The sequence below is a fragment of the Onychostruthus taczanowskii genome, unplaced genomic scaffold, assembly GCF_017590055.1.
Source record: "Onychostruthus taczanowskii isolate IOZ18803 unplaced genomic scaffold, ASM1759005v1 scaffold51, whole genome shotgun sequence".
In the NCBI taxonomy this organism is placed as follows: Eukaryota; Metazoa; Chordata; class Aves; order Passeriformes; family Passeridae; genus Onychostruthus; species Onychostruthus taczanowskii.
Window position 1 is genome coordinate 584,454 of NW_024502680.1, and position 71,658 is coordinate 656,111.

Sequence of the window (71,658 nt, forward strand, 5' to 3'; positions counted from 1 at the left end):
AAAAGGTTCAAGTTATTTCAATTCCTGTCATTGTCAGTTTGAAGCACTAAGCACAGAGAGGTGAGTGAAGAAGGAGAAAGATTTTTGAAAGATAGGAAGACTTGAGATATTTCTTGACTTCAGCCCATTCATTATTAATTGGTCTTTGATACACTTGAAGGGTAAAATTGAACCAATGACCAGTTCAAAGCTGATATGTTGATGGCTTACAACCATTTGAGAAAAGATTAGAGACACAAAGTGAGCCCAAGTGGATGAAGTAATCCTGCTGATGACATGCTTAATTCATCTGAATTCCCACATGTGGAAAGGGTAATCAGAGATACCTTAGTAAGGCCAGGCTCCCTTTCTATCTATATTTTCTTTTCATTTTTCATCACTTACATTTTTCAAAGCAGGTTACTTTGGATGCCTCTGGAAGTTTACTGGCTATTTGACAATGTGCTATGAACATAATACCTTTCATGCTTTTGATGTTTCACATAAAAAACCCAACTTCTACCAATTCAACAAGCAGAAACATTAGAAAGCTATTAAATGTTTTCCCAGTGAACCTTTCATTTTCCATATTGGTTTGGATAAGTTGTTTTATACTGACTTGGAAAATATACCCAGCCACTTCCAAATTAGAAGTTAATTGATTGCACTTCAGACTGGGGAGGGTAGTAGGGGATGGAGAGAAGACAGTACTGCTACCAAGAAACATCCTTATAGTCATTAGCTGCAGAAAGAACTGTTCCAGTGGCACTGGGAACAAGCAAATCTTTCCAGTAAAATAGCAAGGAGTTTTGCACAGTTACCTGCTCTCTAATGAGAATATATTTCAACCTGTATGAACAAACCAGCCACAGATCCTTCCATCTTACCTGTCATACTGCCAGGTAGAAAACCACACTCTGGAAGGGGTGAATTGATCCAAACAAAGGCAGCTGTGCCATGGGAAGCTAGGGACAAACCCCCAGCCAGAGCAGCCTTTTCTTGTGGGGCCTCGGCTCCAAACCAGCTCCCTCTCTGACAACCACTGTCTCAGCTCTCCAGGACCTCTGAACCCTTTCTGATCAGCTCATTGACAGAAACAACGAACATCTGGCTGCCCATGTCACGCCACAAATGTACCAGAGCTGGCAAAACACAGAATTTGGGCACTGAAAGAGGCTGAGAGCCAGGTTCACTCCTGCTCTCTTGTTCTGCTCCTTCTCCTGGTGTCCACCGGGGAGTTCAACCCTTCAGCAACACCGAGGGGTTTACTGGGCTCAACCTCAAGCTTTATTTCTCTTTTCTCTCATTCACTCCCCCCACAAAATACCTTTTCCCTCATTCTGAAACTCTCTTCTGTCAAAAAACAGGTTGATTTTGGCAACAAGTGAGAATAAAAAGCACAAAAGGCAGTGTGGGCAGAAGACTTCCTTCTAGACATCATTACTGTTCTGGATGAATCCTGTGTCCAGCTGTGCAGCCCTGAGCACAGGATCCACAGGGACCTCCCAGAGCAGGGACAGAACCACTGGAGCCCCTCGCTGTGGGGAAAGGCTGAGGCTGGGGTGCTCAGCCTGAGAGCAGAAGGCTCTGGGACACCTTACAGCAGGGACCTGGAACAAGAAACTTCTTAGCAGGGCCTGCTGCAACAGGAGAAAGGAAAGTTTTTAACTTAAGGGAGGGTAGATTTATACTCTATACAAGGAAGACATTTTTACAATAAGGCTGGTGAGACAGGGGAACAAGTTACCCAGAAAAGTGATGGATAGCCCATCCCTGAAAGAATTCAAGCCAGGGCTCTGAACAACCTGGTCTAATTTAAGATGTCCCTGTTCACTGCAGGGGGATGAACTTGATACCTTTAAAGATCCCCTTCAACCCAAACTATTCTGATTCTTTGTCTAGCTGACCTTTATTTGTGCTTTTTTTTCAGATTTCTTCAAGCATAAAAATGTGGGGATTTTCTTGAAAAGAAAATTTTCTTGAAAAGATTAAATCCTGTATATTTGGGGGAGAATGCTAAGCCAGACTGGCATGAGAAGGTGAAATATACAGTTGGACAGTATTAGAAGCACCCTGAGGATCCTTAGAGCTACCAAGATTTGGGGTTGGACTAATCCTGTTGCATCCCACACTGAGGGAATATAGAAGACAATGGTAATCTGAACAGGGATTCAAAGTGTCTCTTACTCACAGTTATTAAGGGCAGCTACAGGAAATTCTGTCATCTGTCCTGTTAGCGTTTCATATCACCTTCCTCCACTTTCAGATTTAAAATAAAAATCCAGAGTGCAAATGGATTAATTCCAGTGTTATCCAGCAAAGACAGATATGACAAAATAATTGATTTTCATTTGACATAAACCACCTATGGATTATCAACATTTAGCTCCAATTGCTGAATTACACTCTGATTTGGAGGATGGCTTTCATCCATCCCATCTGGTCTTCAACTTTTTTCTGTCAGAGGAATCAGGAGTTACAGACATCCTCAACAATTATCAAAGGAACATGAGGCGTGAGTTACTTAGTGATGTAAAAATAAAGGCATCTATTTCTGGGTTTGTGATAACTCCAGAGACTATTTTCCATGGCTGAGGATCTTAATTTCCAACTAGAGTGTGTTTTCTGTGTCAAACTTCACTTGCATCACCTCAAAGTATCAGAATTTTCTGTCCCAGTTCTCAAAGACAGGAAATTTCCCTATTGTGTTCCCTAGGTGTGTGGGCACTGGTAGAACCAGCCACAGGGATCCATTTCCCTGCCTTAACTGATGGCTTCTTGGGCTACCTAAAAACAGAGGCCAGACAAAATTAAGGGAATAAAAAGCAGTTATATTTATTGAAGGGCCTTCAAGTACCTTTAGGGCAGATGAAGCCCCGCACGGGCCACCCCCAAAAATGGACCACAGGTCACAGATTTTCACACTTTTGTAAATTTGGTCCATTTGCATTTTGGGGGTTAATCTTCCAGTTCCAGCTTCAAGTAATGAAGTCATTTAACCCAAGTTTTCTCCCCACAACTCACTTTTGTTTCCATCTCTTGGGGCCTGAGGCAGTGAGGTGTCCTTGATTCCCAGGCCTGGAGAGGAATTGTTGTGTCTGCCCAAAATGGGAAAGCAGCTGCTGACACTGTACATGGAGCTTAGAGTTACATACTAAAGAATTGCAGGATTACAAATATATGAAAAATATAATAGCTAAAATCCTAAGGCATCATAAGGAATGAGAATTTCACTGTCAGTCGCAATGCAGCCCCACAGTTCTGGTGAGGACTCAGACCCTTGTAGAGAGCTTCAGCCTCCTGAGGCTGATACAGTCTGCAGTCTGGGGTCCCCACTCCACCCTCCCACCCAGCCCTGGGTTGACTACATGTGGAGCTGCTAGAGCTCAACATTCCATGAGGAGCTGCTAGAGCTCAGCATTCCCATCTCTCTGTCATTCAGAGTATTTTGACACAGCCTCGTGAAAAGCAGCAGCAAACAAATGCCTGATGTTGCAGTAAGTGGAACGCTGTTCCCTGCCACCAGATGTTCAGAGGGAAAACCCTTCCTGGCACGGCAGAGGTGGCACACACAGAGTGCAAATTAAAGCCCCAGCTTCTCCCCAGAAAGGCTGGCCCAGTGACCTGTGCCCCTGACCTGAGCACAGGAATGAGAGAAGAGATGGGAGGGAAGGACAGGGACAGGGCACAGAGCAGGGATGAGCAGCTGGGTAGGCTGAGGTGGCTCTGGAGCATCCAGGCTCTAACCTGAAGGCAAGTTGCACTTCTGAGCACAGAGCCTGCCTGAGCGAAATTTAGTTAACCTTTTAATATCTAAGTGCTGTAGTTTCTGATTTAGCAGTATTTCAGAATCTGTAAGTTTCTGAGCACAGAGCCTGCCTGAGTGAAATTTAGTTAATATCTAAGTGCTGTAGTTTCTGATTTAGCAGTATTTCAGAATCTGTAAGAGACGAGCTATGTACATTAAAGAATACAGCTTCGTGTTAATGTTCGTGGTTCCCCTAAAGCAGCACAAGCCATACACAGAGCTCTGTACACTCAATACCAATGACAACCAATCAATATGCAAACAAGAAGCAACTTCTGATTTCAGCTGCAGCTGATTTCAACCTCACATAAGCGAGATGATGCCAGATTCATTCTGACATCAGAGATATGACAGATCAGATTTGCTGCCACAACCCAATGTCCTGAGCCACTGTGGCAATGCAAATCATCCCAAATCCAGAGAGCCCAGGGAAGAGCCAGGACTGGCTCCTCTGAACCAGAGGAGCAAAGCTGCAGCAATTTACTGGTGCCACTGAGATAACAGGAATTTCCTCAAGGAACTGAAAACTACACACACTGAATGCAATATCTGCTGCAGCTTTTGTGTTTCATTTTTTTGGTGTAAAGCTGGAACATTTCTTGTGTTTTCCAGCATAAGCTGTTCCCTTCTGCAGGCCAGCTCATTATGTATTTATGAGACTGCCTTGTCTGCTTCTCCTTCATCTCTTTTGTATCAGAAGCGACTTAGTCTCAACACAGCTCTCAGGGAGAGGGGGAAAGGCACAGTGATGCATGAAGGAAGTTGAGAACAATATGTATTGTCAAAGAAAGAGAATGGAAAATATCTTAACAAAGTTCCCAAGAGGCAAGCTGAAATAAACTCTTATTTGCAGAAGACAAAATACTTTACAGAGGTGAAGTTCTTCCTCCTTTTATGCCATGATCAATATTATTAGTTCCCGTGGATCAGAGTATTATTTCTTCTTTAGAGAAAATAACATGGTTCTTACAATATCTCCAAAATTTAGAATGGACAAATATAACTAAATGCAGGAACATCCTTAGAATTACAATAGATAATTTTTGCCTCTGTCTTTAGAAATCTAATATATTTAAATATTCCTAGTATTTTAATTTCACACATATTACTCAGAAGTACAGGTTAGCATATGACACCCTTCCTTTTACTTTTGAGTAATTTCACAGGATATTCTGTATGTTTTCAGACAGAAATAACCCAAACAGCACATTATGTAGTGAAGAAATTCTGACTTTAAAACCCTGCAATAGACTTTAAGCACAATTAGACTTTTCCAGTCCTTGTTCTACCAAGGTCCTTCCCCACATTTATCACAGCTGCTCCAGCAAATTGCTGAGGGATTGCCTTTGAAATAAAGCTTGCAAAAAGCTCCAAGAAAGCAGAAGATCTGCAGTTGAATCTGAGATCAGACAAACGCCAGAGCAGCACTGGGAGCTCGGCTCTGTGCACGCCCCCCAGTCCAGCCACTGATCCTGGTGGGCTCAGCCAGCTGTTCTCATGCCTGTGTGGAGCAGCATTCAGGGAGGTGCAGCAGGAAAACACTCACGGTAAAAGGGCATATTTCCAGCCAGAAATGCTTGGGTGCACACAAAAGAGGGGTGAACAATTTCCCCAGGTGATGCCGCTTGTTGGGCCAGTTTGCACACCTGTGTTTGTAAATGTCAGTGAAAATCTGGATGGATAAGGCAGGAAAATTCACATAGTCCAGCTTTTCGGATTCAGAGAGGGAAATTACATTAAATAGCTCAGAAAGGAAGAGATGAATATAGCTACAGCTCTTATGGCAGGACTGTGCCACTTGTGCCAACTTCTTTGTTACAGGAACAGGAACTTTCCAGTGTCAACTGAATATGAAGTCATTAACAGCCTGATCACAAAACATATTATCTGCCTGGTGGAACTTACGATAGAAGGAGAAGTACATCTGTGATTCTTGTGCAAGAAAATGGCTGCTGACATCAGACCTGGAGAGAAAAAGAGGAAGACCGCACACTGAACACAAAGAATCTCTACATTTGCTGGGGTCTTAGGAGCTCTCTCTATTTTCAGAGCAGATTAACCTTGTCCTCTCACTTTGCCTTCCTTTTCATACATTACCACAGCATATCAGCAAGGCCAGCTCTGGCACTCACACTGAGCATCTGTGTGAAATGCAAATCTACAACAACAAAAAAAGATCATTATTTTTTGTCTTGCTCACTTGAGCAACAGCAGGTTTTTGCTCACTTTTAATATCATGTATTTCCAATGCAAACACCACAGCTGGGTTAGGGAACAGCACATAAGTGGCCCACAGGGGACTTCATTTTGGAGCACCAAAGCAGAGCCATAAAGGGCCAAGCCCCAGACCCTTATACAGGAACCCACAGCAGGAATGTCAGCTGAGCTCTTTCCTGTTTGGCAGGGAAATGCAGGCTAAACACCACATAAACATTCCCCTCCTTACAAACTAAATGCATTCTTGCAGACCTATATTTCTCATTTATTCAGTCTTTTCTCAGAAGCAGCTTATTAGTGCTCTGCTCTCCAGTGTGTGAAATCTGGCTTTTCTCCGCTTTGGATTTCCTTTCGTTCCAGGCTTTTTGGAACAATTGTATGGATTTCTTATTAGCAGTGCCAATGTTTCATTTAAAATATCACTAAAGCCAATTCTATTCTAAAAGTGTGAAAAATCAAGCTGTCATTTCCCTGCTAATCCAGTAAGTGTATCTGAGGAGTAAATGATCACTCACTGGACTTTCTGTGTAGGGTACACTTCTGGCACCATTTCAATGCTAACAAGGAGTTTACTGATTTGTACTTACATATATTCCATTACAGACTCTACAGAGGCATTCATGATATTTGAATTTTTTTTTTATCATCACTTACAGAAGGACATTTTTTAGACAGTTTGGTTTGGTAGGCCATAGATAAAGCTGCAGAATGATATATTTGTAGGAAGTACCTACCAATAAATTTCATCCTACACATCTGGTACAATTTCTACTAATTTTTATATCAGTTGCTTTAACTTTTCATAGTTTCTCTCCCTTTTCAGTATTGATTTAAGTGTGTGCACGGCACAGCTTAGGGAGAGTATTGAATTGCATGGATCAAGAATTCATTGACTTATTACTGCTAAAAGGAATGACATGACTTGGTTATTCTTTATTGTGTTCTGTACTTCTGGATATGCTTGTCAAACCTGTTTTAACCCTTTCTTTGAGAAGCTAAGGGCAGTCACATTTTACAATTGGTGCATTATATTTTCTGAGATTCCTTCCTGCTTCTAAGCCCATCCTGACACAGCTTCTTTTACAGAGGGATTTTAAAAAATTCCACTTCAGAATTACTATAAGAAATTATAGTTATTCTGTTCAAAAATATTTATATCATTTGCTAAATATATGCTTCAGAGGAAAATGTTAAAAAAGCACATTTTTTCCTGATCCTAGTGATACCAGAATGTCACCTCCCTACAGAGAAGCCTGATACAGAGAGCTACAGAACTGCAGGGCATGAACAGTCCTACAGGCTTGGCCTGAGACATAAATTTGGGGTTCTATTCTTTCAAAAAATTCCTATTTCACCTTGGCCAAATGACCCAAACTCAGGCATTCTAAATTTATCTAGATGCTTTAGACTAATCCATCTTAATAGAATCTGTATCTTTTTCCTCCTCCTTCACTTCTTTTTTAAGAAGTAAATCCTTATCCCATACGAATGGAAAGCTGATACACATTTTAAAGGCCATCAGTTTCTCTGTAACAAGTGCCAGTGATTGATAGCAGAAAAAGTTACCCAGGTTTTTTGAAGCATGTCTTTTGAAGAATTCTTAGTCTAACTTAAGGGCAAATTCATTTCTTGAATAAAGCAGTGCCAATGTCATTAACCTTACTGAATTGCAAGTCTTGGCAAAAAAGAAAACCACCTTTCCTACTACTTCTTTGAATGTAATTATTCATGATTAAAGAAAGCCAAATTAGGAGGAAATGTGAATTCATTCCATGAAGCAATTTCAGAGATACAAGCAGCTGCCCCTTTGCTGCAGAGAACTGTAAAATAGAACCCTTTACTGCCTGCTCAGTATAATTCAGAGCTGCTGTGCATGGGCTGAGGAAGAAGAAAGGAAATGTTAATTATGTTTCTTTTAACCTAACCCTCCTTGAATATACCTGTTTCTAGGAATACCATATCCACAGATGGTTGAAGTGTTCTTGGGTTAAGAAACTTTATTTCAGATGTGAAAAGATTGAAGTCAAGTATTTCATTCTCTGGCTATTAATTCTTTCTTTTTAATTTTTTTTCTGAGTATTTTTTGGAGTTTAATACTTCTCTTAAGAAAAGTCCATTAGCTATGTAAGAACATCAGGCATACTTTTCCTTCTTAAATCCTGTTCACCTTATTGTGCCATTTCCTGCAAATTGCAAAGAAATTGAGTCGTTCTAAAAATGGCAGTACCAAACTCACTGTTATGGATTGACTCTGGCACAGTGCTAGTGCTTTCATGAAAGGTGTATTTCTTAAAATGGTTATTGTGAGATGTGACTCGGGAACAGAACAAAGTAGGCTCCAACTTGGGAATGGAGGGAAAAAAACAACACTTTATTAATCTACATAGATACAAAAGGAAGGGAAAAAAACCCACACACACAACAATCTACAATAGAACACTTACAAAACACTCTTCTTCCCCCCAGTCCTCTAACATTCAAATCCCCTCTAACACATCAATTCTCAACCCAATACCCTCCTTCACACAAGCACCCCCCAGTCCATCAGGAGAGAGGAGCCTCCCTCTTGCACCATGGGCCTCTCCAGGAAACACAGTAGAACTTCTGTGCTTCCATGTCACACACGGCAGCTGCTCAAAGAGAAATCTGCCATGGTGACCATCTTCCTTCCATGTCCAGTGCTCTCACCACTGTCCATGGATCCAAACTACTCCTTAGGTTGTTTTTAAGAATGCTTTTCACTCAGTTCTAAGAAGATGGCTTTCGCTGACTATTTGGGATGCTTGTCTCTTCCATATTTAGTCTTCTGTGGCCTGGGGCTCAGGAACAGAGTTCTTTCGCTGAAGGCAGAGGGTTCTACTATACTCTTCTTCTCAGTCTCTGTTCTCTCTGCTTCTCCTCACGGCCTTATCATTCTTTGGCTTCTCTCTCTTTCTCTCTCAGGCCGCAAGGCCTCCCCCTCCCCTACTCAGACGCAGCTAGGCAGGCGAGGCGATCAGATCCGCTCACCTGCCGGACTCCAAAGAGGAAGTCTCTCTGGGAATGCTCTGCGTTTAACCCCTGTGTGTTCTCAGAGGCGTATCCAAGTCCCCAGTGGCCACACCAGGTGCCAATTTAAAATCTGGCCACTGATTAGTTTGACCATAACTTTCCCAAAACCTCACTTCTTGGTCAAACCACGACACTCACTCAATGCATTTCAATGTCAACATACATTCAAGTTTTCAGGGTTATGTTTCCTCCTCTTTTCTAATGGTTTACTGTCTGACTTCCCTTCCTTTCTGAAAGAAGCCAGTCCTTTCTGAAGCTGTATGTCTTGTATAGCTGTATGTCTTGTATTCATAAACAACAATTAGAAGTTAAAGACACTGATGTTTTAACCTTTCTGCACATGCAAGTAATCCTTCCTCCAAAGACAGGAAGGATTCCACCCTGCTCTCCTCATACATTTTTAACCAGTTCCTTATTCAGTGCCATGCTTTACCTTGACAGTTCATAACTTTTATCTTGCAAAGAAATCTCTCATTGTTTCCACTGGTGTTTACAGTATTAAATTCCAAAACACTATCGGTCCTGCAGCTGGCACTGAATTGGTCATTTTTGCAACTCCAAGGGCTCTGTGCTGGAGTCACACTGCTACCAACAAACACCACTATGGGGGGAATGCAGAGAAACTGAAAACAGCCAGGAATCAAATACCAGCTTCCAGCAGTACAGAGGGGTGGGAGCTTTAAAAACAAAAATCTGTTTGTGATGAGTCTCAATACATCTGCAGAAAAGTCTGGGTAGGACAGGAGAAAGATGCAGGGCTGGCTTTGTACATTCTGTTCCTCACTTTTTCTGTAAAATGAGCAGCACAAAAAAATTACACCTTAGTAAAGTTTTCATTGCTCTACATAAGGCAATCCTGACTCTGCAGGCTCCAGGGAGAGGCAGACATGGACCTTGTGGCCCTCATGGCTCAGGGTTAGCCATGGACAGCAGCAACTGCACTGAAACTCTGCTGAGGTAGAGACACTGAAGCCTGGAAAAGCTCAGGGGATGAGGGGACAAACAGAATCACCGCTTCGGATTTTTATTTGAATTACAGATGCCTAAGGGGGAGAAAGAAACAAGCAAACAAGTCTGCTCTGCACTTCATTAATGTTTTCAGCAGAATTACTGTTTCCTTTTCCCTTCTTTTCTAACCCACGAGGTATTTAGGAAAAATCTTTTAAAATGGGCTGAACTTCCTTCTCCTGCTGGTGGAACAGCTACTAGGTGAACACAAGGCTTAGCTTTTCATTTTAACAAGGTACGCAAATCATGATTTTTGTGTCTGTCTTGCTGCATTAAAATCTCACATATTATGATTGCATATTTTGAGAAGTCATCTTATTATAAACACCTCCTAGATTAGCAGAAGCAGTCATTAGAGAAAGTAAAAGTGCTCAGTAGAGCAGGAGGAAAGCGAACGTGAAAAGAACAGCAGAGGTAATGTCGACTGGCAAAACCATAAAGCTCAGTGAAAAGAAGGGGACAAACTGCAAGCACACTGAGAGCCGAGCTAAAGAGGGATACTGAGATGTCTTTTCAGACTCTCTTGGGTCCTCTGGAGACAAAGTTTTGTGCAGGGCAGAACTCAAGTAACCACTTTGCCCAAGAACCAAAGGGGCAATAGAAAAGCACACAGATTCCACACAAAGGTGCAGAAGTAACAGGTCGCATCTTCCCTTCCACTCTCAGCTCAGGTACTGAGGCCAACATCAGCACACACTGTTCCCAAACATCTGAAGTACCTCAGGACTTCCCCAAGGACTCCATAAACTTGGGAGTGGAATTGTCTTTTCTTTCAGAGAACATGACAGAATATCCACGGGAAAGCTTTAGGAATAGTGTCTCCCTCCAGAATGGCTTTTATGTAAGAGACAGGCATAGCCTGGTGTACAACTAACCAGATGTGTCCTTATTCTGAGGTTTGTACCTGCAGCTACAAAAATACAAGCAAAAAAAATCTCAGGGACTGAGCCCTTCCTTCCTGTCCAGATGGTTCCATATTCCAGACAGCTCCCCCTGTACTCTGATCACATTGTTGATCATAAAGGGCCCCATAGCTAACAAAATATCCTCTTCTTCCAAAGGAACAAAACAATCCTGAAAGGTCCATAGAAGGAGCAGCGTGAATCATAACAGCAGGCGATTACACCTGCTGCAGCATCAACAAGGTGCTCGGAAGACCAGAAGTTGGTTGATGCATGACTGGAGCAGGGGGATGAAGGAGGTGACCGACAGCTCTGGCAAAGCCGTGGCTGCAGGTGCCTGGAGTTGGTCACTGTTAATGGCAGGTTCCCCCCACAGAATCCCAGCAGGGCCAGTGGGCAGTGACAGAGATTTCTGTTCAGAGCTCTGCTGGGATACTGATGCACTGATGGGGTTAGGATGGTGTGCTGCGTGTTGTGGATGTGGACTGGGAATTTTAACTGCACTCATTTGCTGAATTCTTGTTAATTTTTTTTTTTTTCTGAAAGTCTGCTCTCTTTGAGTTAACCTCAAGAAGCTCCCACAAGGTTTTAGACTACTGCAGGTAACCATTTCCAGTGGCAGAGTGTGACTGGAGCCACCCAGAGAAACACGAGCCACAGCTTTTGCAGTCCCAGCCTGTGCTCCCTGTGCTGTACTGCAGCACAACTCCACCTGCATCATCCACTTTCAGATGCATTTACACACCCTATGCAGAAATGGAGAAATGCTATCCCACCTCCCCTGCAAACTTTTCTTCTGCATCAAGTAATTCAGCTAAGAAATTTTTTTGCACATAAAATCATTCTGGTCTTAAGCATTTCTTACAAAAGAACAATCCTGCAGTAAGAATTGACAAGAATCCCCTAAAGAATTATGGATTGCAGAATGAAGAACTAACTTTTGCATTTCAATTCCAACAGAAATTCCAATTTCTATATGAAAAGGTACCTCTGAAAGCAACATACAGTTTTCCATTCTGAATTTCTGCCTCTCTGTGCCTCTCCTTTCATGAAGAAAAATTAACTTGTCTTTGTCATCTTATTAGCCAAGAAATCACTGCAGTATCTTACATTTACATAATTTCTGCTTTTTCCTTTATGTTGGATATATCAGTTTATATAAAGTCTCCATCACTGATATTTCCTGTTTAACATACATGAAGTATCAATAATAAGTGGTATCATCTCACATACTGTCCAGGTGTTTTCTGAAAATAATTTAATGGCAAACTGTTGAATCTCACTAAAGAGAGATTTTGCAATTTTTATTACAGCATTCAAATAACTGTAATTACTTATGCCACAAAAATATTAGTAAAAAGTATTTTTGGAAGTCACAGAGCAGAAAATACTTCTTTTAAAAAAATTAGCCATGAAAATATATAGAGGAATATTGCAATCAACTATATTCATAATTACATTTAATCCAACTGGGAATGAAGTTTTCCTAAACCCCATCTGTCTGTTGATTTAAATGGTGCCTTTCACACACTGCAATGAAACTGCAGCTTTCCTAATGCAAATCAAAAATATGCAATAGATGAATGGTCCAATGCAGCAATCATGGCACATGATTGCAGTAAAATAATAAACAGCCACAGCTTGAATAATGTTTCTAGTTTGATGACAATGTCAACAATCAAACAGTCAAATACTTTTTCTCCTGAACAAAATTTAAGGAAATGAAAAATACTTAAAACCTCATGCAAGTGACATTCATTAAATATTTTCCTCATTGTTCAGCAATAACTTCCTTTTTTATTTTATTCAAGCAAGTCACAGTGTTGCCAGGACATTTTTGTGAAAACATTTACCTTCACGTATGCTTGTCAAAAAGATTATTTCTCCACAAAACAGAACACTGTAAATTGGATAGACTATTTCTTGAGGGCAAGGAAAATAATGTTGTTTACTGCTATTTTTTCTAGGTTTGTACATATAATAAGACTCTGAAATTAGCTCCTTGGGATGGTTAATGAAGTCAAGTAAGCCCATTCATTGTACAGCAGAAGCAATAACTTGTTTTAATTCCATATTAATATAATTTTGCCTGGATTTTTTTCAAAATAGACCAGTTCTGCTTCATTCTGGGGCAAATTATGTACTCTGTGCACATACTGAGCATGCCTTGATAACCAAAGATCCCATTACATGTTTAATAATTGACTATTCAATAGAGCATTGATGCATTTTTGTCTGGAACTAATTCACCTTTGTCTGTGTATCAAGAAGAAAGTACAGTGAATTACAGATACGGTCTTGAAATGTAAAGGCCATATGCTTTATTCATCTCAGGTCTTTTAAACTCCATATTCATGACAGGCACTGCTTGGGAATTAATATCCTGACTTGGATATGCCAGTGTATATACAATATGATTTATTAGAGCAATGATTCATTGAAAAGCACCTTGAACCTATCAGGGAGACAGCACCTTCTGCAGCAGGTTTGACCTCACAAATAAATCACTCACTGCTGTATTTGCAGAGATGTGTGACATGTCACACTAACAAATAAACCCAGTGGGTTACAGTATCTAAAATATCAAGTTTAACATCCCACCAAAAGTCTTAAAAGTCCACACACAAATGTCTCTGTGGCAGAACAGTAAGCACAGGAAAGTCCCCATTGTTTGTGCAGGGTTGTCATCCCATCACTGCCAGCTTAGGAAGAGAAGATCTTAACTGAGGGCTTATTCTCAAATGGAGGGTGTTTCATCTCACCGAAAAATAAGCACCTCCAGCACCTCCATTCTCACCAAACAATTCTAACCAAGGTCAATCAGCCTGGGTGGTTTCAAGCACAAACTCACGGATCTAGGTCTCACAACACCATTGAATTCAGCCCAGAATGAAAAATAAGAGTGAAGAAAACAATCTGTAACATTTTCAACAAATGACATTCAATCTCAAGGAGAAAGCAGTAATTTTTCTCAATTGGTAAATGTTCTCTCTTAGCTGTACGGTAACCAAAATACTTTTCCGTGTTTGGAGGCTGCATGTCTAAAGTGAATTTGTTGTATATTATGCCATTTAAGCCAGCATCTTCAAGAGCAATAAATTCCCATACAAATTATTTTTGTCACTTTGCCACACCTGCACTGTCAGCCCAACAGTGCCTCTGAATTTCCTCTGACTATAACCAATGCTGAACCCCTCAAAAATGAAACAGCCATGCCCTGAAGTAAAGCATCTGTTACTTTTATAGTGATTTGTAAAGTCACTAATGTAGACTTGTCACCAACCAAATCTGGTGAAGGGTTGCTTCTATCTGATAATTATTGCAGTCCAACTTGCTGCGATCCCGAATCTTGCTTGGCCAGGGGAAGTATGGCATAAAATAGAGGAATGGGTACAATGAACTTGCCCCAAAATAAAGATCTTTAATAGCAAAATAACAAATGAAGAAACCTCATCATCTGAGGGGCAAGATCCAAAGACCTGTGGGCATGGCAAATGCAGCCAGGTACAAGGGTACCTGAAGGCAAGGGTCCAGTCACGAACACGAACACCACCTTATTTGTAACAGGCTCCAAACTAACTGAGAATAAAAACCAGAAACATGACCCAACCTAGAACAGTTCCATTAACAACCCATTAACATACTGACTCCCATGACCCCACTCTTCTCACTATGACCTGACTAGGTGCTCCCCCTTCCGTATCCTGTTTCCCATGGCCTGAAGATGATGCCCTCTGTAAATGCTACTGAGTCAACAGTCCCTTAGGACGTGATTCCACAGATAATCTCACCTGTTACACTACCTTGTAACATACAGGCTGACATAAATCTTGTCATGGAAAAAAACAGGTAATGTTCAATTTAACATTTTAAGATATTTCAGATACAGACTCTGGTATTACTTCACCATTCTTATTCTTAGGAAATGTTTATCTTCAGATCCCTATGAAGTAGAAAACCATTCCAGAAATCTCTTTGCATCTTACTTTAATTTTTGCCATCTTTGCAGCCATTCCTCCAAATATTTGGGTTTCATCTCTAAATGTGCTCAAACCATAACAGACTTTTCCCAGTACTTGGCAGTTGTTTTCCCTCTGAGGGTTTAAGAACACAAAGCACCCCAAACATTTTTATCCACCAACACACAGCTATGACTTGAGAGGCATTTATCAAACAAGGTCAGAGTTTTGCCACAGCCATGACAGACCCCACTACACTGATCACTCTGCAGAGATCCCAGATGAGTGCACTGTTCCCAAAGCCCCATTCTGAGCGTGCACTATCACAGCAGTCACTCACTCACACAAACCCAGGTGATCCCCACCCAGCATTTGTAAAATTCTGCTTGAGGAATAGCTGCAGACATGCCCTGTATTGGAGAAACGACTCTTCATTGCTCCATCAAACCCAAAAGCGAGAGTGTTCTGCTAAATAAGTGCTTTTTCCACCCAACCACCCTGTGGATGCTGATGAGCAACAGAATTTCTTCCCATCTCGAGAAAGAATTGCAAGTTATGTCAGCTACAAGCCATTGGCTCAGTTCTAGAGGTGGGGCCACTGCAAGTACCCCATTCTCCTTTAGGTCTGGAGCAAAACCAAAGTAAAACACTGAAAAGACATGAACTAGGATTTTTAGGAATCTACATTCTTTGCTTTCTAACACATTTGAGATGTCTAAATTTCATTTCCCTGCAGACTGTGGGTTTGACTACAGAGCTATCCAAGTGTTAAACAACTTCATTTGTGATTGGATGCTGGTCTGTGATTTTACTTTATCTTTCACTGATGGGGCCCTCAACAGGCAAAGTCAATTTAGTGATTTTCTGAAGCAAACAATAACTTACAAGATATGAATTCAATTCACAGTCCAGTTAAAGTGTTGGGTGATCCCCAGTGATCTCTCCCCCCGTTTAATGTGGTTCTGCTGTACTTGGGAATATTTCCACTCTTTCACACCCTTCTTTGTTGAGAATACCTTTGGTAAGTACCATTAATTCCTAGTGATTTATTTACTTCATGCTTATTTACCAAGACATGCTCTTTACCCACGTGTGGCATTACAGCCCTAACATGCTGCACACCCACAGCTTCACTTCTGGTTTTGTTGGGATTGTGATCACAGACACATGGGCAACAAAGACAAGGGACGCTGAAGATCTTAATTACAGAGCCTGTTCTTCCTTGTTTTTTTCTTCGGGAGAACTAATAATAATTTATAACACAGAGAGCTGGGTTTTTTCCTGTTCCCACATAACTGTTATGTTGTCACTGCATTCAGTAAAACACGTCTAGTGAAAATGTTTTCCACTGACGAGTTCAGGAGATAATGCTGGTTCTGCATTAGCTGGAAAATTACTGCCATTTCACTGCATGAGGGATGCTGTTTCCAAAGTGGATACTTCACCTTTTAAAGGGCTTATTACAAGCTTGGCTGTAGGCTGTACCATTGCACACAGCTTTTGTCTTTCATCAACAACGGCAATCACCAACACTGCTCTGCAGCTCCAGAGACACTTCAGCTGCTCATGGCCTCCAAGTGGTGAAAATAACCAGCAGCTTCTTGTTCCTGAGTTAACCTGTGTTTTTCATAGCTGGCTCTCTTCGTTCTCTGGATGCTGTCAAAATAAGTCAAATGCCCCATCCAGGACTAAAATCAAAATGCACTCAGAAATATGTGAGAAAGGAAGACTTTTATGAAAACATTCATCTCTTTAATGAAAAATAGACAAAGCTCTACTTATCATTTCTGTCCCTGTTTTAAATATGCATATATTGTCAACTGTTAGCACGTCACAACCAGCTACACTATTTTGCAGTAACAGCTAACAATGACAGTTACACAAGATTTTGTGGCTCTCCTGAAGGAAAAAATCTTGATACAGCAGTTATGAAAAGTAAAACAAAAACAAAACAAAACAAAATTTATAAAAAAACCCTTATGTCTGCTTTTCTCAGAGCTTCATATAAAATACTTTTCTCTGCAAGGGTTTATTTCAGCAGTGATCTCTGCAGGAAGAACAGAACTCCAGACAAAGTCAGGCACTGCTGCTGGATTCTGAATTGCCTGTGTACGGGCAAGCCAATTAATGACTGGCAATAAGTCATCAGGTGCAATTGAAAGGAATCTGCAATCTGTTTTTTCCTTCTCAAGAGACACTTATCTTCCCATCCATTGCTGCTAGAACTTGAAACTCCTCTGCAGCTGCCATCTGGCATGCAAGTGTGGATCTGGGCCTAAATGAGGAACAATAAAGATGGATGGAAGCCTTGATGCTTTGTACTGCACAATATGGCTTCGTAAAAGATCCTTTATATTAATTGATACTGAAATCAAGATTTTAAGCGTTATGACTATGCCTCATTGTGTAATTTCAAAGCTATATAAAACAAATTAAATAATCTTCTAGCCAAGTCACTATAAACTAAACTGGTGAGGGATGAGAGAAAGAAATCTAGCTGACAAAGATAACAGAAACACTGGTAAAAAATGGGCAAAATGTGATGTTTGTGGCACATTTAATTCTTGCTCTCTAAAGTATGATATCGCATGTCTTAAAAAAGTGTACAAATATGAACAAAAAATTAATTTCTTTGTTTTTTAAATTCAAGCCATGTTGTGCCTCAGTAGTCCTTGAGGAGAATGGCAGTACCAGGTGCCCAGGGAAGGCAGGCATCTGACTGGCAGTGAGGGACTGCAGCTGACCCCCTGCCATGGCCCAGTGACATTGCTGAGAGCCAGAGCACCAGCACTGTGGGACACAGAGGGAATTCCTTGTGGGATCAGTGACCCTACAGTGCCTCCCCAAAACACAAACCCCACCTCTCCTGACCACTTTGTTTGTCCACATAAATCCCACTGTACTAACCAGAGTGCAGTTCTAGGACGGGAGAAATTCTCTCCATTTCCTCCTGACAGCTCCAGGAGAGGAAAAGGAGGTTACATGGGGGGAAAAAACCTGTAAGTATGGTTTGTTATCACAAAATAGCAACAAACTTGAGTATTTCAGCAAGGCTGTGTGGCTGTGGCAGCAGAATCAAAGGCTGGAGTACCTCAGTTTCTGAGAGTGGGGAAATGATGTGCCTTTACAGCAATTCCTCTCAGAAAAGCAATAATGAAAGCCATATATTATACTCAGTTTTTCTAAGTGACACTATTCAATGTTACAGAAAAGCTATTCTAAAATTTACAGAGCTCCCAAAAAATGTCAGCTCTGGTTCACAAAAACCTTCAAGATTTGAAATTAGTCTTTGGTCTGCATTGAAAGAACACAAAATCCTCTCCATATCTTTTCCAAAGAGAAATGTGTCAGATACCAAATTTTACGAAAACCCAAATGCTTTCCAGTCCTGGACTCATCTCCTTTCTCTGTGCCCTACCTGTGCAAGGGATCAGTGAGCACTCTGCAGTCAGAACGTCATCAGAACAAACATGCCACCATGATACATTTCCATACTGACTCCTGCCACATTTGATCTAAATCCAATTTAATTAAAATCATCAGCACAGGGCACACGGAGATTCAGCAAGTGCCAACAGCACAGAGAGAAGTTCTAACTCTGCTGGCTACCCACGTTCCACGCTGGGGATGTTACAGCACCTTCACTGCACAAAAATATATTACAGATTACAGTAGCAGTATTTTTTTGTCTTGGTCCTTTCTGAATTGGAACAGAGTCATACCAAGAAAACAGTAATGGTTTCCTTTTGATAATGGGATTACTCCCACTCTCAGCTCAGCAGAACTATTACATCTCAAACTTCCAATGATACAGAGGCTTTAGGTATAGAAAAGCTGACATTTGACAAAAATGGTGCTGCGGTTTTCAGTACAATTATTAGAAATACCTGCAGTTAAATTCTGTAGGTACAGAAGAACACAGCACCACGCTAATATTCACTAGCAGAGATCCCAAAGAATGCACAAATGAAAAGCAAGGTGCCAAATACTTTCATAAAATCCACTTGAAAAAACAATATCAAATTTCTTCTATTAAGAATCGATTTTTAAATGATCTTACAAAATTTCTCTTGGACTAGTTATATGTTGTTGCTGCTACCTCCAGACACAACCCTGCAAATTGTTTTAAATTGTGATTAAAATACCAAACAACTGTAAGACTTTATCAGCCAGTAATACCACTTAGTGTGTTGGAAAGATAACATGAAATGTCATCAGAAGCATTATGCAAACAAAACAAACTATTTTAGCTCCACTAAAATTCAAAATACAAGCAAGTAAAGGAAATGACAAAAACAATTGATACATATTAACATAACTTTACAAACAGTGGAGGATTAAGGAGAGGGAGAAAAAAAAGAACCCAAAGCAATTTAAAATGCATGTCTGAGAGACTCTCTAAAAACAGAAAGAAACGAACCAAACATTTCATTTTGTTCACCTGTGACCAAAAAAAAAAAAAAAAAAAAAAAAAAAAAGACTGTTTTGATGGTCATGGAACCTAAAACAAGTGAAAAATTTTGCTTATCTCCCTTTCTATGTTTATATTTTATCTTCTAGATAAGCCTTCCTTGCAGCCAAGTTAAAAGTTTTATGATTGTTCTTTGAGCCTTTTTAAGTTGGTTCGGGTTTTTTTCTTGGCTTTCAGACAAAGCTTTGTATTCTGCCCTGTCTCTACCTCAGCTCATTTATCTTCTGTGACTTCAGAGGAATCTGCACACCGGAGCCTGCTTTGCTTTGTTTCTGCACTGCAGTTTAGCCTTTTGATTCCTCCTGCTTGCCTCAGTAACACTGGATTTGCTAATGTCTGCCTTTAATTCCAACAGCAATCAAGCAACTGAATGATTTTCATTTGCAGGAAGTCAACATTTTCTTGCCCACCCGTATTTGTGATATTTGATGTAATGTTCAAAGTAGCTGTAACTGCAGCACTTAAGTAAGTTCAAGATAAAAGCTGTGCATTTCCTTTACTTGTGTATAGATGAAGCCATGGGAATATCAGCAAAGCTTCAAGCTAATGCTCTCCAACTCTGCTATGGAGGGGAAAGGTTAATGAACACTTCTCTAATGTCTCTCTTCTCCATCTTGTCCCAATAGAATTTTCTTCAGATTTGAACTACACATCAGAACAGAGCAGATGCCAAGAACTAAAAGATTACTTATTAATTTACAATAACAAGCCCTAGTTCCACAGCCTCAGCGTGCACAAACTGTGTAAGACCCTGGGAGTTTCGCATCTCAAGAACTGCATTAAATGTCAAATTTTCTTATAAAAATCAATTCAACAACAACTTTGACTTGGAATTCCATACTCATAGTTTCACACCTTGACATGGGTATTCTGATTTATGTTTTACTTAATACTAATATAAGAGTAACAGAATAACATGTTGCTCCAAATTCCCCCTGAAACTAGGCCAGAAACCAGTGAATATAATTCTGTGATAAAGAGCAGAAGCCAGTCCAGTGATTACCATTCTCTTTAGGTAATTGTCAGAACATGACATGATTCTGTAGCAGTAACCTTGTCTTCATTCGGTTGCTGGAAGACAGGTTTTAATTAGCCCATCTTTCATTATTGCTGGGGAACTTTCTGTGGTCATTTGCTCTTCCCTTGCTGAGAAGCATTTCAGTGCTTTGGCGCTTGTACACCTTCATGTCTGGTACTCACCTCTGCCCACTTCATCCCTTTACACTGCTCTACCTCGGCCATGGTTTGCAATTTCACCCACTTCCAGAGGGCTCATGGAGAACTCAGTTTAGGATCACACCCAGCTCTCTGGTTGTTGCCTTCAGCAAATTATTCTCAGTTCTAAAGCATTTTATTTATGAAACAATTTCTTAAAAACTAATGTGAAGTGGAAATGTTTTGTTTAAAGGCAGCAAGCCAGAAGTGCACCCCTGTGATGCAATTTACAACAAAACTGGTGAAGGACAGAACCTCAGCCAGCACAGAGCAGCTCCCACTGGGACCAGTGGAGCCACATTAATTTGTGCCCACTCAAACTGAGGCACACCATGACAACACACTGCAACACTTTTCTGTAAATGAAATGTTTCCTTTTATGGGGAATCTTATATATTGACAAAACACATAACAATAATTCAAACTCTAGAAAGAGAAGCTACTACTTTCCAGAAAAAAACTTTATAAGTTTAGCAAACGTGGTCAGCCAACGTAAGTGGTCCATTAAGCACAGGATGTCAGTGTCATAAAGTTTTTTAAAATGCACCTTCGTCTGTCAAAGGGAGTTGGGGAATTTATTTTTCTACTGAGTTCTAGATCCTTTTGTAAGAGAGATTATTTATACACAAATTAGTTCATTTCAAAACTGTTAATCTGGCTTTTCATCATTATATAATCCCCCAGCTTTTAAAAGTTAAGCACCTACAGTCTGGACTCCTTATGTATAAGAAATTGCCTGCGTAGTCTTTGTCCAACACTCTCCCTGTTTTAAAAAAATGACAGAAGTCACCCTGCCACTAACAATAATAGTTCCCTAATATCTCAAATTGCAAGCTGTAGTCTATGAAAAATGAAACTTTATATGAACAGAGTAGGACCAATGACAAGCATGGAAATGTCATGGAGAAATGCACAGGCACACACAATTTCAGTTCAGTTTCAGCATTTCCCACACTGAAGTTAAACCTCAGAAGTGCAAACTCTGCTCCCAGTGTGAAACTAAATCCCCAAAGCCAAAACCATCTCATGGCCAGCTTTCAGCAAGGGCAACAAAAGATCTGAAGTACATCTCATGGCCTCTGTGCAGGAGTGAAGCTTCATCGTTTGCATGTGCATTTCACACAGTAGAGCTTAAAAATGCATTCCACAGTCCTATTTATTTTTGACCATAATGTCAGACCAGTGGAAAATTTGTGTTTCCTTTCATCAGTATGAAAACCAGGATGTTTGTGGTGAACTCTAAACCTAACTGGTGACATTTTGATGTCTCAAGAAACTGGATTTTATAAGACTAAGAATTAAAGAAGAAAATTATGTAAAACTCTCTGGACATCACTTTTTGCAAAATCTATTTAAAACACTTTTTATGACACTGGTGTATTTTGCAAAATGTTCCATAGCTGATGTAGAAGGAGATGACTTTGTGAAGCCATCGGATACAGAGAAAGCTGAGCTTTATGAAAGGATTAAGATGACTGTCTTTGCAAACACACTGTGTGAAACTCCACGTAGAAAGGGCTCACACATCAGGAAGTGATGGAAGAGACTATCAGTTCTAGAAAATGGTACTAATTGGCGCAGACTGCTGCTCAGCCAAGGCCGTGTTAAATTCCTGAACTTAAAGTGAAAGAACAAAGACTTAACAGAATTATGAACAGTGTTTTCTTACATAAAAGAACAAAAAAATGGGGGGGTTACACAGTAGAGAGGGACGTAGAGTAGGGGCTGCAGGAAGCGCCTTGTGAGAACCCCCGCCGATGGGGAAAGCAAGGGGATGATGTGGATGGGAAATTAGGGCAAAAATGGGGCTGTGTCCCCCAGCCATGTGAAAGATCCCATGGGAAATGCCCCATGGCCTCTCCGTTTATTTCAATGAAGTTACAGGACTCCTCTGTCTCCTTTTCGGACACAAACCTCCGGCGCTGTGAACTTTCCCACATGTTCATTACTCCGCGCCTCCCAAGTCGACCTTCCCCACGCTGTCAGTACAACCCTGGAGCCGCAGGGCCCACCCTCAGCAACAGCGGGAAGCCGAAAGTTTGGGAGCTCACCCTCAGGTGACAATAAACACACTGCGGTAAGGAGGCGAGGCTGCCGCTGGGCAGCGGTGCTGGGGTAGGTCCGGCCGCGCGGGGCTGGCCCCGAGCCGGCCCCGAGGCTGCCCCGCAGAGCTGCCAACCGCGGGGGCCCCGCTTGTCCTGCGGTAAGCACGGAAGGACGGACGGACGGACGGACGGGCCGGAGGAAGGGAGGAGGGGAGGAGCGGCCGGACCCCGCCGGGAGTCGGGAGCGGCTGCGGGCTCGGGCGGGGGCGCGGAGCGGAGCGGGCACTGAGGGCACTGCGGGTAGGCCTCAAACCGCGGCCGGGCTGCTGGGCCGGCCACGCCACGCACCCGACAAACGCTTATCCGCCACCTTATATAATATATGTGTGTGTGTGTGTATGTGTATGAGTTTAAAACAGAATGCTTTTTTTTTCCATTCTCCCCCCTCCCATCCCCAACACCTAGCCAAGTGCAGAGAAAGTTAGAGGACAACACAAATGCGGTTACTTTTTATTTATTTGAATCCATCTGGCTTTCACCGCGTAACTTACTCGTCTTTTCCCCGGCTTTAAGGGGGTGCAGCAGCTGCTGTTTGATTTTATAAACAAAGCACGTTGTTTGTTTCCTTTAAGCTTTGGAGCAATACAGTCCACGGGAGCTCATTTTCCAGGTGTGATTTGCTACTGAAATCTGGTTCCACTGTGTGATTGTACCAGTAAACTGCCTTCGTGCCTTTAACTTCAGAAATGCAAATTTTAGAATTTAGCCTATCTATGACAACTAATTAGCATTCAGATGATCTCAAAGACCTTTGAGAAGTCCAGAGCTGTGCGTGAGTAGCACAGAGGACACAACAGGTGACGGTCCTGTCAGAGGGCAATTTGAGCTTGTGCCTTTTAAAATAATGTAATGAGACAAACTGGATTTCATAGCAGGGATGATTTCTGAGGATTTAATTCATACAGTGTTTCAGTCGCTGCTGCTGCACCTGGAGCAGGTGTAGCTGTCAAAGCCCAGCTCCTGCCCTGGCCACTGGAGACCTGCCTCAGTGTCAGCAGCCAGCCTCACCGGTGCACTGCAATTACCGCTCAAACGCCTGTGTGCGTGTCACTCTGCTCACTAAGCACTGTGCTGCATTTTTTTTTAAATTTTCTGAACAATAATTAGCAGAAATGAAGAAATTTGCCATGCAGGGTCACAAAGTATAATGGGGAACTTCAAAAACATAAGAAATGCCATCCAGCCCAGTGATCTGGCACAGGCAGGTCTTGCTCTGTGTTCTGGAAATCCTGCCTTATGCCGTGGGTGCTATATATAATTATTTTGCATCTGAGTGTTCTGCAGTAGTACTGCTAGGGGTTTCATTAACTTGCTGCCTTGTAAAACCAGCTTTATAAGAGCTGATTATCATGATTGGAGAGGTTTTCTTTACCACTTAAATTTATCTTCCATTTGTGTGTGAGCTCAGTTTCTGAAATTTGCCTTAGGATATGCTAAGTGTGTTTTGCTATTTGAAAGAAAATTACGGAAGTGTTGATAGACAAAAAATCACTCTGAATGGCATCTCAACAGGAACTCTTGAAGTTTTAGCAAGAGTTTGTTTTGACAGATAAGTTGGTGCTTTCACTAAATCAACAGTTTGTTTGCTTAAAAATAGGCTCCCAGAGTTGCAGTTCTGCGTGAATCCTCTTTTTCTGTAAATCAATATATTGTGCATTGTGGATGACTGACTCGTACATTCAAACAGAAGGAGGACTTAGAATAGTTTAGAGAATTCTTCTGTAGAAGAAGAAGAAGCTTATTTATTAGTGTGATATGGGCACAAAGAATAGGGAGGAAGTTGAGTGTCAGATGTTGAGTGATCACTAGGATTATTGGAGCAGTAGTTATAAAGATAATACTGCAGGAAATACAAGATACAGGAGATGATCGTATTCTCTTGAGTTGTGGAAATGCTGCAAAGCTGTGCAGGGAGTGGTGTTGTGTGAGGCCAGTGAGATCCAGCACTACCCAGCAAACACTGGGTACGAGGTGCTGGCCAGTCTAGTCCTTTTTTACTTATTTTCTTCATGGTTCTGGGTTAGTGGAGTATCACTGGCCTTGTCACCAGATGAAACTGCTGCAGAGCTCTATGTCTAAGTATTATCAAGTGTTTTATGAGCAGTTAGAATATAATTAATGCCTTTTGTACAAAATGGGATTATTTCATTATTTTCCCTAATACAGAAAAATAACATTAAGGACATTATGCTGTTGTTGTCTTTTCATGTTTGCTGTTTAAGGACAGCAAAAAATCTGAAATAACCTCAGAATATTTAGTAAATGCACAATAGGGTTATTAAAAATATGGGCTTTTACTGGTGATGTGCAGGAGTAGTGGTTTCTGCATTCCATGTTGCTGAGTTGCTGTATTCCTTGTTGCTGTTCAGGCAATGAGCGGCCTGTAAGGGTGATTATTTTGCAGGATGATTAAGAATGTTAATAACATATAATATTCTTAAGAATACTAAGAAAAATATTTAGGATATTGTGGGAGTATCTCTGTGGATAATTTATTGGTTGGACTCTGCAGCAACTCACAGACTTAAAAAAATGTATTCTTGACTTGAATTCACAGGCACTGTTTTGTGTGTATCGAGAATATAATCTTTGTAACCTTGTGCTAAGCAATAATTCTGCTCAAATTTTCAGAGTACAAAATTGTTGAAGGCAATGCCGTGTTCATTATTAACTGGAGGTTCAATATTTGCATGTATTTCAGACTGCGTGAGTCCTGTGCTCAATTTATTATTTATATTTGTTGTGCTTTGTCAGCGTGTGCTTTTTGTGGTGAATTTTCTTCTTTAGACCCTTTAAACTGCCAATTCCCTGTAGCAGTGGAGCAGAAAGAGTTAGGATTGGAAACTGAAAACAGAGAAGTAGTTTCATTCAGAAGAAAAAACTCATTCCAAGTAAATGGAGCCATAAGGCACATTTAGGTTGATTTTAGAGATGTAGCTGATAGAGAGGTTTTGTTGGTTCTTCTGTGAAAGGGAATACAGCCTGAAATAAAGTAATGGCAAGGGTGAAGTGTGCTGTGATTTGAAGGATTATAATCTCAGGAGAGGAGGAGACTCTTCTGCTGAGGCTGCTTTCTCTGGTTGCCACCAGGGCGCTTGGAATTTGGGCCACAGGCAGTTTTCTGCGAGGTGACTTGTTCACAGAGGACTTTTTGTTTTGCTGGGAAAATTGGACAGAGAGGAAGAAGAAATAATGAGTATCCCCAAAGTGAGCAGGCCTATCTCAGGCAAAACCCCCTGTGCATTGTTAAAGGCAGCATTTGCTGCGTTTTGAGCCATCTTCTGTGTTACATGTGAAAAAGCCCAGATGATTTTTATAGGCTTGGATGAGTTGCTGCTCTGGTGCATCCTGCAGTGAGGAGGGGAGCAGATCTTGGGACTTCTCTAAAGGTGCAATGGGACTTGTCTTCTCTGACTAAAAGTCTGGTGTGGGGATTGGAAGGAGCAGCTTCATAGTTCTGATACGGTGAATTTGATAGGAAATTATGTATCCTGTCATGGCTTTCAGTGAAAGTTAAATAAATGGAGTCCACCCGAATCACTGGAATTTAATAATAATAATAATAATAATAATTGAAAAATGAAACAAATTGAACAATTGAAAAATTCTCACCATGTGGCCCTGAAAAAGCTGTTTTGGAGGGTTACAGCATCATATTGGGCTGTGTGTAATATAGATGTACTCCTTGTAAAATCCTGTGTGGCTGGAGTGAGTAACTTCTTGATGAGTAAACAAAATACTGCCCCAGATTATACATTTTCAATTTTTCTTCACCGAGGTACATATGTTCATTATTAAAGGGAAGGTGGTGATATACAGGTAAATACTTGTCACTGTTGTGGAGGATTGCTTCTGGTGACAGCAGATGCTGGGAACTTACTGACTGGAGTAACTTCTCTATGGCAGCAGAGAATTATTATTATTAACAGCATGAGAAACTCTCATCTGCAATCATATCTTTAAGGGATATTTGTGTACTGTGGCTTGCTGTGATTTGGGTCAGCTACTAAATGTAGTTTTATTTCCTGACTTTCCTGATCTGTGTCACAGCTCTAATACTCTTAGTGTCACTTGGTGTAACTCAGCTGGTCCCATTGCATCTGCATGAATTTATATGAGGTGGTGACATGGCCCAGTAAAAGAATGGAATCGGACAGCTTTGAATTTGTTCAAATCTAAATTTCATCTAAATTAATCTAGATTCACCCTCACAGGAGGAGGTAATGCTTTAATCCTGTGCTAGGATTTGGTTTATTTCTGCTTTTTGCAGAAATGTTCCCTCAAGGGTGAGTGACTCATAGCGTGCACGTATCAGTGTCTTGTTCTCCAGTTTACTAATTTAACAGCTCATGAATCAGACTGTGCTGCTCAGCACTTCATTCTGCTGCTGATAATTAATCAGATATGGCTCTAATTACTGACTTTCAGCAGAACTTAACTGTGGTCATCTGTAACGTCATCTGTTATTGACATATTGCAGGAATATAGGCACCAGGGAAAGAACTTGCAGGAACTATCTAATGAAAACCGTGATGCTTTGTCCATCATTAAACCTTTTTATATAGCTTGAGTGTGGCCTCCCCATCTGAAGGTGACTGCCCTTTTCTGCGTGGCCACACGATGCCCCTGTTGTTGGAAGCTTCCCAAGCTGCAGACTGGCATTTCTGGGAATGCACTGCTTGCCCAGGGCTGCTGGAACACGGGCCCATAGCAGGGCACACAGACTCTCTTTAAACTTTCCCCAGCGTTTGATTTCTCAAGGGAGTTTAGCTGAAACATCAGTTCTCTCTCTTTTTTTCTGTTACTTTGAGTGATGTTCTAATGATTTGAAACCCCTCAGGTAATTAATACCAGCTGAGATAGCAACTGAATCAGAAAGCTTTGTTTCAAATACTAAAAGTTGTCCTAGACCTGTTGAATAGGTGGAGGGTGCACCATATTTGGGGATAGTAAAAATAGAAACACTGATTAAAAAAATATATGGGGTGTTTGTGTGTTTATAGATGTATATAATACCTTGTGAGATGCTTTTTCATGACATGTTTATGTACTATTGGTACAATCTTGGTTTGTTGTGGGTGGTTTTTTCTGTTTTCTTTTTTTGGTTTTGTTTTGTTTGGTTTTTTGTGGTGGTGGTGGTTTGATTTTTGAGTTTCCATTGTCAGTACTGTAAAATTATCACTAAAAGTCACAGGTTGAAGTGTTTCCCTGGAGTTTCCAGGGTATAAATGAGTAAGAGCTGCAATGAAACTGTCCAACACCTTTGTTTCAGGTGAGAAATAGAATAGTCTGTAGAATTAAAAGCAAAGCAAAGGAAATCATTCAGTTGAGATGGCAAATAAAGGAACAGCTATGGCAATATAAACTGCACTTGATGAGAACAGGAGGGAGCACAGCAGAGTGTGGGCCAGCAATGAGAGCGCCATCCAGATGCTGATGTTTGGCTCAGTTTCAGGGCAGAAACACCTTCTCCCATCCAATGGAGATACTTTTACAGAATTGCTGATACTGAACAAAAGAACATTTTTGGTTTTTCCTGACTAAAGAAGCTGTGCATTTTGCATACAGTTTTCATGTGTGAGTTTTTGTGTCTGCATAGGAACAGTAAACCAGAGGAGGGAGCAGAGTGCAGTGAAAGGAGCTTCCTCCAGCTGCTCCCATCACAATCCATAAAACTGTTGCTGTCTTTCAGTAGCTCTAGAGCCAGCAAGTCGTTTCTCCCCAGTATGTCTCCCCAAGTATGATGGAAGGTATGAGAAATGAGGAAAGTAGAATAAAAACATGATAAAACAATTGTATGCAGTACTAGATGCTGGAGGTACAGATAGCACTTAATGCTTCAAAGGATTTTCTCAATAAAAATGTTCAAATGTCAAAGGTTCAGAAAGTCACAAATGACAATATTAACACTTGTTGCTTGGTGCAGTGAGTGCTGTTCCATGGTACAGTCCCAGTCTTCAGGTTGTAAATCCTCCATAAATGAACTGATCATATTGGCAGCTATAAGCCATCGACCTGACATGGATTTAACCATTATTATTGCATTTTTCTAAGTCAGACAAAGAGGGGCAAAAAAGGGACTGTAAGAACTGGGAACAGTAAGAGGTGGGCTCTGAGCTACAGCTACATTGCAGAAGGAGAATGAGATTTGGCTGATCAGAACACACAAGCTGTGCTGGGTTTGGTCTGTCAACCCAAGACTGGGTTCTGAAGTTTGGGATGCAGGTGTCTCCTGCAGGAAGCTGTTCTGTTTGATGGGGAGGGCTGGAGGCCAAGGAAGGGAGGAGAGTGGGGTTTGTATGATACACAGGTATGAGCAATGTAGAGATTTCAAATTCTAGGAAAAGACTTTGAATTTGCAGACATGGATGTGGGACACAACTGTTTCTATCATGCCAGTGGTATTCTGGATTAGTTTTAAATAGAAAAGAGCATGTAAATAGCTCCAAGCCCAGTGGATTTAAACTGATTTTTGCTACATTTTAGTAGATGACTGACAGTTTAACCAAATTATATCAGGGTTGTGTGTAAACACCCCTGCAAGGCTCCTCACAGCAAATCTTCCTACGCATTCCTCCTGTTCACAGCTTTTTAATGCCCTGGGGATTTCCTGACACAGCTGTGCTTCCTCTTCCCTGCTGCTCCCTGTTGCTGGTGCATTGTCCATTGCTCTGCAGCCAGCAGAGGAACCACACAGGCCAGTGCTGATAATCTGGAAGTGTTTGCCAGCTGGCTGACCCCAGTGCTGCCTGCCCAGTTTATAGGAAGTCACACCTTAGGACGGGGTGTTGCATGTGAGGTTTTGTCACGTGTTGCAAAGGTTCATTGAAAAAAGTTATTTCTTAAAAAAAATTTGCATTTGTAGCAGGTCTGTGGGTTCCAACATTATCAATGGCCATGAAGACAAAAAAACCCCTTTCTCATGAAGTAAAAAAAATTGTCAGGTTTTAGTAATAGGAATGTAAATTTCTAGAAGTGTGTTGTAGCCTTGTCTGTGTGTGGGGAAGCAGAATGTGTTGGTGTTCTCCTAGTTTAAATTCAGGAACAGCTGTGTTCCTAAGCAGGCAGGGGCTGAATGCTGGAACAGGACTGATCTCTGGGCACTGCACCGGTGCTCCAGGAACACCCAGTCCTGGAAACAGCTCCTTTTAGTTCACGAACCAAGGGCAGACTCCTCTTTCTCAAGTTTGTCTTTTGTTTTAATTTTTTTCTTCAGGGAGGAGCTGCAATGTTTTGCTGTCAGGATGAGGAGCAGGATCCCTGTCATCCTCCTGGCCTGTGGCTCCTTTAACCCCACCACCAACATGCACATGCGTTTGTTTGAGCTGGCCAGAGACCACCTGCATCAGACAGGTCAGTGAGGCCTGGGAAAAGCAAGAAAGAGTTTTAATACTCACGTAGATCAGCTCTTACTTTACAGCTGGGTTCTTTTTAGTATTTTTTACTGATATTAATGTAAAGCTTTCATGGGATATTTAATATAGAAAGTCTGGTGTTACCTCGGTGTATAAGCAAGTATAATGAGTGCTCATGCAAAGAGAGTAAAAGTTTTATCAGCAGTTTGAGAATCCTGCTCATGGTGCTGGCTGAACCTTGTGAAATAATACGGTTCATAATTTTGAAACTTAGGAAAACCTTTTATGTTCCAATTCCATGGTTTTCTGATACAATGTATTTCAATATGAAGAAGAGTTCCAGGTAGCAGTTTTGACAGCTGGGGGAAATTGGAGAAAAGATGAAACGTTAATTATTCATTATCTGTCTTCACTACAAGGCACTTTATCTATCCTAAAAAAAAGATCAGAAAAGCGAGATGCCAGAGGCTAGAATGTTTTGGCAACAAAAGAGCAAGGTGGCAACATCAGGAATTTAAGAAAGAATCAGAAATGCTCACTGGAAAGCCTTGAACTCTAAGCTTGAACAGCTCCTAAGTTGCTCAGGGATGTATTTTTTATTTTTTTCATCTGCAGCTAAAATATGCAGTTATGTCTCTGGAAGTAGTTGGGAGGGAATCATTATTTGTTGGAATCTGACAAAGAAGATCCTAGGGAGGTGGTTCAGTAGGAACCTAAACAGCAAATAATAGTAAAAGGAATTTGGCTGTCAAATTGAGGAGGGGGAGAGAACCTGGGAACCCACTGATACCAGTAAAAGCAGCAGCTGCACACTCAGAATATCCTGTGAGGAAACTTTGACTGTCATGGGGAAGAATTACAGAGCTGGCTGTGAGAGCAGCCTCTGCAAGTCTCTGTTTCCCTAGAACTAAAATTATTTTGTCGCCCCTGCAGGACTAGGAATAAAAAAATTAAAAAGCAATTTTAATTTACTTTTTTCACTGTAGTTTTATAACTGATTCTGCTGCCCAGGTATGTAAAGAGTAGAAAGGTAATATGAGACCAAATGGTAATTCTGTTTAAGTCATAAATTGTAGTCCAGTAACATTTCTCTTTGTCTTTAAAGAAGGACTGAACTGGGAAATTAATTATTATTCTGTCTGAATCAATTTAATGTCTGGTCTGCTCCAGGGTCAGTTTAGAAAGGCTCCACCCCATACTCAGGGTAGTTTGCTTAAAATCTAGTAATAATCATATTCAAAATGAAATTTTGAAAGGTTGAAATGAAAATTGTGCATTAAATTACACCTGATGCCAATGCTTAGTTCTGGGTAGGATGTGACTTGCCTTTTGGCTTCTCATTTTAATTTGTGAAGCCTTACACGTACAAGGACTTTCTGCATTGGATAATCCTTCTTTGGTGTCGGGGTTGCCTACAGCGTTGTCTTTGCACTTTCTAAAAGCTTAAACCAGCGTGGCAGCAAAGTCAGAGCCCTCCGTTTGCCTGCAGAAGCTTTACCCATCCCGAGCAGAGGTGGCTGCATCTGCAGAACTCCAAGAGCAGCTGTACGTGTTCCTACTGTGTGTATGGGTGTATGTGCCGGTACTCCAACCCCATCTGTGGCCCCTCCTCGACAGGGAACGCACTTTCTCAAGCTGAAGGGGTTGGCAGCATTCTATAAAAATGACTGATTCTGGATGCCTCATTTATAGCAGAACCATTCCTACCCAGGAAATTTATTGGTCATTTTCTCATGGCTTCAGCCCTGTTTCCACTTCTGGGGGTAGCAGGGAAGGAGAGGAGGAATTGGAGCTTATTTGCTGAGAAGCAACTGGAGAGCAGGGCTTGTCTGACTTGAGGCAGCAGTGATTCCCTTTCTGAGGAAACAGTGCATCTTGGAGCTCATGTCCATACTGGATGCCAGAAACGAGTGAGGAATTATTTAATTAGTGTGAGGGACGTGTTTCCTAGGCTTGGGAATGGCTTCATCCCACTGCTGCTTTAGTAGTGCTGCTCCATCACAAATCAGGCTGAAATGATGAGTTGGGCTATGGCTTGGCTGGAGTTCAGTCACCAACCCTGGAAGTGTTCAAAGGACATGCAGATGTGGCACTTGGGGACATCTTCTAGTGCTGGGTTACTGCTTGGACTCAGTGATCTTAGAGGGCTTTTCCAACCTCAATGGTTCCAGGATTCACTGCCATGAATGTGACAATCCCTGATGTGCATCCTGACTGACGTCTCCAGTAATTCTGTCTGCCAGCTTTTTGTACATCACGTCAGTTTCTAGTGCTGCCTAATCTTATTTTTCATGCATCCCTATTTTAAGTAAGACATTTTATTGGGTTTCTTTAAGTGCAGTTTCATTGCCACACATCAAGTAATTCATCCTTTTTCAGTTAATATCAGCCAGTAAATCTTGTCATGCTGCCTTTTAAATACAACACACATAGCTGTGTGTGCCTGAATGACTCAAATCATTCTCTTTGTCTAGATTTTCTGTCTACTCATTTGAATCTGGCACTTTACATGTCCTCAGACAAAGCTAAAATTTTCCAATATTCAGTCCCTTGTTTTAAAATTGTTTTTTGAAACTTGCAGTGACTGTGGCAGATGGCTTTAGAGTCTATGAATACCTAATACCAAGCACTTTGACTTCTCTTTGACTGTATTCCTCATTTGACCATAAAGACCAAAGAAATAGTACTAGAATCAATCTACCTGAGATATTTTTAATCTTATTTCCCAACTGTTGCCAGTGGAGAATACTTACATCCCCAAGTTTCCAAGTGAGACCAAAAGCGATGCAGGTCAAAGGAGGAGGGTGTGAAAGACAAGATGTTTTGTCTGTGGCAAGACAAATGCCAGGGGAAGGTGAAGGATAATTAGTTATTATCTTACGAAAACTGGGGAAAATGGGACACCATTACTGGGTTGCTATCACAGTCTGGCTTGCTGTGACCTCAAGTCCGGTCTAGCCGGGGAGAACGTGGCAAAAACAGAGGGATGGGAACAATGGACTTGCCCAAAGATAAAGAACTTCAATAGCAATATAACGAACATAGAAACCTCGTCATCTGAGGGGCAAGATCCAAAGACAGGGGGGCCTGGGGAACATAACAAGATACAGGGGTATTCTGAGGGTGAGGGTCCAATCACCAACGCAAGCTCAGAACACGACCTTGAACGTGACAGGTTCTGAACTGAGAACAAGAGCCAGAAACATGACCTAATTTAGAATAGTTCCATCAACATCCATTAACACACTGACTCCCATGAGCACACTCTTCTCGCCATGACCCGACCAGGTATCTCCCTTTCAGCATCCCACTTCCCGTGGTCTCAGGTTGATGCCTCCTGTATGTGCTACTGAGGCTAAACCACTGCTCATCCTAGCTGGCTGCATTCCTAGTTTCTGTCAAATGCATTCCTGTTCACTGGGTAGGGTAACACCAGGAAGCTGCAGAGCTTCTCTTGGGGGATTTTCCCTTGACACTGAGAGGAAAATGACTAGTGAGCAAGACTTAAATGTATAGAAGTGTTTCATTTATTTGCTTTTCTGTAGTGGTTATTTACTTTTGTTATTTACTTCTGGCATAATTTCTCTCAGTGAATTCCAGACTTACTACCAGAAGAAATTAATCTTCAGAAGCCCCACCAAAATACACAAACAATTCTGTATGAAATTGGCATTTGATACATTTGCTTTAGTATTAATAAGCTAATTAAGCATTATGATTTGTGTTAGTGTTGGTGACAATTTACAGTGACACCTTGATAACAGAAAACTAAGTAACAATTTTCCTTAATAATCTCCTTTAACATGTTTGAGGGACAGTCTTTGTTTCATTCCTTTTGTTATATTTAGTTTTCTGAGCACTAGCTAGTCCTCCTAAACAGTTCTTAGATAATATAAATTCATAGCAAGAGGAACTTTTTTGCTGCTTTTGTTAGGTGCATTTTGAAAAACAAAGCCACTTGAGGGCCTGGAGAACTTTTACACATATTTAGGACAAGGAATAATAACAAACTACATGATGAAAACAAATAGAATTCCAGAGAAATAGAATTTGAAGATAATTCTGGACCAAGGAAGGTATGAAACAACCTGTAATAATTTATGGGAAAGAAAAGATAATTGCAATAGACATTTATAAAAGCCCAGGGTGACAGAATTTAATGATTTCCTCTTCACATGCCTGCAAAAACTGAGGGGTATATTTGAACAGGTGAACTTCTAAATTACTGAATGGGAAACAAGTTATTTAGAGCCAGTAATAAAATTATTTCCTATATTTTGATAGCTAAAGCTTGTGTTTCTGTATGGAAGGCTCTCGTGCATCCTGTTTGCACAGTGCTGGATTACTCCATTGTGAATCTTCTCAGGCTATTTCTGTGTTTGACTCTCTGAAGTTACCAACTTTGCTTTTTCTCTTCCAGTTGGTTTCATTTCTGCTTGGGAACAAGCTGATATGGCACCAGAAGCTCTTATCTCATCCCGTTTATGCAGCTCTAGGGCAGATTAGAGACTGAAATCTTTCCATCTCTCAAGGATGTGGCAGACCCGTATGCTTGGTTAGCATGAGCTCACAGAAATATTATTTTTCATTTAATATATTAATATAAGTTATAAGGGAAGAACTTACATCCATAGAAATGTAAAGAAACTGAAACATGGCAAATAAAATCACCATGTAGGAAAAACCTTTTAATAAGGTTAACGTAATAGTGAATTCAAACTGCAGTTTCCTTCCCTTTAAACAAGAAATGAATTTAAACTGTAATTTCTTTCCCTTTAAATGACGACTTGTTATAGACCTGTATAATACCAGAGTACAAGAGAATAACTGTTGTTCATAAATCAAGTGGAATTATTTCCAATTTCAAATCAAGAGATGGACTTAATTATATACATGTCTTTGCATGATTCTGGAAAATTTTATCTTGCTCATTTTGCCTGTAATGAGAATATTTTAAAACAGAGGATGGTTTGAACTGACATCTTAAGAGGATGTAAATCTCATTGAATCTTACTGCTGGTTTTTTAAGTCCAATTCGGTGGAGTTCTTTTGAAAATTTTATTACATCAAAATAAATGTGACATTGCAAGAGTGACATTTTCATGTGGGAATATTAAATTGTCATGTACCAGTATCAGAAATGTCAAGGGTGTTGTTTTCCTTACAAAGCAATAAAGGTAGCATGCTGCATTGAAGTTTCTTTGTTAAAATAATTGAATTAAAAAAAAAGGAAGAGGATTTTTTTCTTTCTTCAGTATCATATTTATCATAGTTATTTAAAATGCATGTGCTACATTAGAAATAATTTTGTTCATTTCTGTTCATTTGAAACACTCTTCCTCTCCTCTCAATTTCTCGAGGCTTGCAGCTTGTGTTGGTGCTTTATTTTTGTTTCCTGGTTTGGGGCCAGAACTGCAAAATCTAACCAGTCTGTTGTGTTAATGATTATGTTGTGTTACAGGGGTAGAAAACCAGGGGCATATTGTCAAATGTATTTAACATGGTCAGCCAGATAGAAAGGCATTTAGTGGCTGCTGAGCTGATGTGTGGAGTACAGTACTTCAAGTTTCGTTTTAGACTCCATTAGCCCCATCTTTGTGCTTGAATCTTCTGATTTTTCTGAATCACATCTATCAGAACTGCAGTAATATGCTGTAATTCATGCTTTAGGACAAAAAAGGCACAATGATTCTGATAAATAACAATTATCAGATATCTAAGAACAAAGAAGTGGTCAGTGAAGTCATTCTTTGCTCTGGCTATATCAAAGCTGTACTAACTGGACTATGAAACTTAATTCTATCTAACAGTTTGATAGTTTGCAACATCAATTATGACTATGTCTACATGGTTGCAAACTGTCTGTTTACTCAGCTTTACTTTTTGGGTCATTTATTAGGATAAACATGATAGTAATTGTGAGCAGTTCACAGAGGAACAAAACATTTGCATTTTAATTTTGTAATTGCTGGGAATGGATTAATAACAAAACCCAAATCAAGTTGTTCATAGCATCTCAAAACTTTGACTTTAACCATGGAAGTTACCCTTTTAAGAGGTTGGACTAGGTCAGCTCCCAAGGCCCTATCCACCCTAATTTTTCAAGATTCTGTGAAGAGGACTTAATTTTCATTTTTTTCTTTTGTTTTTTCCCAAAGGAAGATATCAGGTGATTGAAGGCATAATGTCTCCTGTCAGTGATTGCTATGGGAAGAAAGGCTTGGTGTCAGCAAGGCACCGGGTGGCAATGGCCAAACTGGCCCTGGAGACATCTGACTGGATCCGGGTGGATCCCTGGGAGAGCAAGCAGGACACATGGACAGAGACAGTGAAAGTATTAAGGTGATTACATTTTCTTCTTTCTGTCTTTATGAAATTCCTGACTGCCAAAAATCTGCCAGGCTGCCATGTCAATGCACAGAACTTGGCTCCTCTTAAAACACCCAGGCAAATCAGGACTCCCCACCAGGAATCTTTCATTTGCTTTGCCCAGACCTGCACAATAACCATGGTACTGCCCTCATGTCCTTCAAATAGCTGGATGCATGTGGACAGCTGTAGCAGTGGGGGTTTGAAGTTTAGTCTCTCCCTGATTGTGGCAGTGAGGTTTGGAAGATTGTATATTCAGTCTCTGTCTCCACCTGTCTTCCCACCTTTTCTCCTTGGCAGTTATGGTAATTCCAGATTCTTCCCTGTCTATCCTCCAAAATCCTGCCCCTGCAGCTTGTCTATCATAATTTGCTACACCCGTTTATCTAGAAGATTCGCTGTCAGTTGTGATATTTCCCTTCTGTCACTGGTATGTACCTTTCCCGCTCTATTTTATGTTTACATTTGTCCCCCCAGAGCCCTCCTATCTAGCCCTTGATTCACTAGTCGGTCTCCTCCCGGGAATCCGCCCCCCTTCATAAAAGCCGCTGTTTTCCTTTGTTTCCCGCTCCTCTCTCTTTGAGCCGCGCGGCGCTGCATCCAGCCTCGGTGCTGTGCTCCCGCCGCGGGAAGGAATAACACCCGCACAGAGCTGCCGCTCCCACGCGGCGCTGCCCCGGCAGCGCTCCTGCACGGGAAAGAGTAAAGGCAGCTTGGAGAAGCAAGAAAAGAGTCCTTCCTTTTTCCTTTGCTCCAGTCCTTAGACGTGGGTCCATGTTTTATCAGCCGCTCCCGGCGGTCCGGGACCGTAGCCAGTGGCCGAACCGCGATCCTGCCTGCCGGCGGCACCGGCGGGGCGCGGCCACTCCTGGCGTGCGTGCTGAAAGCAAAAGGAGGTCGGGGTGTGCAGGTGACCTACGCCACCGTCCCTCCCACAACCGGGATGCAACGTCAGAAAGCCTCTGCAAAATGATGGCCACTGCTGGGTTCTGCAGGAAAAGTTCTTGCCTCTCACATTACCTTTCTTGGGTGTAAGATTCTAAGCGGGTGATAGAGAGCTTGTGATCAGAAAGGAAGAGAGTTCACAAATGATGCTGTTCTTCAGGAGCATCTCTGTTCCAGGTTAGCTATGGTAGCAGTGTTATGCCTCCAGGTTTATTTGTTCACACATCCTTGTACAGTTTTCTTATTAACTTTAATGGTAATTAAGCCCAAGCCCATAACTGCTGATGTTTTCTTCAAAATCTTGGAGTTTGCTTTGGTTTTGTGCTGGGAGGAGAAATTAAACAAGTTGTCCAAAACTTGATGCAAGGACATGCATTGAAACATGTCCTTTCCATGTGGTAATATATGCATATGGGGCAGGGAATGAAAACACAAACTTCTTGTGCTAACTGCACGTTGGAAAAGGTGCTACACAAGTTTAATGGTAACAGATACCATTAAACTGGAAGCCTTCGTGAAAGTCTACAGCAAATGTGCTGTAAGAGCTATCACTGATTCTTCATTTTTATCCCCATTTTCTAGGTGACTTTCTAAGTGGAAACAGGTGTTCAGGGCTCTAAATTGTGCCCTCCAACAGCTGTCCCAAAAGCTCTTGTGGCTCTTTGTGAAAGCAGTTACTTTACAAAAGCATCCATAAGAATTCACTACAAACTTACAAGAGAAATCTGCTTTTATTTGCTTCCTTGAAGGAATACAGACATCCAGTTGCTCCTTTTGCCCTTTCCCTCCAGGCAGCAAAGGAGGATCAGGGTGGGAGGTTTTCTGTCTTTGCAGAAAACTCTATTCTTTCTCTAATCATAACTGTATGTCCCCATTAGAGAAGTCACCAAGTCCTGTCTTACAGTATAGCCTGGGTATGGGGCTTATTGTCCTAAACTTCAGTTCAGTCAAACCATTTTCCTCCAGAGAAGCAGTCTCAGATCTTACAGATAGGTGATCCTGCTTTGGTCTTGCACAGCTCCAACTGAAGTGAGTTCTGCTTGCAAGACTGGGTTTGTAAATTATAAATCCACTTCAGAATTCTTCAGGATAAGAAATCCAGTAAGTAAAACCTATATGTATAATTTTCTGCTTAGGCAATGTGTTATGAACTGCCAAACTTCCCATCTGCCTAGAAAGTGAACTTCTAGTTAGATCAAGAAATCCACAAAATGTTAAAATGGCTGCTCGTTAAGGAGAGAAATGAGCTTAAATCTTGTTTTGTCCACAAATGTTGATGTGTATTAATGAGCTGAACCAGTGCCGTAATCCAGTGCTGAACCTTGTCCCTTGAATGGGTAAGCACCTTTCTGATGAAACGCAGGTGTTTGTGCTTTACACTGTATTTTAAGTGTCACAGGTGAAAAAAAGATTTTAAAAGAGCAGATACTTATTAAGTATAAACAGGCAATGGTTTATGATAGAGATGTTGTTCTTCACATTCAGAGTTAATCTATAGGTTCTTCACTCCTCAAAAAACCAAGGACTATCTGCTGCCTTCACAATAAGCTCCCTCAGGTAGGAAACTTCAGTACCAAGAGAAAGAGATTTTCCTATTGCAAGGCAGAGGATATCATTATTGTACCTAAATTTCTCTTCTTATCAGTTCTTTGAGTTGTTCACTTACCTGCAGTAGAACATTTAGTCCTGAAACACATGGATGGCCTTTTTCTACAGTACTTGTTTTAACTGAGCACGATAAAAATGTCACATTTCATCAAAACCTGTGGATTTTGCAGAGGATCCCAAGTAGTTGTGGCACAGAAGAATTTAAAGCAGCAAAGCTCAAATCCCATTTATGGCAGTGCTATTACATGAGTATGGAAATCTTGGAGACCATCCCAAGGCTTTTCTTAGAGAGGAGGAGGGAACATAATAGAGCTGTTTTCCATTTAGCTGCTGTTGATGAGTATCCCTAGACAAGGAAACAGTATTGTCAGTAGGCAAAGGACTGCATTCATTGCTCCTGTGGATTTGATTGGCATGCAGCTATGCTACACAGTAATTAAAAATTGGCAAAGATCTGCATTACCCAGCTTCTGTTGAGTTGTGCTTGTGATTTAGCTCTGTAGTTACTGAGAGCTTCATACACAGTTCAGAAAATGCTAGAGAAGCTGGGTTTGTCCTTTTTGCTGTGTCTAAAGTAATGCAGCGCCACTTGCTCCAGCCCTTGAGCTGCTGAGCAGACCCGGGGCAGCTCAGATTTTGCAATGTTTGTAACGTTGGTCCTGCAGGGAGCTCTTGGCCAAACGTTCTTGGTTTTGAATCCCGGCCCAAGAATGTCAGAGCACGACACACAGTCGGTGTGCTTGGCTATACATAGCAGCAGCCTGTTTACAGCATGGCAGGGTTAAAATTAGGTGTGTGGGAAGGCACAGACCAAGTTCCTGGTACCCACTCTCTGCTGCCATATGTGCCACACCTCTTGGCTATGCAGTTTTTCTGGCCAGTGGCTGAGCACCAGAAATCACTGGAGGCTGCTTTGCAGCCTGCCTGGGTGTAGGTTCTTGACATATGTGCAGTTTATTCCTGTGGCTAAAGTGTTTGCACAATTAGAGGAGTGTACTTTTAAATCACTAACCTGTGAATTCCTTCCTTACAGGAGACATTCCAAGGGTCAGCTGGGGCTTTGTACATGCACTGGATTCAGACTGTTCCTTGAAACTCAGAACCTTTGTGTTGCTGCAGTTGGATAAGAGCTGATGGTCACTGTGGCTCTATACATGCTGCACAGAAATTGGACACAGCCTTGGTTCTGTGTCTGCTTGTCCTGCCTGGCCAGGAGCTTGCATCCTTGAAACAATGTTGGCTTGTGCAAATGCGAGCAATGCTTAGGCCTGGCTCAGGATGGTGCAAGGCAGGGACTGTTCTAAACAAGCAAGGCTGTGCTGATTTGGAAGGAAAAGGCCATTGCCATGAGGTAGCAATACCATTATTGCAGGGGGGCACCAGGGATGAGGAGTGATAAGAGATAAAGTAGCAGAAACCTGGAAAAACAAAGGGATCCTTGCCTGCCTTCCTAGATCTGGACTCAGTAATATTAGAAGCTCAGCAGATGTCAAAAAGCTTAAGAGAATTTTAGTTTCTTGGAATTGTGATTCTTCTAATTAAAATAAACAGGAGAACAGCAAGGTAAAAACTCAGGGAAGATATTTTTATGGAGAAGAGGAGGAGAGAGAACAAATATGTCTCCTCCTTGGAACAGAGCACACATTACAAAAACACTGACATGAGGGGTTGTATTTAGTCAAGAAATTACAGCTAGTGATTGAAGTGAGATTTAGTCCTGTTTCAGACAAAAAAACTCCTCTATGTTTTAAATGTAGTAGCTACCAAAATTGCCATAATGGTAGAATTTCAAAAAGAATTTACAAACCAGGATACCATTAAGGAGATGGGTTGTGAATTCCACAAAATGTAACTACATTGATGCTAATCTCATGGTGGCATGAATGTGCCAAATTCCTAAAAAATGGTATTCCAATCCAAAGAGCATAAAAGTACACCCTGTTCTGGAAGGGGAAAGTGTCAAGTAATCACTTTGTTGCATCTCTGAGAATTACCTCACACAGGAGCTGTTATTTTAAATGCAGGCACCATTATAATGAAGCACTCGGAGCGTTCCAGTCCAAGAAGGAGTTTACGAGAAACAAACATCCCACAGAAAGCTCTACGGGGGACTCTCTTTCTTGCCAGCAACCAGGTTTGTTCATGACTGTAAACATGATGCTGTGTTTAGCATTAAAAACTTTACAGCTTTACCAGATTAGTAGTGAGAAAACTGAACATAGTCGCTGGTGAGTTTTGAGGGTTGGAGCTGTGTGCCAAAACAAAGCCATGCCAAACGCCAATGTAACTGCTGGGGCAGTTGTTCTGTAATAGCTCCCGCACAGATAAGAGACCCTGGAGTTGTATTAATTCTTAATTTTATAAGTGACTCTTTAGCTCTGTCATTGTGGCCACATTGTGGCCCTGCTTGTTTTGCAAAGCACAGAATATGTTAATAAAAAATATAAAAAAATACAGGGACTGCTTAGAATTCTACTTCTAGTGTTAGACAGTGGACAAAGTGTATGGATAGCACAGTAGTGATGCTGCCATGTTGATGTTTGCTGGCCAGAAAAGCTCCTCTTGGCAGTAGAGGCACGGCTGAAAACAATGTCCGTTTTCAGTTCCCTATGTAATCATCTTCCCTACCCTATGGCTTGCCAGGATGCTGCCGGATTTCTGATACATTGCCTTTTTCCTCTAGTGTTGTAGCATCTCTTGGACATGAATAATACATTTCAGTTGTTCCTGGTTGTTGAGGAGTTGTATCTTTGCAGTTGGTGGAGGAAAGAAGTCATACTTTTGACACATCATCACTGGAATGTTTCTTACATTCTGAATCTCTCCTTTAAGGTGTTTGTAGAAGACTTGCAGATGTGCTAACCATCAAATGAGTGTAAAGTGAAGGCAAACCTCCGTCTTTCCCCTTGATTTCACATGAATACAAGGCTGTGAAACTATCTGGTCAATGTACAATGCTCAGGTGGAATAATGATGAGTGCTATGGAAGAAGTTTGAGGAAAAGAGTTCTGTGCTGGGGCTTAGGCAGGGAACAGCAAATAAGAAATAGAGACAATAAAGGGAAGCAGGGCAGGATGGTGTGGAGTAGCCAGGTTCAAGCAAGTCTAATCTTTGTGCTAAAGTATTTCTCTTTATTTGCTTCTTGGATTGCTTGAGTAGAGTAAAAATTCTCCTTTAACTGTGTACAGATAATATTCAATATGCTTTGAATGATGATGAGGTAGGTGATAAAGTAGTTGTGACCAGACACACAAAAACCTAAACTGCATTTTTCTTGCAACCTTCTGAAAAAAAACCTGGAGTAAAGGTAAATGATTTAAAAAATAAATTAAAATCTAAAGTGATGAGTTAAAACTGATTTTAAGTATAAACTTACTAGAAGACTGAGAAAGGATAAGACATCTGTTATTTCCTTTTGTCTTTCCAGTTCTACCAGAATTAAAGCTGCTCTGTGGGGCTGATTTTCTACAGACATTTAAGACACCCAATCTCTGGAAGGAAGAAGACATTAAAGAAATAGTGGGAAAGTTCGGATTGGTCTGCATTAGCCGGGCTGGCTCTGATCCAACGCAGTTCATCCAGGAATCAGACCTTCTATCTAAATTTCAGCACAATATTTTTCTAGTGAGAGAGTGGATCCAGAATGAAGTCAGTGCCACGCAGATCCGCTCTGCCCTGTGCAGAGGGCTGAGTGTGAAATACCTCATCCCAGACTCTGTCATTGCCTACATTGCACAGCACAACGTCTACACAGTGGAGAGCGAGCGCAGGAACGAGGGGCACCTGCTGCAGCCTCTCAGGCTGCAAAACACAGCAATAAACCCTCTGAGGGACTGATTTCTGCACTGTGTACTGTGTCAGACCAGGACCCTTGTCATGCAGATTTCTTGTGAAAGTTTTTTCTTATTAATAATGAAGGGAAAATCCAAAATTTTTGGAAATCATATGATGTTTTAAATCCATGAATCTGTGTGTGGTAGTGTTCAAGAAAATTGGGATGCTCAGCTGTGTAGCTTAAAATACACAAAGAACATCTTTGTGAAAATAAAAGCAAGGAGATCTTCACAATAAATATTCTTAGTATTTCAATCCTTACTGTTCTAAACCAGCAAAATACAATGAACCATAACTTGAGAGAGATATGTTTAAATTTATATTGCTTCTAAACTTTGACTTTATAAGTCCCTGAATAACTTTTTTGATTTTTGGTGATTAGGCCAAGACATGGAAATCAATCTTTCTTTCTTGCAAGCGCTTAAAAATGCACGTGCTACTTCTGCCGCTTCTAAGGCTTCGGGTTCTCAAATGACAGCCAGCCCTCATCCTCACATTTAAAGTAGTGTCTTTGTTTGAACAGACAGGTGTCTGCTAATGAAGGCAGGAGCCTCTCTTGGAATGGAAAATGTAAACCGAGTTCTCAAATGACAGGCAGTCCTCATCCTCACATTTAAAGCAGTGTCTTGGTTTGAACAGACAGGTGTCTGCTAAGGATAGTAGTATGAAAACACTGACCAAGTCAGAATCTGACCTGACAGCCTGTGTGTCAGGGTGGTGGCACAGTCCCATCCCATGGGGGCTCAGCCCTCCTGCAGTGCCAGCTGTGGTTCTGCTGGAGCAGGGATCCTGTACAAGGCTGCAGTTTTCCTCTGGAGATCTCCTGGAGGGAGGATTGGCTGTGGAAGGGATAAAGAAAATTGCCCACCTGGTTTTAATAGATGGTGATGGAATACACACTTCTGGTTACATCTCGCATTGCAACCTAAGATGAGTGGGTGTCTTTTCTTCTCTGTTCCAGAGTCTTCTCAAGAGCAAGCAATTGCCAAAGGCCCAGAGTAAATAAAATATCCAGTAGGGGCTTCAGTTGTACCATATGCAAACATCTGAGAGGCTCAGTACTTGAGCTCTGATGTTAGTGGGGAAAATCCGTGCTCCTCTCTGCTGGTTGTCTGTTACGCTGATTGAGTGTCTCTCATTTCTGACAGGAGTCACTTTCAGAGAATACAGAACTCTATAAGTGCTTCCTCTGTGTTTCAGAGCTCCTCAACTGAAACCATTCATGCAGCAGTGATGTAGCATTTATCACTGTACAGAATAACCACTGCTTCCAAGTACAAGTTTCCACCTAACTGGTCCTTCTGAGCCCCCACCTGGCCAAGAAGCTTCCACTTGTGGTTCTTTAGGATTCAGGAGCTTGTGGAACAAGTTAAAGGAATACCAGACACTAATAGCTTTGACTGAAAGGGTCTGTATGATTGTTTTCTTGAAAGAAAGCATAAAGTAGCTGAAACCTATTCAAGAAAGACTTTGGCTCAAAAAACACACAAGATAAGCACTTTTATGGCTTTGGCTAATATCCTAAACTAAAGCTATTTGAAAGGGTTGCTTGTTTTTTTTTCTGAGTGTCATGAAGAATGAAGAGTAATATGGTTAAAACGGATTTCCCTTACAGAAGTGATATGAAAGGTGAATATTTCATTCATTTTAAATCAAGTCATCCTGCTGTCATTAGAAACCCTCAGAGGTTCAGCCTGGTAGAAGGATTTAAAGGCAGCACTTCAACAATAATCGGATTAGAAGGACTTGCATAGCTCCATGGTCTAAAAAAGAGATAAAAGAAACCAGAGCTCAAACTTGCCACAAAGCAAGGCAGTGAGTTGTGTGGTGCAGAATCAACCCACAGTTCTGAGCCAGTGATTTTGACAGTCACCTGAAGCAGGGATGCCTGCAGACTTCAATGGCTATTGGAAAATGGTCAGCAATGACAATTTTGAGGAGTATCTGAAAGCACTGGGTAAGGTTCCCTTCAGACTTTGTGAATGACTAATCAATGCCACCTGTCTTATTCTTTACGTGAATCTATTTTTTCTTGTACAGTCATAAGTCTTTGTTGTGAGAAGTATTTTTTTTTCAGAAATGCACTTTAAGGATTGCCTTAAGCAAAATTGTTTTGCCTTAAGCGGCCTCTACTTTTTGCCAACTTGAAGCTTACATTAACAGGCATTAAACTATATAGCTTGAAGAGGTATGTGGTGGATTCCAAACATAAAAAATCTCCTATAATTTGAAAAGCAGTGAAATTTTTATATTTAATAAAGATTCAGTGTAGTACTTAATGCAATTTTTTGCATTTGTACTTGATGTTGTGTTAGTATCTCTATAGAAATATTGGAGGCCTTATTAACTGTCAAATACAAATGGTACTTTTTATAGACTTCACATAACCTGAAAATTGAAACATTAAGTTCTTCTAGTTATGAAAATTAGGTTACATCCTTTTTCTGGTTTGAAAGATTTGGACATCTATTTATGCTTGTTCATTTTAGCTCTCCCTAGAAGCGACAAGCTTCTTCTTGTGGAAAACTTTCCTGGATAAAAATAACTCTTTTTCTTTTTCAGATGTAAATGTTGCTGTAAGAAAAATAGCAAACTTGCTAAAGCCTGACAAAGAAATCCTTCAGAATGGGGATCATATGATCATTAAAACGCTGAGCACTTTTAGAAACTACATCATGGAATTTGATGTAGGGAAGGAGTTTGAGGAGGATTTATCTGGGGTGGATGATCGCAAGTGCATGGTAAGAAGTAGAACTTCAGCACTGGATAAAATGAATATTGATAACCTGAGGCTTTTCACAGAACGTCTTTTAACCATCCAGGTGGCTATTCCTGAAATTATTTCTATACTTCTCAGTTTGCCAAGAGGTACCTACAATTTTGAGCATGCCTTTAGATTAGAGGAATGCTAATTTTAATCAGGAGCACAAAGCAATTTTATCAATCAATGAATAATAACCTCAGTGAAGCTGTGCTCATTTATACTGGGATATTTGCTAGTCAAAGAGACATCTAGGGTCAGTTTCAGAACCTCTTTAATGAGTAAGGTTTTACAGTAGAGGAAATCCACTGATTGCAAGGTCAGGCACTGCTCCTGTGTGAGAATGGCCAAGTGCTTTAAGATCGCCTGGCTGTTCTTATTAGAGTACACACTTAATTAGCCCACTGGAACAAATCTTACTGAAATGAATAAGCAAACACTGAGGACTTTGTTTTACAATAGTTCTCTTTTATGAGCTCTTTCTGCTTTTTAATTTAGGACTGATAAAGATCAATTTACAGAGGAAAAACTTGAAAATAGCAAGTTATCAGCAGTTAGTTTGGCAGCATGAATGACACTGGCAATATTCTACAGTTAGGAAGTTGACAAATAAAAGAAAATTATCTCAGGAGGGACTCTAGAGGAGAAATCTCATAAAAGAGAATTAATAGCTTTACATTCTGGGAAAGATAGTTGCCATTTAAAACAAATACTTTTCCCTCACACTAAGATTTTGCTTTTGCTCTGATCATGGCAGGAAAGAGAAAAATTGTGAGAACCAGAGAAAAAAGAACGGTTAGCTACTGAGTGCCTCAGCAAATCCTTCTGTGGTCCTTGTTCCAGAGGGTACAAGTTTGATGAGAGTGCAGAATCCACCATTCATGGGAGGGAGGAGCAGCTGCATTTGTGTATAGGAAAGTGCCCCAATGGGCACTTGTGATTTTGGCTCCTGGAATGCTCTTAGTTAGGATACTGAGGTCCAGATTCACTGAACAGTTGAGCCCAAGAAAAGATTTAAGACTGAGGTTGATTAAATTACCATCAAAGGTAGCAATGTTCAAAACATCTGCTCCAAAGGTTTGTATGTGCACAGAACTGTCCATGTGTAAGCACTGCCTGTACTTGAATACCATTAATTCCCATCTGAAGGAGAACTAAACCATCCTCTGCATGTTGGAAAGAAGTAATAATTTATTATTTTTAACAAACCAAAATTCTCTACCCTATTTTGCTAAATTGAGTGATAAGGGAAGGATTCAAAATATTAAACCAGAAAGAAGAAACTAGAGAGAGTGAATTTCAGTCACTACAACAGCTGATTGATTTGGCATAGAAGCTAGTTCAGCCTACTTTCAAAGGTTACTCAGACATTTCTCTGTTTACTGTTTAGTGGGAAATGCTTATTCAGCCTTGGAAGCAGAAGGTAGCAGCAGCTTCCTGCCTGTTACAAACAAACAGACAAAAACCCCAAACAACCAGGGGTAGTCACTGTCTCTGACTGGGGTTTTTTAAAGAGGACTTAGGGATGTAATTCCACAAAACCTGCCAGAGATCTCCATGTCTCTCTGTGCTCTCCAGCTGTAGCTGGACAGTCCCGGTCACTGACCACTGGTGCTCCATTTGCCTTGTAGCAGCACATCACATTTATAGTTCAATTTTATTATTGAAGATTTATTTTCTACATGAGACCTCTGTTTTATCAATGACAAAACAGTACAAGAAGCTGTCTTGCTGAAGTGACTTCAGTCCAAATCTGATAACCATAATGTCAGGTAAAATTTGCAGTTGTTAAGCAGCAAAATGACTCCAACAGTGCAGAAGGAGTCTTGTGAGAGAAGAGTCATGGAGCTTATGAGAGATACTGGACCACTCCCTGTGTGGTGTTACAAAGAAAACCACCATAAAAGCAAATGTTAAATATCATTCTTGGTGTTCCATTTGTTAATGTAGAGCCTGTGGAACTGCATGCCATAAAAGGCTTAATCATTAATAGTCAGCCTGTGTAATGGAAAGGGTTGTGAATCAATTATTGTTATTTATATTGTGGACTGAGCAGACCACTGGGCAAGTTTTATCCAAGGAGCTCAATATATGAGCAGTACAAAGTAACATGGATAAGACAAATTACACATTAAACATTAATCTATACAGTAGAGCAATCATCAGGAGACTAACAAAAATAACCTTAGAATTAATCCTTCCTAGACATATAGATTGTTTTTTCTTTTAATGAAGAATATATCATCTAGCTAAAGTTAACATATCTGTAAAAATAATATCAGCATGGTGGGCAGGTTAGATCCTGCGTGTAATTCACTGAAATTGTGTTCACCTTTCAGTTGTAAAACTTATCCTTGAGCCAGTCAGGGTAGAGTGTAACTACAGTAATTCCAAATCAATGCTGTCCATGAGGAGGAAATGCTAAAAAGTTTTGCAGATACTTATTTTCAATGTTGGAATTTTGACATTAGGAACTTGATAGTCTTGTGATAGTACAAGCCTTCTCCTCCTTTGCAGTTAGGGTTTTTTTCATTTTTATAGTTGGTCACTCCTGGGAGCCTGTCTGAACTTCCTTCATCCGGGAGTTCTTTGAGAAGGATAAACCTTTGCAATTTCAGTTTGTCCTTCTGACCTGGCTTTCTTGCATGCACATGTTTTTGGGTGGAGGGACATAGGGAACAGCAGCTGGTGACATCAGGTCCTTTAGGATGTTGTTTCTGTTGGGAAGTGAAAATTTGTGACTTTGGAATCTCTAAAGCCCTGCAGTTTAGTTAAAGATGCAGTTTCTGTGTTCTGCAAAACCAAAGATGGTGATAGTTGATCACAGGAGAGATCACAAATGACAGTCAGTATCAATACTCCTCAGGCTTGCCACCCAGGATTGGATCTTCTGGATAAAAGTCAAATCTGTTCACTTGGCAATTTTGTGAAAGAGATCTTTCTGCAGATTCAGTCATACTTAACTATCAAGGGTTGCTAAAAATGTGGCAGCTTCAAGTACAAACGTAAAATGAAAGTTCAGGAGCATCTTTCATTCCTTGCAAATGTTCCTAGGCGTACAATAGATGGTGTAGAAGGAAGTTTAGAACATTAATTTGTGTTACATTTTTTCTCACATGATGTGAATTGAGCATGTAGTCAAGTTTTTACTGCTTTGAAGAGTTTGTTCACAGTTTTAATTGGCAACATATAATCAGATTGAGAATGTACCGAGACAGAAATTTAAAGTTAAATGGAGAGCTCTGGCTTTGGTATTTTTCACACTGAGTCTTTGATCCTGCTTTCTGAATTCTCAGTGAAACTCCAGTCTCATCATGAAATCTCAGTTTTAAAGAGAATTTCTGCAATCTCAAGTTGTGATTAATTTAGCATCTCAGGTGTTGCTCTGAGTATGAAACTTTGTTTCATGCATATAAACATTACTGTGAAAAAAATGCACTGTGCATGCAAGAGGAAGACCCTATTGAAACAATTAATCCAAAACTAATACTCTGAAAGTATCTCTCATTTATCAGCAGATAGTTGTGCTTCCCTTTTCCACTGTCAGTGATAAGCAGTGAAGCTGGTGAAACACCTACAGTGTGGAATATGTACCCCCACATAGGAACAAGGCACATAAGCCTTCTGTACCTTCACAGTGTCATTTACTTAGTGTTTAGTAAACAAATTATGAAAAAGTTAACTGAAAAACCTTGAAATGCTGAAACTGGGGCTGAAGTTTCACATTGCAAGTCTTTGCATCCAATGAATCAAAGCAGATTGAAAATTGGATAGCTCAGATGCAAAAATTACTTTCCTAAAAGTAATTTTTAGTTTTCTAATGATTCTGCTGATAAAGTCAGAGAAAACTTTTGCATTATAATTATTCTCTGCTGTTCAGGCATTTGAAAGACTGAATTGCTTTATCTTACGCTACGCAGAGTTAATCTCTTTTGACAGAGACTAAGGGCAAGTGATGTGTTAAAAATCAAGAAAGATTTGATGTTCTAAATATAGAAGAGCAGAATTTCTTGGGTAACTGAGAAGAGTTGTGTTATAACTGAGTATTTGTCCAAGCATGTGAGAGGTGCTTTGGTAACTCAGAGCCTTGTGCTCTGATACAGTAATTTTCTTCTTCCATTGAAGCAGGAAATGAAATTACAAAGTCAGGGAACTGGGAAACAGAGAAAACTGCAAGAATTTTAAACTGAATGTGGGAAATAATACATCTTAACCATTTAGCTATCTGAACCTGAATACAAGTGGGGTATAACCATGAATAAGTTATCAAGTGGGTGTTTCAGTTTCCTTTATTGGAACTAACAGAAACTTCTAGTCCTAGTTAAGACTTGCTGGGGTGGGGAAGGGTGAGGAGGATTTGGGACTTGTGGAATTCCCACATCAGCTCTAGAATACATCTTGCCATGTGAAGTGTCAGTTAGTGTTTGAAACAGCCACACAAGGACTGTTCACAGACACCTGACTGTGCCATGTCCTGCTGAAGGGAGGGAAGTTGTTCAAAACTGATCATGGCTCTGTTTTAATTAACAAACATGCCTAATGTGACACTGATTTCTCTCAGGTTTGTATTCAGGAAAACTGCAATGGAGGTAGTTGTTCTGGCCGTAATTTGATTCATACCACTGCAAGGTCAGAATAAAGCCCTATTACAAAATCACATGGTTTGTGAAGCTTATTTAACTATTTAGGCAGGTTCCTCTGTTACATGTGGCACAAATGGAATTCTGGAAGCTGTTAATCTAGTTCTGAGCAGGCTTGGGAATTAAGATTTTGCTGCCAGAAAAACAACAACCAACAAACAACATTCCAGTACATGGAATTGCAGGAGGGATCTCCCACATGGTGAGAAAATTCCTAATAAATAGTGCCTGTCTAGTAAGATGCAAGATCAGCAATATGTCTTTACTCAGTCCCTCTGATTTAGCTGTTTTATTTCTTTACCCTTTCAGTGCTGCCCTTCTGGGCTTGTAAGTATTTTCTCATATACTTTGGTGGAATAAGCATTATTCTAGAATCACTGTTGCTGGGGCTGGTCTTCTCTGAGATTTAGTGCCTCCTGTCTCTTTGCAGTACTGTAATTTCACCAGCTTCTCATTGGCATAATCCCTGATTTTTTTATGCTACAGAGAGCAGAAGGGGCCCGTCTCAGGCTCTGTCAGAATGGACTCTGGTCTCTTCTGTCTGTGCCTCAGTGAGGAGGAGCAGTTTCCTTTTTCCTGCCTTGTCCCACCCTGCTTGCACCTTGGGCATGAGTCCCTGCCTGTAAGTGATGTGCTCAGCACATTTGCATGGTGATACCAAATGAGATGATCAGAATCTTTGGCCATATAAATGTCATAAACTTCACATTTTGCAGGGCTGGATTCCTGTCTAAATCACAAGATTGATTTGAAGCTTTGGAGCTAGTTATTCACAGAACTGCTGCTAGCATAAGCAAGCTCTGCAGGGAAAGTGCGTTTGGATAGGTTTAGCATTTCAGCTTTTTGTGAACTCTAAAAGCTCTGAGAGCTATGAATGGAGAAAGAGCAATCAGAATCTGCTGAAAAGCTGAGAACCAGACTTAACAAATCCAATTTTGAATGACAAACCATTAGTGTTATGTACAATTGTATCTTGCCAAAATTACACAGGGGATAAATCCATTATAGCCATTAATTTAAATAGTAAGTCTCTTAGAATCGATTCTGATCTTTGCAGAGAGTGAATTGGATGTGATGGGTTTTAATCTTTTTTCTGGCATGGAATATACACAAGTTTTCCTATTTTTGTATTGTATACAATTTTATTTCAGTAAGAAAAAAAGCCACCATTCCTAAGAAATAAAACAGTATGCACTGTATAAAATACTGATTCTCCTCCTCCCCCCACATATTGTCAGCTGCATAGCCCAGAGCTTTGCACCTTCACTTTCCTACTCCCTGGAACATAGCTTGTCTTTGCTTTGCACTGTTGTTCTTATGAGCAAGCATTCAAAACAAGGAATAGGAACATTTAGGATCTGATCCTCTCTGACCACAGCTTACCTTTCATCCAAATTTTTTCAATCCAATCCTAAGCCTCTTTTCTAGCAGTGCTACCCCAGAGATGCTGATAATGACAGAAGCAAAGGAGACTTTGCCATGACTGAGCTACAGCGTGGCTAAATAGGTTCAGCCTTTGGCCAGCACCAGGATCAGGAGATAAAGGCCAGGAATCCTTCCAGGAGTTGTTATGTTGGGTTTGTTGTTGTTTTCTCGGTATTTTCTGTTGCTGAAGTTCCAGATGCAGATGTGATGAGACAAAAGGGGTTTCAGGGGGAGGGGACAAAGCTGCCCATGGCTGTAGCCCCTGGAGCAGCCTCCTGCACAGAGACATAGGGAGTGAGGGAGTGACCACCTGGCAGAATTCCCTCTCACAGTTACATTGGATTTTGTCTGGGATGTCAACATGAGTTTATTCTATCAACACTTCATTTTTTCCCCAAAAAAAGCTGCTTACAAGAGGTTTTTATATCACTTTGATACTTAGTACAGATGAAATGGTTTATCTTGAGTTGTTAAGTACCTTGCTGGAGATATTGCTGTGTTTGACCAGAAGTTCTAGGATATTTTCTTTGGTGTTATTTACAGAACACAGCTCAAATTGGATTTTTCTGTTTAATCTGACCTAAAAAATCCTTCTTAGATCATAATTACCGTTGTAAAATGTAATTCTGTTATTCTCCCAAACAGAGACTTACTGGCTGAAGATGGAGCAGGGAGGGTGGTGCATGCCTAGCTTTGCAGTCATTTGGTGCTCCATATATAGAGACAACACTGAGGGAAGCAGGAGAAAAATAGAACTGATGCTGCTGTGTTTGGGCTACAGATAGGAAATCAATAACATATTTTTGCTGAAAGGTGGGAGCTGCAATTCATACTTGTAGAGGCAATGTGTCAAAAATCTATGCAGCATTAACAAAAAATGTTCATGAACTACTTGGATAAAAGTTATTTTCTTCCATTCATCTGTAAAATCCATTCTGCACCCTCAGCTGCCGAGCCCCTGACCCAGGCAGGCACGTAGGAATTGCCAGCAGGGGAATGAGAAATATTGTGCAGAGCCAGCACCAAATGTCTTTGCACTTAGACCTCACTGGGAAATGCAAAGTACTCTGATAACATGTTTGATGACTATTTCAGTAAATTACAAAAGTCAATGTCTCTGCCTGTATCAGGATGATTTGGCACTGGAAGCTGAAATTGTGCAACATTTCACTACAGTTGCTGCTACTAAAGAAAAACCAGATATGCAGTCAAGAATTTGTTTGGGGGTTACTAAATATTTCATTTAATAAATCTACCTTGTCTTATAACTGGAAACAGTAATGAGAATACTTTAATTATAATTTCCTCCACCTTTAATATTCAGGAAGATTCAGGTGGTGCCATGCATATGAATTTTAAACTTCATAAAACAAAGAGATTAAATCACTAACAAAAGTGTGTGGATACCTAAGTAATAAAAGGAGAATACCAAAGTACACAAAAAGTGAAGCACTACAGAAACCATACCATAAAACCAAAGAAAATTTGAACATTTTTTGTGTTTTCAGGCTTCAGAGGCTTTTCCACTTCCCACAAGAGCTCCATTCTCTAGTATTATACCTCAAGAACAAAGTGTACATAATCTGAAAAACGTGCAGTATTGATGGTTGGATCTTTTGGGAAGAGTTAAAGTGAGGCAAGACTCTGGTTTTTACCTCGCTCCATCCCCTTTTCTGGTGTTCCTTTATTATTATTGGTAGAACTGTTGACTAATCACAGCCATCACCATTCTCTGTTGAATTTTCCTCCAGAATTACATGCACGTGACCCAGGAAGTGTTCATCTTAGGGTTAAGTATGAGCAGGTGGTAAGTAAGCAAGAGTCAAGCTTGCTCATGGTGAACTAGATCATGTACTATGTCGTTGAAAGGAACAAACAATGGTTTCCATTTATTACTAAGTAGTACAAGTTGCTCAAAAAGGCAAAGTTCAGTTTTAGAGAAATGCTCCATTTTCAGCTAGTTTGTTCTGTCCCTGGAAACTGCAGCTCTGCAGTGTCCCCCGGGCTGGACTGCCTGTCCCCCTCCTGGGGAGGAGGATGAGGAGCAGGAGCTGTGTGCCTGGGCTGCTGTGTCCCCCACCCTGGTGAGGATTTTGAGTCCTTCTGGGCAGGTGGCAGCAGCTCTGGAAGCAGACAGTCCTTAGGTAATGCTATTACCAAAATGGGGGCAAACAAGGTTCCTTACAAAGGCATGCTTTCCTAAGAAAAGTAGCTTTACATAAAAGGTAAAGTGTTTGTTTATCTTGGGAGTGTGTGCCAGGGAGAACCAAAGGGTCACTCAGAGCTACCTTAGCAGTCTGCAAGCTCCTGATTATACCATGGCAAGGTCCTGATCCAGTCCTCAAAAATAAATGCTTGCTCTTTGATACATTAAGAGAGGTTATACATACAATGTTTGCCCTACAGTATTTCTGGAGTATTGTTTTTATGTTCTGATTCAAATATTTGGGAAGATTGTAAAGCAAGTGTTGCTCTGGTTTAGGTGTTATAGAGGGTGGGATGTCGGCAGCAGCCAGTGCACATTAACAGCCAGAGCAACTTCAACCTCAGCTAATATTTACTGTGTGTCTCAGTAGATGTATTTGAGTGGCAGGATGTGTTTTAATCTGAGTTTAAAGAGAATTTTGTATTTTGTGTATTAGTTTAATGAAAGATACGTGGAGATATTACAGTTTGACCTAAAGAAAGGATACAGATGCCACTGATTAAAGTGGTTGTTCCTTCTAACAAAAAAAATTACATTATGTTGTCTTGCAATGTATTCTACCCTTTATAACCTTCAGAGCAAAACAGCCACATACAGAAATCAGGAATTGTGTGGTTTACTCATATTCCCTCAGTATTATGTATTTCTCAGAGGGAAGGCAGAGGATTCCTGAGAATATTGTCTGATAAGACAGCTTGGTTAATGTCCGTGGGTTTAGACTCTTCATGGTTATCACCAAATTGCAAAAAGCAATTTCCAATCTTGACTGGAAAAACAAAAAAAATCCTGAGGAAAAAAATGTGTTGTTTTCTGAGATGAAACAATTTCTATCACCCTTGGAGGCTAGAAAGTTAACATTTCCTTGTGCTGCTACAAATATTTCTCTATTTCCCCCAAGTGCACTAAGGCAGTGTAACACAGCTAACTTTGAACATTAGTAGGGCCAATAAAGTATGATCCTACTTTATCATGGTGTTTTGCCTCTGAATTCACATCTAAACCCCCTAAATTTAACTATTAAGCTAGACTAAAGATTAAACAATGCAGAGCTAATACTCAATGGATATAAATATGTGGAGTTACTAAGCAAAGTTCCACATACCAATGCTTCATTCCACAGTATCCCTCACATCTACAACTCATCATTCATTGTTACATTCAGTTTCTAGAATCAGAAATTTGTAGATATGTTAACTTATAAATTAAACATTATACACTTTGACTCCTGTTATTTGTTATCTTCTATCTCTTCAGTGGATATGTGCAGATTCAGACATGGGAGAGGATTTAGCTTATGGTGACCACATTAACTGCAGTTTTACCCAAGTGTTGTTCCTTCCTGCATTAACATTTTTTGCATAAAAAGGATATGGTTTCATAAAAAGTTATCTATTGCTTGGTTTAAATATATCATTTTACAAAAGAGAGCAGAAGAATTTGTGAATGTATGTTCTAAATGAGAGAGATTTTTAGCAAGGACACGTGAGTTTGTTTCTCAGAGCCCCCATGTGGTGCAGACAGACTGATGGGATCAATCCCATTGCCTTGCCCGTGATTATCTATCCTGGCACTCTGGAGTGATTCATTTTCCATGCTGGTTTAAAGCTCCCCAGGAGAGGAGACTGCTGCCTGCTCTCATTCAAAGACAGTGGCTGTCATGGGTATCATTTAAGAATTAATTGTTTGTGACATACACAGATTAAATAAATAGGACTGGATAGGTTTTGAGTGTTGAACTGGGTTTAATTACCAGAAGGAAGAATGTAGGCTGAATTCTCTTAGGAACTACACAGGATGGATGCAGGAATTGTCCTTTAATGACAGATCAGAATTCTTCATCTCTCCATACCTGACTACTCAAGCAAGCAGTGGCTGAAGACTTTTACAAGGCAGACATCAATTCCATGTTTAGTCCTCAGAGTGCCTTCAAACAAGCTGATTTACAGGCCATGTGCAAATATTAATGTTAAACTATCCTCATGGAGGACAAACTGTCACCACTCTTTCCTCTTTAAGTGTTTTACAGAGCATTGCTTCTCTTTGTCTTAGGGAGATGGGAAAGGCAAATTGTCCATAAATGCTGACCAGAGGAACAGGCTGCACTGTCGGACAGTGCAGGAGTTTTATGAATCAGGTTTTCCTGAACCCCCAGGAGCACCAATATTGACACAAGTGCAGTATTGATTACTGCACCTGACTCTTGACTTACTCTGCCAGTCCTGGCTCGAGAAGTTCCCCAGCCTCAGTTGCAAGAAGCAGGATGCTGCCAGGTTACCAGCGTGGTGACACTTCCATTCCCCTCTGCTGGGTGAAGGAAGGCAGATTGAGACATGAGGAAAAGCCAGCTCAGTATACAAAGGCTTTGTTCATCCACAGGAAATGCGAATTGTTCTCAGGTAGAGCAGCTGGAAAATCATTCTTAGGCTGGAAAAAACCAAACTGGATCTTAAGTTTTCAGCTCCTTTTGCACATACAGTGTTAGGCTGAAGGGCCCTTCTGCTGCTGCATTTTTCAGCAGGGAGAGAGGAGTGTGTTTTACACTATGGTTTTGATGGTATTTTTTCTTGCTTTATCTCATCCCTCCAGTTTTTGGCAGGCAGTTGGGCAGCAACTTTCTGCTCAAGCTCATTTCTTTGGTAATTATCCTAAGTGGTACAACACTATCCAATCATTCTTTTTATGAGATACACTCATCATTAGAGATAAGTTTTGCTTCACAGAAACGAACCGTTATATCAAAGAATATTAGAGTAATACCAAACATGTCTGTTTTGTTAGACCACTGTGTCTTGGGATGGAGATAAGCTGCTTTGTGTACAGAATGGAGAGAAGGAAGGCCGTGGTTGGACCCAGTGGATTGAAGGAGATGAAATGCACCTGGTAAGATCATGGAAGAGTTTTTGAACGCCCCTCCATTCAAATGGTTAGATACAACACAGCAGGGAATGTGCTGTGTCATTCTGGCTTACTTTGACATAATTGGGTATTGGTGCAGCATTTGACTTGTTTCTAAAGCAACAATTTCTTTTGGAGCCGTTATGTTTTTATGTCCCTTTCAAAGCCTGACCATTTTGAATGCTCTTTTCTGTGCTCAGTGTCTGTCCAGACTCACCAGGCTGAAATGTTCACATGAGGAAGACAATTACCAGAATGTCCCTCACAGTCTGCAAAATGCTCAGTATGGGAGCTGTGAAACTGAGCACCCAAAAATAAGGGAAAAATACACAATTGTTATTTTAAAATAATTACAGGCCACACTATATTATAGCCTAGAGAACTAAAACATCGATTAAGCTTTTGAAATGGATGTTTTTTTCAGATCATCATTTTTTATCTTTCTAAATTAACAGGACCTGAAAGAAGATGCCTGTTCTTTTGTCCTATAACTCCTTATAGCATCCTCACTCTCTCATCAGTGTGGGTAAAAGGCAGTGCTCCTGCTGGGATAATAAACTCCAACCTCCATTTCTCCTCACTGTGCAGTGCTATTAGCATTCAACAATCTAAATGGATATATTCTAAATGTTCAAATCAGTAGCAGAGTTATCAAACCGTTGCAGAAGCACCCCAAGCCCCTTATCACTAACCAGAATTTTGAGGAAGTGTTGGTGGTTCCAGAATGCAGTTGAGGAGAGGAATGGGTATGCCAGATCTGCCCAGCTGGCCTTGGTGCAGCACAGGCAGGGAGAAGGTTGCTGTGTGAGCGAGGACTCTATAGCTGAGGCCATGGGCTCACCTGGAGGGGGGGAGGCAGCAGTAAAAGGAGATGTCTCAATTTCCTGCGCAGGCACACTTGCTCCAAGGGGCAGCTGTCCGTGTTTGCACGCTCCTCGCTCCCAGCGGCACAGCAGGCAGGCCACAGCCCCCCAGCCCCTCTGCTGGCAGACAGCTCCAGTCCCCCATCACAGCCTGCCCCAAGCTCAGCTCAGCCCTGGCTGCCCTCAGTCCTGCACACCTGTGCCTTCCCCTGCACATAAACAATGGCACCACTTGCTCTTGGGTTTCTCTGGACTGGCATCCTGCTTTGTGGCCTTTGCTAGCCCCCAGGAATTATCTCTTCCCATCTTCTGTCCCCAACACCATTTCCTTCAGCCCTGGTTTCTGTTCTCCTTATTCTGATTCCTGCTCTAGCCATACAGCCTGGCCCTGGACCTCCATGCCCAGAGCACTTTCTAGACTTGTCCCAGTCAGGAGGCTCATTTTAGAAGTCAGAAATTTACATTCCATTACTTCAATACTTGTGTCTAGTGGCAGTTCAGGTAGCCCAGGGTAACCTGACTGCTCTGATGCTGCTTTTCAGAAGGCTGGGAGGAATTCTGGATCATACCTTACAGCTCATGCATTCACTCACTGGCAGTTGGAAAATTTACCACAATCTGTTTCCCCTGTACACAGAAGTCAGTACAAAATTAATTCATGCAAAGGAAATAACCAGGTATTTTAGAGCCCACTCTTCGATCTTTCAATTTTCTCACTTCTGTTTTTTCATGGATTTCAAAAGATGTCCTCTTTCTTTCTCTAATCCTTGATAATGCAGCTCTCTCCATTAAAAGTACAGTAGAGTCCCCTTTAGTATCTTATTTTTGACCAGCTAAGATTACTAGGTCTTGTCCTTTTGAGAGAGCTTTAATACAATGTGCAGTTACCTTTAAAGAATTGATACTTCAATAGCTTTATGAATCTATTGAACTTTATACAATGAGCCAAGTGTTAATTTATTCTTTTCACAGTTCTGCAGAAAGTAGGACCACATCCTTTAGTAGTTTATCGCTTCCTATTGTCTTCATTCCATTCTGTGGTGTGTACTTTGTAGTTCTTTTTAGATTTTATTTTATGCGAATGACTTATTTGACCATTCCCCATTTCCTTTTGAGTTTTATTACCCTTTTCTATCGTATTGATTGCTTCTGCTCAGTAGTTTTTGTCACTGTCAGCAGATCTCTCAGCCCTTATTGCACACTCCTTCTTCTGGGTTACCTCTGCAAGAGTGAACAGAACCAGGTCCTAACCAAAGTCACTGCATCACTCTGTTGTTCCACCAACTCAGCACAAGCACTTTCTCTTACTGGGGTCGAGCAACATATTAATTGACATATAACATGTCAATTGAGATTATTGACCTAGTTTAAGGTTTTTTTAAGTCACTTTGTCAAAGTCCCCCATAAGAAATGTGCATAACTTCATCAAAATATTCTAGGAGCTTTATTAAAAGTCTCATCTTGAACTGGAAAGTGTATCCCTTCTGCTAGGTCATGCACGAGCACTGTCTTTATGTCCCTTAAGAGCTTCCACACTCTTTTTTCTTGCACCTAAACCTTGCCCCAGGCATGTGCCCCAGGCACACACCTGTGTGCACTTCTCAGATGGACCTTGAGGAGTTTCAGGAGCAGGGATGTGTGAACAGGCAAACAAACAGCAGCAGCCTCAGGATGGGAACTCTGCCCCTGCTCATGCCCAGCTCACAGAGGTGCAGAGATCAGCAAGGGGGGTTTTTCCAAAGCTCCTGTGGAACTCAGAGAATCAGCTTTGTACATCCAGGGTGCTCACGTTCAGTCAAACCCTCTGTGCTCCGCTGGTTGACAGGCCTGGAGCAAATCTTCTGTACAGTCACCTGTCTCTGGGAGCCAGGAGCTCTGTGTTGCTAAAGTGACCCTGATTTCTAAATTTGCAGGCTTGAGCTACCAGTCCTCAGAGATTCAGAGCTGGTGAGGCAAATCCATCCCCACTGCTTTATGCAACCAGAACAGAGAATGCTCATGCCAAAGGCCTAAAGCAGTTGCATATTATTGACTGCAAATCAAGAATGATGCACCAGGAATGTATTTGGCCCTTTAAGATCTGAGATCCCAAAAAAACTTCCCTTGCTTCACCTTTTAGCAGAAAACAAACCCGAACCAGATGTTTTCTTTTAGGATGAAAAATAGGCTAAAATATGTACAAGCCTCCCAATTTAATTTAATAGAAAATCATGAATTCAAATTCAGTTGGGTGTACACATTAATCCATAACATTTTTGTCCTAAGTAAAAATTGTGGTTTCTAATTATTTTCTCTTCCTAGGAAATAAGAGTGTGTGGAGTCACATGTAAGCAGGTCTTTAAGAAGGTGCAGTGAGCTACTGCTGCTACAGGAATGAAGAACAATAGAATTTACTGACTTGCCAGCAACTCTCCAAATGCTAATACTGAGCATCCTCAGCTACAAGAGCAAACACAGAAATGAAGATCACATTAGAACCATATAGTTGGAATAAAATATTTTTAGGAAATTGAAAAAAATGACTGCAAATTAAACTATTTTTAGAAATGCCAATTAAAGATACTAAACTCTCTAAATGTGTGTATACCATAATTCTCGACTCTGCCAAAAAAGGACTATTAGGTATAGAACAAGCTGCTGGAGCTTTAGGCCTTGTAAGCTGGTTTTTTACTCTCAGTAGATATCACCCTTTCAGAGCCTTAGCCTTGTTTTCAAATGGTGAACTGCAGTTTTAAGGAAGCAAATGAAAGCTGTAGGATGCAGCGTGTACTTAAATCCTGAATTCACTGAAGCCAGTAAAATGTTACCATTAGCTCTGGTGGAATAGATCCATACTGGAAGTGTTCCATCAAAAATAAATATCTGATTTCTCAAAACAAGTAAATTTATGGATCAATACCTTGGGGAAAAAAAAACAAAAACTTACAAAAGCATGGGTAAAGGGCAGTGCTTTTCCAAATGCTTTGGCCAATATCTGCCCATGCATTTGTTGTTGTTGTTGTTCTGGAGACACTGAGAGTAAGGTCATAGCTAGAAACTCTCTGTGACTGTACACACACCACACAGAAGATGACACCAGCATTGCTTTGTACAGTATCACTTGCAGATATTTTATGCCCATCATAGTCCCATGTTCTTGTGCAGACTGAGCATAGGAGAGCCTTGGCCTGGCAGTTGAAATCAGAACACTGATTAAACCTTAGCGGGGGGAATAATACACCCAGATTTTCAGTCCATCAGCACACTGGATATAGGGAGCACCACCAGGTCACATCAAATTCAAAAAGGTTTAAATTCACAAACCTTAGCATGTAACCTGGAATTCCAGGTGTCTCCTGTAACAGCTGTTATTTTCATGGACTCAGTCAGCGGGGAAATCACCACGGCAGAGCCTGCTCTGGACTGGGACCATCCCTTTCCCTGCTCTGGACTGGGACCATCCCTTTCCCTGCTCTGGACTGGGACCATCCCTTTCCCTGCTCTGGACTGGGACCATCCCTTCCTCTGCTTAGCCTTGCTTTTGCCTTCCCCAGGGACTCAGTGCTGACTGGGACAGTTCAGACATTAAATGGAACAAATGCTGCCATCCTCTACTAACCAGAGACTGTTTTAAAACATGCACTGTTATTAATCCTGTTCAGGAAAGCTGGGAGCCTGATCTAACATGGAATCCCAGACTCACAGCATGGCCAGGGATGGAAGGGATCTCAGATATCCAACCTGCCTGCCATGGGCAGAGACACAGCATGGAGAAAAAGAGGTTCAGAAACAGCCATTGTAAACTCTAAAGCTAGCACAGCAGGGATGCCAAGCTTTCTGAACCATGTTATTTCAGTGGTACTGTATCTTGTGGGTGTAGCACCAGAAGTGCTGTAACAGACATCTAATTCAATTTTCTAAAGTTTTGGGGTTTGCTTTACTTCAGAAAGTACCCCGAAGATATTACCCATGAAGACTTAAGCATCCCCCTGTGATAAACATGTGAATGCTCCCTGTCCATGTAAATTCTTGTGCTAGCATTGCAGCAGCAGTGGATGATACCGCTCAGAATTACAGACATGCAATCAAATTATTTATTTAAGTTCCCCTGTAATTATTTTTTTCTTGGTACTACTTATGACTAAGGAAGTCTCTGGGACATATACTTGAATCTGATCAGCCAGGTCCATGCAGAAGCTGCTTTTGTCTCCTAGAAGAGTGTGTTAGCCAGCCAGCTGTGTGTCCATAGCTAAATTGATATTCTGACAGACAGACAGGCCACCACCTCACGGGGATTGAGTTTTCTGGTACTTGGAGTGGGACAGATCAAAACTGGTTACAATTAAATATGGTAGAAAGGTTGTAAGAGAGGGGAAGGATGAGAAACCTGCGGATCTTGGACTAAAATGTTGTTCTGCTTAAGGGAAATTGCAAATACTTGCCTATTTAAAATGCTATTTATCATCTTACACAAGGTTGAGGATATCCCAGTTGCCAAATTTAAGCACATCAGTCATTTGTTTTTCTTGGAAGATTATTGGATACAGAAACTTTTTTCCTTAAAGTTTCTAATTATTGATTTCATAATCATGGACACCCTCCAAGTATCTTTCCACTCTTCAGCCCCAAGGAGAGCAAGAGAACAAACAAGTAACTGTAAGAAAGTGATGGCTCACACCTCCATCCCCAGATAAACTTGGCAGGATTTTTTTTAATGCTCAGCACTGACAAAGACCTTTTTGGAAATGTAGTTTTCCTTCAACAGAACTTGGCTGTTCATAACCTTTAATTCACCAGCTGTCTTCTAATTTTTGCCTGCAGCTCTCTCCAGTCTTGTGTAACATTCACGAACTCCTTCTGCAGAAGGTTGTAAGTGGATCAATTAACATCTAGCTAAGTAAATCCAATTGTTAAAAGCTATTATTATTGCAATCAAACAGACAGCTTTTCCCCTTTGGGTCATTTGGTACAAGGGCAAATTTAGCACCATACTAATAACTAATGGCTTATCAAGCAGAAGTAGTGTAACCTGCTGCTAATTATGGAGGAAAGGCAAGCCCACAAAGCACTTCCACAGCTCATGGATGGAAAATACAGAAACTTCAGAAATGTTTAACTTTGAATAGATTCTCTTCAAGTCATCTCAATTGCTTGTCATTATAATTGTAACCTCTTACCTCACTGCAGCAACCCTTTCCCTTGGAAAAGGAAATTGTGTTCATCCATTGCTTCCATGACGATGCTTTCCAATTAAGTGTGTAAAATTAACCATGCTGTTTCCATGAACATTAAAAAACTGTTATCATGAAATGTAATTTAAAACTTTCTCCATAATGCTTACTGAATGTACAGCATTCAACAATTATTTGACAAATATCTTTCTCCCTCGCTATTTCATAACTACTTAGTAACAAAGACCTTCACAGGGAATTCATATCCAGATTTGCTTTCATATCCAGGAATCAAACTTCATATTGATTTTCTTGATCTGCAACAGAATTTCAGCCATGGTTTGCCACTATCCACTCTGTATTCCTACAGAACTGCAATACCTTCAGATAATGGACATCTTATATTTCATTAGGAAAGACCAGTGCCTACAGAAGCAGTGTGAATGTGAAGTGTAAACAAAACAGACTTTTCCCGTTGTTGAGAAAACACTTTTTGTTTACTTGAACCTGCAACCTACAGGTACATTACAATGTCATTCCTCCCACCAGAGAGCCATTCCCTGTTTTGTCCATGCCACTCAGGTTTTTTTACCCCTTCCAGTGTATAAACTTGGCTGTTCCCATCTCTTACAATCTAAGCCGTGGAAACCAGAACTGAAAGAAGAATTGAGGTTACAGTTTACATTTATGCAACAGTCCAGCTGTGAAGGCTGGGGAGGAGATCCTTAGTGTAATGATCTGTGTAAGAGTTTGATCATAAAATAAACATGGGCTGAATGGCAAATTCCTCCCAAGAAGAAGGAGCATCAAATTCCCAAAGAATGTCCCATGGGACTGAGCTCTGGAGCACAGCAGAGCCCTGGTGTGCCATGGATGTGCTCCCCTGGGTACATCCACTTCCATCAATGTCTGTCATTTGGAGCTTGGCTCTCCTCTAGGAAACTTGACAGTAAAAAGCCAGAGTTCACCACTAAAACATTAATAAAACTTCCTAGAATGTACCATTTTGAATTATATTCTCATTTGGACAGCCTCATCTGTAACCACAGAACAGATTCCCAGCTATTCATCATTTCACCTTCTATCAGTAGCACATTTGTCTTGGATTATTACCTGGGTACAGCTATTTCTATTTTAAGAAGTTTTTTTCACCTCAAAGCAAATGTTTATTTAAATAATTTGCTCCTATCTAGCAAAAGTGCACACAAAAGTAGAGTCCCTTCAGTACCATGTATTTTATTACCAGGACAAGCTTTTTCTCTATATTAGTAGCTAATAATAAGAATCCACCCTGAACAATTAAGGAAAATGTCATTTCAGTTCTTCACCAAACCCTTCAATAAGACGCCTAGCAATTACGTTTCTGCACCATGAAGGCAAAATAAAATCCCCTCTTTCCTTTCTTATTAAGGGAAGGAGGAAAGAAGGATAGGAAAGTGTCTGTGGTTATTGACTCTACACTTATTTACATAACAACAGACCATTTGTCTTGTGGTACACCCCGATCCCAGTGCTGAGCAAACAAAAGGCCAATATTGTGACAAGAGCGTTCCAAATTTAAAATATTTTATTTAAATGTTCAGCTATTTGACATTCTCCAGATTGGAGCAGAAGCATGAGCAGTTATTTATGTGCCCATCAGCATTACAGAGCAGCTAACATTTAAAACTCGTGTGTGCATGTGCAGAACACGTGGTTACACAGACCATGGTTATCAGCAGCACACTGCAAAGACAGGCAGTCCTTTAAATGCTTTTAGCCTCACTCCCCGAGCTCTCTCGTGCCTGTTTCACTGGCCTTTCCTTCCCCTCCCCTTCCAGCTACAAAAGGCAACACTGCAGAAGAGCAGAGGTGAAACACAGGGAGAGATGAAGACTTAATGCAAAATTGTACTGAGACTTGGAGTTAAACAGAAAAGTTCCTCTCCATCCTGATGTTCCCACTGAATTTTTCTCTCATGCAAGTCAGGATTTCCTAAAAAAAGGAAGTGTTTATAATGCAGTGCAGTCACCATTGTAATTTGGTGAGGCTTAGAATCACAGCACACGAGTCAAAACTCACTGGAATTTAACATTCCGTCAAGTGCAACAAGACTCACAATAGTTCCTTGCTCCCTTTCTCTAATTTGAAATCACCGTGATTTGAGTTATATTTTCTTACCAAGGCACTGAATCTTGTCATCCACAACCATTCCAATTTCCAACACTTCTCTCCAGCTGGGCATGCTAAGGGCATGCAGAGGAAGCTAACACAACTCAACAGAACTTCTGTGGAATGACTGTGTGATCTTTCACCCACCCTGTCACCAAACATGTTGCCATTCTTGACGCTGGAATTTCCAAGGTTCTTTTTGTAGAGGAAAATGAGAGAAAAGTGTCATTTAATGTGTGTTACAACAGCACTGAAAGAACTTGCTGAGACAGAGCACTGAGCAGCTTTGGGTACAACAAGGTAATGCAGTCTCTTCATTGCCACAGAGATGCCAATGTTCATCAGAGACACTTAATTAGTCAGGACAATCCTTAATGGCAGCACGTGCTCTGAAGCAGCCCTGGCTGGAAAGCCAATCCATCACTACTCCTCCATTCCACCACGTGTTCATTATTTCAGCTACAAACACAGACACTCTCTCAGCTCCTCTTTGGAACTGATAATAAATTCTAACTCTGAAGGAATTACTTGAGACTTTTAGACCTATTATACCTAAAAAAACAACCAAAAGCACAGAGCAGACTGTCCCAATGCTCTGCAGCAGTAGCTCATCAACCCAGCTTTGTCTGAGCTCAGCTTAGCCAGTCTGAGACACGGGGGCTGCAGGAGCCAGACAAACAAGAGCTGCACATGAGGTTTCACACCTTGAAATGATGCAGAAACTGATGATTCATTCCCTATCAAACCAAACAAAAAAGAAGTAGAACATCAGAGCTGCCTAGCAAAATAACCTGTGAACAGTCTGCTTCCACCTCCTTATGGACTAAAAAGCCCCAAAATTCCACTGGAAGCTTTCTTTGTCATCTTTTGTGCAATTGCACACAAGGAAAATTACTCCCAAACACAGATGCAGAATTATTTCAGATAACTTTTTTTTTCAACATATGTTCAACCCTTTATAATGTATTTTTCTCTCACAGCAAGTCCACCTTGCAGACATTTGAATTATGACATTACACAAAATTCCATTTCTGCTTCCACCTCTCAGCATGGAACCATCTATTTTTGACTGTCTATCCAAATGTATTTTAGGAACCAAAGAAACAAGGACGTACTGAAACTGCTGAAGGTCACTCAAAAACCTTAGCAGGTGCTTAACTTTGAGTTTTAAAAAGTACCTAATTGCTTGAAAATCCTGTGGATATTTTTAGGAGAGCCTTTTTGCTTTTTCAGCCACAAAAAAATGCTTTGAAAATCAGATTAATGTCATGCAGTACTTCCCACTGCAGCTTGTTTAACTTCAGGGACATCTAGGTCCTGCTCAATCACGTATTCCCCTGCAGTGATTGGTTTTCAGTACCCATTAGGCACTAAAAATTTGCAAAGGGAACGTCCAAATCTTAGTCAAGTGAAGGTAAATGTAGAACATATCCCCAGACAAGTAATATTGTTCTTCTTTTAAGTCTCCCCTACACAATGAAAAGGGAAAAAAGGTCTCACAATGGCAAAATCCTCCATAGCAAAATAAGTACAGCTTTCAGTCACAGAGATGACCAATGGTTCATTGCAGCTCATCTCTGAAGCAACAAGCCTCAAGACACTGGATCATGAGGGAAAAAAAATAAATGTATTAGGTATGCACAGAAAAGGGCTCTTTTCATAAGAGATCTTTCTTTGTGAAGTAAAGCTTTTCCTGGACCTACTACAACTTTTTTTGGAGTGCATTTTGTTTTGTTGTGCAGCAGGTGTGTTCCACCAGCCAAAAAATAATTGGTGATGAAACAGCTGGACAGAACAAGATTTTTCCATTTTTCGTATGATTTTTAGTGTAAGTACTCCTTAATTTTATAAAATTCAGTTTTTTAAAGATGTACCACAGGTCATTTTGGTGCTTATTTGCTTATAATTTGGTCTTTTCACAATAAAAGTACTTTCTGAAATAACACTTTTTAATTTCTTTTTTATCTTTTCACAAGACAACAAAACTACCTGTAATTTTGCCAAGGATTTCCAAAGTAGGTATTTCCATGTTTAAGACTGATTCATTAACTTTCATGTTAGGATTAATGCAAGTATGTTTCTTTGTCGTATTTAAATATCTAAATTCAACCTACTGTCTACATTGCAAATGCCCTTGAATGGGATTCTGCAAGGGACTGAGATCTCTGCCTTGATATGGGAGCTATAAAAGCACAATGCTATCACTGACAGGAAGAAAAAAGTTATGTTGATGTGCTGAGGAGATAAAAGGGAGATTAGCCAGCAGCTGCTGGGTCAGACACTATGAAACTGCATAAATGGGGGGAAAGGAACAGTCTTGGGCTGCTTTTGATAAATCTAAACTTCCAAAACATCCAGTTAGAGACCTGCTCTGGTAAGTGTGTGTGTAACAGCCACCAGGGAAAGGTGATGATGATGATGATGATGATGATGCAATGTGTTCTTTGAAACTCCAGCTCTACCCCATTGCCACGCAGCAGCAGAACCCTGAGTTGTGAGGGGAGGATCTGTTGGGCAGAGATGGCAAATCAGCCTTGGGAGGCCAGCACAGGCACGTTCCAAGGGGTGGCAGGCGGGAGGCAATGTCCCAGCCCTGCTCCCAGCCCTCCCAGCCCGCGCTCACCGTCACTCTTCCAGCGCGCTGCTCTCTGAGCCTCAGCACCGCTGGCTCCAGGTGTAGCTGTCGTAGTCACGAGGAGGAAAAGGAATAATTTTTTCCACCCTCATGCTGAATATTGTTCCAACAGAAATTTTTTTTACCTCAAAATGCCCCCTGGTTTCAATCCCCTGATAGCAGAGCTAATTCATGCAGCAGTGCCCTCCCCAAAAGTTCTCCCCATCTCTCCATCTGTGCAAGCCATGGAGCACAGTACCCTGACAACCAAGAGTCCTCCTTTCCCTGACAGGATTGTCTTTTACCAGCAACAAAGGCCATGATAAACATCACCCTAACAGATATACAGCTTACTGCAACGACTGTGCTTTATGTTTGGCAAGCTAGAAAAAACTGCCCAGTTATCTATATTTTTACAAGTAACACATTTCATCTTAGCACAGGACTTTGTTTTCCCACTGCCATGAAGGGAGACTCCCCATGAGGTGCTAATGGTGCTGAAGAAATACAAACTCCTTTTTCATGGCAGAAGTCAGAGCTGACACTTCACTGCTGCTTCTCCCACACCCCTGGCAGCCTGTGTCCGTGCTCATGAACTGGAGACGCTCGTATCCACACTGGGTTTTGCTCTGATCAAACCCCAGATCACCTGGAAATGTCCATAAAATCATGATAGAGCCAAAAACTGCAGTAACTATAACTTCAAATGCAATCTGAAAGGGGCAGGTGGGGAAAATCTCTAGAGACCAGAGTGGACACTTCCATGTTGCACTAAATAGCAAATAGTTTTAGTGAGATAGAGGTAAACATGGCTGTTGTGCTTTATCCATCCAGCTTTCTTAAGTTCCTTTTGGAATTATTCTAGGCAAGCTGTTTTCCTTCCTTCCTTCCTTCCTTCCTTCCTTCCTTCCTTCCTTCCTTCCTTCCTTCCTTCCCCTCCCTTCCCAGTTAGTATCTAAAAATTCACTTGTGTAGTTCTCCAGTTTCTCAGAAGCTTTTCATGTAAATTTGGAAAAGCAAATTTCTATGCTCTGTTGAAAGTAACTTGTGGCAGGACAACCTGGCTTATGCTGGGCACTTAATTGGGTTATAAATCAGAAACCCAGCCCAGTTCCAGAGCCCAGCCCCTGGGCTGCCATACAGGCACTTCACCCAATCCTGCTCCATGCTAAGCTGCAGACATCTCACTGCTCAGAGGACTGGGAGGTTTAAGACCAGACCAATGAGTGTTTTAGACCAGGGTGTTTCAAACCCACTGCATAAGGCTGGGCTCAAACAATAAAACATTCTCTGGTGCCACATGGACTTTGGGGGTGTGTGGTCTCTGTCTCTGACCCACCCTCCTCCACATTACAGTAACTCTCCTTATCAATTGATTAATTTTTTTTTTCACATATAAACTGGAGAAACACATCATGAATATTACTCTGAACTTCTAGGGAATCCTTTCATAATCTGAGATTATATTTAAGTCTCAGATTTTCAAGTTTCAATCATTTTTCTCTTTTTCTTTTTTAGTGAAACACAGCCTGCCATTCTCTTATATTATATAGAGATATACGTATAGGTAAATCTCTTTCTAAATCTATAAATTTTCTCTATCTAAATCTATAAATTTTCATCTAAAATACAGAATTTAAGAAACTTTATTTTCTCTTTTATCTTCTTCTACATTAAATATACTTGGTACATTTTACTGAAAAGTGAAATTACCATATTTATCAATTCCTTATTCCAATTAGTTTTCCAGTGGCAATGTCAATAAAACAGATGTAAATGCTCCTTACCCTGCTTTGCATGCATGTGCATCCAGTAAGTGAAACCCCGTGGCATCCCTGCTGTAAGAACCAGCTCTGTCGTGTGTCTGGGAGAAATCTTAACTTCAGCAATGTCTTGGATTGTCCTGCTTGGCCCATCCCCAGTAACTGATGGATTGCACTCATGCCTTAGGAGCCAGCTTGCAGTGTCACACGTGCTGCATTTTAACAACAATGAGTGGACAAACTCACTGAACTGCTGCAGACAATATTGGGATTTTTCAACTTAGTGGTTTTTTTAAAGATTCAATTTTCATCCTCAGTGCTATTTCTATCAAATAATTGCCAATTTAGAACCAGGATACAACCTTTTCTCTTCATCACTATTCTAGAACTGGAAGCAAAATCTTTCTATCATTGAATTCTATCACTTATGAGTTATGTGGAAACTTGAGGTCTAAGATATTGGAAAGTATCTCTTAAAGTGTTATTCAGATGATGTAAAGAGGATTGTTTCTGTCTGACAAAACAAAATCTTTAAAATATTCTTCTAATGGATGAGAGACCCTGCATTAAATTGGCATTTCAGCTTTTATGTCAATCATGAACAAGCCAAAGGAGATAAATACATACTGAATTGTTGTGGAAGTACCAAAGAAAAAAACTCAGACTTCTTTCTATAGATTCTTCAAATTCAAAATCCATCATCAGTGTTCCAGTTCAATGTCTAAGTAATACAACCTTTACTGATAAAGATAAGAAGTGGCAGCTGCAATTACAAAACTTTGCCACGGAATAAACACAATTAAGGTATAGATTACAGTCACAGATATTTATGCGGAGCTCATGCAGGGAATTCACATCCTGAAAAAATCTTTCAAGGGAACATTTAAGCAGCCTTAATGGCAATGACAAAGCACTAGAAGGGGTTCAGATTTTCCATCCATGCTGGAGTTAGCCAGAGGCTTTAGTGCAGAATGTAAAGGCTTCTGCTCATGGTTGCTCTGCCTGGTGGCTTCTTTCATGACCTTGGCCAAACCATGTTGTCTCCTCAGTTTTTCTGATTTCACAAAGGCTGATGATTTTTATCTGCTTCCTCAAAGCCTGAATAAAGAGCTTTGAATAAGTGCTCAGGAGAACCAATAAACAAATAAATTCAGTATTTCCCATTCCCCATTTCAGTATTTTGAAAATCAAGGCTGGTCAGTTTTATCCACTGGCTAATAGTTCTCTAGAGCATACTATTTCAAAATGTAAACCACCTTAATAAAAGTGAGTTCTCAAAAAAATAGAGTCCACTGGATTATATTTTTTATGTTATCAGTAACACAATCACAAGGGACATTATGAAGTCTCTAAAAGCTAAGCCAAAGTCCTTAGTTAAGAGAGGAGGGAGGCTTTTGATTAATAATGTTTGTAACATCTGCATCCAACTCCATCAGCAAAATCAGATGGAGTAGGAGAGGTGGAAATGACTGAAAAAAGACAAAACCTCCATGGCTGAAAACCAATTAGTCTTTCTAAGAGTTATTTAAAGCATATTTTGTAAGAGCAGATCTTTATTTGAAGGCCTTCAGAGGCAGTCATTGAAGGATGGCCACAACCCCCCCCCTACAGAGATGAGTACACAGTTACAGGTTTTAGGAAATTAGCATAATTGATGAAAGCACCAATTAGGAGGACAAGTGGTGATGCAATCCCCCCAGGTCAAGCCCCTTCTCTGGAGCCCCCTGGGCACTGGCTGTGCTCTGTCCATGAAATACATCTCCAAGAGCTGCTCTCAGCCTTGGTTCCCAGGAAGAACCAAGACAGCACAGGGGCCTTGCACTTCCCAGGGCTTGGAGCTCTGGAATTTGTTTTTTATTTCTGCCCAGGGAAAGGCCATGGAAAAGTACTGGGAAAACTTGTCACTAATTCAATAGGTGATAGAGCCACAGGTGTACGTGCGAAGGGTACAGAGAACACAGAAAAGAAAAAAAGGCAAAACCCAAAGTGGCATGGACAGCCTCATCCTCCCATAGCACCTGCCCCCCGTCCCTGGTTTGTCATGAGGTGTCAGACACGTTCCTGTTCTGAGATGGGAATGAGGGAATTCTCCCTTCTCTCAGGTGACAACAACAAGCGTGTCCCTGCAGATCTCTGCTCGGGAATGACACCAAATAATAAGTGTTTGGGCAACAAGAACTCTACGTACAACGGGCCAGAATCCTTCCATTCCCTGTCTGGAGGGCTGAACACAGCAATAAAGCCCAGGAGTCGCAGCCAAAGCTCCAGCTCCAAGGCACTGGGGTGGGCTTGCCTGCACTGAGTGTGCCTGACCCAGGGAGAAAGGCTGGATCAGCCGGGGATGGCCAAGGTAGAGCAGGGCAG

The 71,658-nt window shown here is 40.9% G+C and overlaps 2 protein-coding genes across 4 annotated transcripts; both read left to right on the top strand.

The window, feature by feature from the left end:
- Positions 1-22,675: 22,675 nt before the first annotated feature.
- NMNAT3 (nicotinamide nucleotide adenylyltransferase 3) lies at positions 22,676-43,081 on the top strand. 2 transcript variants are annotated; one of them, XM_041416217.1, is made up of 5 exons: positions 22,676-22,813; positions 29,932-30,068; positions 36,229-36,412; positions 41,017-41,126; positions 42,420-43,081. In XM_041416217.1, the coding sequence occupies exons 2-5, from the start codon at positions 29,960-29,962 to the stop codon at positions 42,827-42,829; spliced, it is 813 nt and encodes a 270-aa protein (XP_041272151.1). In that variant the 5' UTR covers positions 22,676-22,813; positions 29,932-29,959; the 3' UTR covers positions 42,830-43,081. The 2 variants fall into 2 exon arrangements, with proteins under 2 accessions (XP_041272151.1, XP_041272152.1); XM_041416218.1 differs by lacking the exon at positions 22,676-22,813 and adding an exon at positions 22,895-22,955.
- Positions 43,082-43,647: 566 nt separating this feature from the next.
- Positions 43,648-60,192, top strand: RBP1 (retinol binding protein 1). 2 transcript variants are annotated; one of them, XM_041416219.1, is made up of 5 exons: positions 43,648-44,783; positions 45,389-45,694; positions 50,714-50,849; positions 56,637-56,738; positions 59,918-60,192. In XM_041416219.1, the coding sequence occupies exons 1-5, from the start codon at positions 44,711-44,713 to the stop codon at positions 59,922-59,924; spliced, it is 624 nt and encodes a 207-aa protein (XP_041272153.1). In that variant the 5' UTR covers positions 43,648-44,710; the 3' UTR covers positions 59,925-60,192. The 2 variants fall into 2 exon arrangements, with proteins under 2 accessions (XP_041272153.1, XP_041272154.1); XM_041416220.1 differs by lacking the exon at positions 50,714-50,849 and having other exon boundaries at positions 45,389-45,567.
- Positions 60,193-71,658: the final 11,466 nt, after the last annotated feature.

Coding starts and splice junctions, on each gene's coding strand:
- NMNAT3 (XM_041416217.1), top strand. CDS start 29,960: ATGAGGAGCAGGATCCCTGTCATCCTCCTGGCCTGTGGCTCCTTTAAC. Junction 36,413..41,016: donor GAGACAGTGAAAGTATTAAG/GTGATTACATTT, acceptor TTTTAAATGCAG/GCACCATTATAATGAAGCAC. Junction 41,127..42,419: donor TCTTTCTTGCCAGCAACCAG/GTTTGTTCATGA, acceptor TTGTCTTTCCAG/TTCTACCAGAATTAAAGCTG.
- RBP1 (XM_041416219.1), top strand. CDS start 44,711: ATGCCTGCAGACTTCAATGGCTATTGGAAAATGGTCAGCAATGACAAT. Junction 44,784..45,388: donor GGAGTATCTGAAAGCACTGG/GTAAGGTTCCCT, acceptor TTTCTTTTTCAG/ATGTAAATGTTGCTGTAAGA. Junction 50,850..56,636: donor TTGGGCATGAGTCCCTGCCT/GTAAGTGATGTG, acceptor CTGTTTTGTTAG/ACCACTGTGTCTTGGGATGG.